The sequence below is a fragment of the Strongylocentrotus purpuratus genome, unplaced genomic scaffold (genome assembly GCF_000002235.5).
Source record: "Strongylocentrotus purpuratus isolate Spur 01 unplaced genomic scaffold, Spur_5.0 spur5_scaffold_5, whole genome shotgun sequence".
NCBI lineage: Eukaryota > Metazoa > Echinodermata > Echinoidea > Camarodonta > Strongylocentrotidae > Strongylocentrotus > Strongylocentrotus purpuratus.
Genome location: NW_022145611.1, coordinates 23423753 through 23481260, shown reverse-complemented (window position 1 = coordinate 23481260; position 57508 = coordinate 23423753). Strand labels below are relative to the sequence as shown.

Sequence of the window (57508 nt, the reverse complement as noted above, 5' to 3'; positions counted from 1 at the left end):
TTTTTAAAGATATATTATAACATAATTCAAAACACAAGTTGTGTCGCGTCCTTTAGCATATTATAATATATACCAGAGCTTAGCACATCACGATTTGCTAAACGATTTCGACAAACTTCACAGGAGAATTTTACCTAGTTATGCAGAACTCTGTCCAGAGTGATATACAGTGGCGTATCCAGTACAGGGTGGGGCCGGCGTATGTCCACTCCCTTCTATTAAGCCCCCCCCCCCCACCCCCTCCCCTCTTTTCTGGATATGCCACTGTAATATACTGCTCAAATAATCCTATAAAATGTATAAGAAACGACCTTCCACAACCGGCACTGCTTCGCCGTCTGCACACGACTGGACATACTCGCTACTCACAAAATCTATTCACGAACAGGTTCAGATGGAGAGCATCATTTCTAAAGAAAGTTTGCTACATGTCTATAAAATAATGACCAGGAACCTTTTCGGAGGGCCCGACGTAGCAACAGTACATTTTTCATGACAATCAAGAGCACTATTGTTCAAGGAGAAAACATACAATCTTAAATGCATTAGTACACTATAGTCTTTTGCTCATAACATATTATCAGTTCATGAAGTGCCACAAAACATTACTTCATATGATTTGGCAAATAGAATAAAGATAAATAGTACAGTTTTTTAATATATAGAAAAAGAGAAAATTAGATACAATGAAGTCATTTGCATATGACATCACATTCAGCACATCTGGGTTGGTGTCCAATATGATGCGCAGTTTAGCCTGTAGAAAGCACAACATAGTTCACAGTCAGGCCAAAGCATCTAGTAGTACCTCACAAAAGTTTTCTTGTTTTAAATAGAGTTTTAATTTACACTGGACCATCCTGCACGATCCAACAACAACTTCATGTCCTTCTACGTCATAGTAGTTTGGTTGTTCTAATATCTGGGACTAGCTACATCTACAAGTTTCTATAATCATGTTATTAAGTTGCCTGATCTCGGGACGCCCTCTGTTGTAGAAAAGGATGGTTAAAGGTTTGAATGTTTGAGGAGAACAGCATGGCGAGGGGCTCGCGTCCGGATTGAGATGTTTATAAAGCGATAGAACTGAAGCATGGGACGTGTCGGCACTCAGGATATAGGGGCAAGATCCCGCGCAGAAGTTTGGCGAATAGTTGCGGGGTTGTCGGATCCAGTTCCATTTGAGATCGCGCCTGAAGTTGATGACGAGCGGGCGAAGGCAGCAGTTGGGTGAGTTCTGGTCGCACTGGGAGCCGCTGTACGAGGTGCTTCGTCGCTTTCGGACGCTGTTGCTTTCGCTTCCTCGTGAATGGTTGGCAGGGGTCATGACGACCAATCTAGGATGGTTGATACTGGGGAATCCTTCACCTCTAGGGTTGCCGTCGCCACGTCCATTATCCATACTCGGAAAGGTACCTCTGGGGTCTGAAACGAATCAATTATAACCACGTTACCATTAAATCAATACAAGCCAGACAAAATGATGAATTTATTGAGCAAAAGATCATCATAATCATCATTATTATCTATACAATGAATAAAAGCTCTATTTCAACCATGACTTGCTAGAGATTGTATTGTTTGTTTGAATTTTGATTCATGGTGAACCGTGAACCCATTAAGATTTGGCTGTGTTGCCTTGTGCAAACAACATTGTCTCCGCTTTTGAGGAGTCCGCGGTTAGTATAATTCCATCGATATTATTATTGACTTCAGTTTAATTGAATACATATAGCCTTCCAGTCGGTGACTGCATCAAGAACTTTATATTTGAAGAAGAAAAAAAAAACGCGTTTCGATCGGACCGTCATGATTTTCCTTACTCCAATTTAATGCATACATTTTTGTTAGGTAACTATCGACAACCTAAATTCACAAGCTGTTGTATTAAATTGTATTCCAATTTTATTCCATAAGTCAGAATGCAGAGTGCATACATTATATTTTGTTTAGTAGGACAGATTGACCCGAATTCACAAAGGAGGTTTGTCGACAAACCAGATTTGTTAAAAAAAAAAAACGCGTCGAAACGCGTCACATGACGCACATAAACCTAGGTTTGTCGACAAACCTCCTTTGTGAATTCGGCCAATCTGTCCTACTAAACAAAACACAATGTATGCACTCTGTATTCTGACTTTTGTAATGTAACACATTGTAACAGGTGAATGTTATAATTCGTCAACAAGCCATTGACAAAGATGTAATCATTACATCATACACTACGAAAGAAAAAACAAAACTATTGCACAAAAACAATCTCTTACAATATCCAGCGTAACTACAGGAAATTTCTGTTGATTTAAAGATATTCATCAGTTTAAAGTCTTCACTAATTTACCTGCAAACAAGACGTGTAGTTTATGCTGGTCCTTTGGGATGGAAGCTGGTGTAGTGGTAGTGGGTCCAAGCAGATAGTCACCACAGTTCAGGTTCAACTCAAACCCAAGGTTCGTTTCTAGACAACGGATGATAGGAACAGAAAGAGAAACGAGAGAAGAATCGTAAGTATACAGTATGGACTTGAACGTATCGCTTTCGGTACAGGTATTGGCCGAATACATAACACTAGCCATTGGTTTCCAATATTTCGTTGCATCTTCAATTTCGAATGCCTTCTGTATCTTTCATAGGAAGAAAAAGCCTATAGCAAGCTATGTCTTGGCTAGTTTTATGCACTCACCCCCTGCCTCTCATAGTACAAGTAAAATAATAATTTACTATTGGTTTGTCATTTAAATTGTGAAATAATGATACCTGTGTATTACTTGATCATTACAAGACGCTCATTTTCATAGTCTTTCGTAGAAGTTTGCTTTTACTATAGCAATTCAAGTTAACACCGCAAATATACAGATAAGAGAATGAAGAGCAAAGTAATAATGGTGACTCGCAGACATTAAATATTTATATAAGTATGATAAAACGTGTTCTTCCATAACTTGGCTTTGTTTCACATAGATTTCATGCAAAATCTGTCAACACATTTCCACTCTTTTTTTTTCTTCTCTCTCTCTCTCTCTGAATTTATTTTTGTGCACGCAATTTATCGTGACACGGCATTGCACCTGTACGACTCGTTCAGTCAACGAAGCAGAATTGCTTATTCCCAAAACACACATTAAATAGCTGCTGAAATATGTATTTTGCGCATCAAAAAGTACACATGAATTCCCATATTTGCGAGGTTTTGACCCAAAATAAAGAAGGAGGGCATGGGTCAATGCCATCATTTCTTGAACAGAGAGAGAGAGAGAGAGAGAGAGAGAGAGGGGGGGGGGGAGGACAGGGTGAAGGGAAAGAAGGTATAATAAATTCAAGAAGTTGCTCTTGACGTCACGAAGTTGTCCATGAATACTAACTTCATTTTTAAAGAAAATTGTTTCATTGTGACTGTGACAGTTTAACCGAGCCTGGGGAATGTCTAATCCAAAAAAATAGTCAGTGGCACAGTTTCGAAAGAGGTAAAGGCTAATATTTTGTTCAATGAATAACTGCTGCATTTGTCATTCCCTTACAAATTGAATTATTTTTTGTTTTATACCACAGTATAGTTTTGTTGTCTTTGTCATTAATTTTTTATGTTGTTCAAAGTTAATATTTTGTGGGTTTTTTAGTAAATTATTATGTTGTCTTTATTGATCGATGTCCTTTGTTGTTTGATATGTGGAATAAATCTACCTCAAATGTCAATTCAAGTAGACCTACTTAAAAAGATTGTCGAGACAATAACAAATATCTGTAAGAGTCCGGCCTTTCTATGTTTCCTAGTAAGGAAAATGAGAATATCGATGTAACCATTGCACTTTTAGAGATTAGAGATTTTAAAAAATATTGTGGTACACATTAAGCAAACAATAACGCTATCCTTTATCTTTATAGTCATATTAACGTTGGCATCCGCAGACAAACATACATTATTAAAAAAACGAATAAACAAACCGGAGACGTGAATGAAATTCATAAGAGAGGGTATTTTTTGGTAAATCGAATAGTTGTATTAACGACATTATTTTACACATGTGGTGTACTGGATCAATGTACTTGTCAGAGTGTAATAATGAACAAAATATCATCCGTCGATAAGCCTCCGACTACAGTAATTACGCGTTCTGTTAATGTTTATAAGCACTATTCATGATAATGAGTATAGCTGAAGGAATATGCCAAATACGTTGACAGTATGCTTGTCAATCTACAATATCTCCCCATCCCCCTTTTTTCCCTCTCTGTATCTGAATGTCCTAATATTATCTGCTTATCAGAATACCTTAATTTGGTTATAAAAACTTTTCATCATCTTTCTACGCTCACCATCTTCTTCTCATTGATAACCTCGTTTCAGGGATGCTCTTTCAAGAGCACAAAATAAGACGGTAATTAGGACAGATGACCTTGATGTCACATTGACATTGACACTACTTTCCGAAAAGGTCGGAAGCAGATGCGGCAATAAGCATCCTTATTTGTGGCAAATTTGATAAGTTTTTAGCGAAGTCATACTCTAGGAATACCGCTTCGATATGATTTCCAAAAATAACAGTGATTTGGCAGAAAATGCCCATGTCTTGTCAAAGTTGTGTGTTTGAGGAAAAATGAGCCTGCGTGTTTTTATTTTCGTTGATAAGATACATAATGTCATCTTTCGACAGAAGATGAGTTACATAAATAATTCTTCAACATTTTGTTTATGCTTTGGTTTGCGATCCGGGTTTCTAACCTTGTTGGCCCATATATTGATTTTGTAAACATGTATTTGCCTCTTGCACGTTAGGCCCACATGCATATTCTTTCCACTGTATGTTTGAGTAATATTACATCCATTTACACCATTCTGAGCAGTTACACTAGTCATGTATTGTCATACACCAACAAAATCCTTATTGTGTATTTTTTTGTACTAACGAACTATCGATCTTCTAAAATTCAAACAGCTATAAAAGCCTAAACTTAATAACAATTGAATTGATATTTCCGTTTATATATTCATATCCCCGTGGAAACCGAAAGGATGAAGAAAACAAATTCTTCAGAGGTCATGATCTTGTACTTTGTGGTACTTGAGACGTCAAATCCTTTGGCGGGAAACGAGAAGTGATCCCTTAGCAAAACTTCGGAAATGCATTATTTCACTCACTGCGATTCAACCACAACGTCATTCAGACAGTGTTCCATGCGTTCTGAATAACGTTATAGTTCTGAAACAATCCCACATTGGCAATACTAATCAGAGAGGACATGTCTTAGGTATTCTTATAAAAAAAACTTTAAAAAATTTAGAATGTTGACCAGTACATATTATACTTTTTTCATAAGTTTTAGAGCAGGATTTACTACATTTGTAATGAACACGTATTTAGAAACAAACCTTCAACATTTAAGGGAAATTCTAAAATTCCTGTACATAATCAATTATACTGACAGACTATACAAAAGGCGTATGATATGCATTGCACAGAAAGCAGTCCTGTGTCTTTTTTAAATAAATGCGGTAGACATCACTGGACGGAGGTGAGAAAAATAAAGCAGAAATTGGGACTGATTTTCCATTTGATTGCTTTCCAAAGAGCTCCGTCCGGCCTTCCCCAGTATGCCTCAAGACGTGTCAATTTGGCCTTTACAAAATCGGTGTTCAAATATTTTGATATCACAATTTACAGACGCTTGACACATATTGATTGTGTCCCGTCTCGCATTTAATAATATGTTCCGATTTCTACTTTTTTTAAACAGACTTTTTGGATTGTGTTTTAAATTAGCCTTTGTCTCCTCATCCTCTCTTTTTAGTGTGTGTACTAAATCTCTATGTCTTAACATCTTACTCTCATTTCCCTATAAAATGAAATACACGCCCATGCACAAACTTATAGTATAGCTAATACGAAATTTCTGATTTTGGTTGCGGACTGTATTGTGTCAGGTTACCTGCAATTACTTTCGAAACGCTCATCATGACAATATACTACTTCTATACCAGTGATTCTAAGTTTCTAGTGATGAATCTGTCAAACGACATAATGGGATAGTGACAATCTACAGACGACAGCCGTTTTCCGATTAATTGGGGGATTTCCCAGTACCCGTCCGCCGACCACACTTGACCCGATGAGTTCATAGTTCGAAGCTCATGGTGAATCACGAGACATACCACGACTCGTTCCATAACAACTTCTTGACGTCATTCTTCGTCACCCATTTTGATTTAATTTTATATTTATTTGATGTTTATATAAAGATTTGACGAGAGGCACATGGACTAACGAGCAAACAGTCATTCTTCTGCATTATAGCTGCTATGATTGGCCTAAACCCATCGACCTTCCTGAACCCTAATTGCAGGAATGGGTGAAAGTATAGCATACCCCTCTAAGTATTCTTCCAAACTGGAGAGCAGAATAATACAAATCTTTAGTCGAAAGGTGGACATTATTTATGCACTACTTGTGAAATCATTAACAAAATTTGGTTGAAATGGCAATATAGACCTAACCAAAATAGATCACAAAACCTGCATGAGAAAATGATTTTGAGAGACATGATATATATTAACCAGACCGTACTCGGTGTTATGATAACCAAGTCTCTGCCAGTTGCTCCTTCTATTTCTTCATTTTATTTCTTCAAATTTTTCATACATTTCATAATTCTATACAACACTCAAAGTCCAGCTTTTAACATACCTAAAATTACCTACTTCAACCTTTTCCATCCCGTCGCTCTGGACTTAACAAGAAGTCGAAGTAGGGAACTGGGACAAAGCACACCTATAAGCGAGCCTCACCTGCGCTGGGACTACCTCGTGGCATCACTGTTGATTTACATAACTTGATAAAAATATCCGCGGGTCCATTATGAATAATTTCCATTGTCACTCGGATCCTGCTGACATCGCCCCGAAACAGCAGCGAAGGAATCGCATGTTTCAATAACTGTTTCGAGAGGCCGATTAAGGATCCCAACAGTGAGGAATAATTTTCTCACGGCCAAGGGGAGTTTGCGGAGATGGTGGTGGTTGTTGTGGTGGTATATACAGGGTATCTATCAGGAGATGTGTTTGAAAAGACCAGATTACTTGATTGGTGGTTTGGAGATGTTTATTAGTATGATACCATCGGTCTTTGATAATAAGGAGAAGAAAGTGTTTCCTTCCTTTTTAGTATTCTTAGTTTATAATGACGTATCATGAGTAGGGGAAGCTGATTTACGCCCTCGTTTATAGGCACAGGTAAATTACTAAATACAACTGACAGTAGGTTAACAACACACGGGGACTGATCACATACATTAAGCCCCCAACCTCCTCCTTCTGTCCCGTCTATTGATGCATGGATACGCCACTGGTTTAACCTCCTCCTCGGATTTCCGTTATGAAACGGATAATTTGTGAGATGGAGAAAACATCACTATATGATTCACCTGCCGCATCTCAATGCGGTTAGACAAACAACAAATCAAGTCTTTAACCGCGGATAGATAACGGTGAACAACTAGTTAGACTTTTGACCAGGAAACCCCCTGAACGCCCCGAGATAAACATGCCATCACGTGACACCATCGAGTAAAAAGGGAGGGGGTTACCCCTGTTCAGCTGTCACCAATCCAGCATCACTAACATCAAGACACATACCAGACCACAGGAAGTGGCAAACCAAAGACCTCCCAAAGAATCAAGAATGTTTCTAATTTTAGTCTGACGGAAGAGATGGGCATGATGGGGGTCGAGCTCTGTGCTCTGCATCTTTCTTTCAATAACAAAGAGATCCTCTGTACTCCGTATGATAATTACTTGTACATTAGGTTGGTGATTTTTTTTTTCTTTCATTTCCATTTTCTTTAATTCACAAGACAAAGACTTGATGACGAAAAGGACGACATCTCATCCCACCCAGGACTAGAAGAAGCTAAGATACCAGTCTGTACGATATCTTTCCATTCAGTAGATGCCTTTTTGGATCCCCCATTCACTGCTATCCAACCATGGGTAGACCAATCGGTAGCTAGACACGTCGCTGTCATCAGAGATCGTGTCGTCACAAATAGCAAGATGAGTAATGAACGCGGATTGCTGGCAGTCTGAGCTGAGACGCAGTCTGTTATAAACAGACCAATTACTCAGACAGCAGCCATGGCGTGACTTGGTCATGTTCCAAAACCACGTGGTCCCCTGGGCATCGACCAATCAGCGTCGCGCCATCGTCAGACAAACATTACGATGGCTGACCCCGCCCTGCCCCCTCCCTCTTCCGTCATACCTTTGCTCACATTCTTTGTCTTTGTGATGCCTTGTGTTTGTGAATGGTGACAATCGTAATGCATAGACGTGAGCTGAAGCCAATGGCAAAGTGTACAAATTATATAGGATTTATGAAGAAAATGTGCTTTAAAATTTCATTGTTCGAATTGAAGTGCACAATGAAGAGGTGCAAAGAAAATGCAGACGAATGTAGAATGTCAGAAGTCAGAAAGAAAAAAAAATCATTGAAAAGTCGGAACAAGAAAACATTTTACATAATTGAAATGATCGAGATGTGCTTGTTGAACTTTGGCAACTCCCGTTTTTATTTTGTGAACGAAATGTTCCTTGAAACATCATTAATTGTGAAATATAGGCCATAGCAGTCATGTTTACCAAAAAAATATTCCTTGGGCTCAATCATAGGGGAAATATTTCTTCGGAGACAAATGGAAATTTACGAGTTTATTTGTTTGCTCGGTTCTAACCTCTATGAATTACGAATCTCATCATTTTCCCATCGACAAAAGTGGGTCACTCAGTTTCACCTTGTCTATATATCAAATGACTTCACGCAACATTAATGATTCAAAGAATCTATTGAAACGACATTGAGCGGAATTATATTATTTATTACACACGCCGGATCTTTTGAAAGTGACCTATTGATGTTAAATCATTCTCACCTATATCATTAAATATTTCTAAGTTACATTTTGGGTTTTTTGCAGGACAAAGAACATCTTCTCTAGTGATTCCGGTATGACAAGACATAAAGGTATTTAAAGTAAAATAAATAATCATTTACCCCAATAAAAACTCTAGATAAATCCCAATAATGTCAATAAAATAATGCTTAATTTGTTTCCTCTCTATTTCGGCAAAATCTGAGAACTTGTCTTCTGTAATATTTTTAATTGTTAAAGTGTTGGTTGGAATATAATTTGATAAAACTTTTGAAAATATTTGGTTATACGGCCCTCCGTCCCGCCCCCTTATTTCAAGCGACGCTCCTAATTCTCTGTCAATGCTATACTCACGTCTAAAATGTATGCTCGTCTTCATGTCTTATTGCAGTTTCTACTCCATGTCAATTTGAGCGAGCGTATCGTATTTATGTCAAGAATTCGAAATAATGCAACTATGTAAACTTTGTTTGTTTCAGTCTTTGGACTGTTTTACAAAGAATTATTTTGATCAATAAACCAAATTGAATTAAATGTGTACTGATTCACTGTGACTAACCTGGATCAGCTACCCATTCCCTCACGACATCGGTGACGTCATGCGCGAGCCATCCTTCCCTAGTCGTCGATACCGTCCAGCTCGTTAAGAATCGCCTGGTCGGTTCCTCTGTACTGTTGTAGGATGTTATGAGTTGAAAGAGGTCGATTTGTTGTTCTGTATCCTTCATTTCATTGGGAACTTGGTAGAGTCTGAACTCGGCCTCTGTCACTTCGTCACCCTGGCTGTCCTCTTCGAAACTCGTGAGGTCGAACCGGAAAAATTTTGATAGTCGTTTAACCGTCGCGTAATTGCCAATATCTACAAAGAAACAATGAAAATAAAAAAAATTATGAATAAAATAATAGTAAAATAAAAAATTTCAAATATGTATATTAGCTCTTCATCCATTTTCTTTTTTAAATGCAATTGACTTGTGAATTATGATAATCTTGCTTTTCCAAGTTTTGAAGAAAAAAAATAAAGCTATCCAATTACATTATCATTACAGAGGGAAATACATGATGCCAAGACGAAAACTTGAATACCTATTTTCTTCTCTTATAGAATACAGTCCTCCGCGATGGCAATTTGATGTATTCGATGCAAAATGGCGACTTTCGGCCTTTCAGAAAACTAAACGAAATGTGAAATTGCGCGGTTTGACGCTAACAATAGCAAGGTGCGACACCGCGAAAAACATTTTTTGGAACCTTGAATCCATAATGGGCGGGCAGTCAAAGGCCTGGATGGCCAGACATAAAGTAAGGACAAAAGAGTTCGTGAGACCACACTTGAGGGATTAAAGTAACGAGCGGGTAATGATATTGGCTGTTATGATATATGTAGGATCATCTGGGGGGTTCAATGCCCCCGTTTTAATCGTATTCTAGAACGAGTTTTGATGATTTATGATGAAGGTTTACAATGGATGTCATGGTACACAGGTGAGCTGTTAATAAAGTCATTAACATGAAATGGGGTTCAATGACCCTGGTACCGATCTAACCTAGTGGCCGAAATAATCTGCGCCATTTCATCTATAGGCCTAGTTATTAACTTCATATCCATTCCCGCCATGCGTTCAAAGGTCTGATAAATGTTTACATGAATAGAAAGTGTTTTCTGACATACTTATCATCATGATCATGGTCAGTTTGCCAAAAATGTCATAAACATTAAAATATGTAAAATATTCAAGTAATCACTCATATCATTTGATAGTTCTCTTAAATCTGCCTGTTAATTGTCGTCTGCTATTGAATGAATGAATGTGTGGATTTGTTTAAGTTTGTAAAATTTAAAAGTTCTCGAATCGGATGCTCCATTTTGTAACTTCAGGCAAACCAACACTTTCAAGTTCCTCTACAACGACGCACTTTGTCGCGTTCCCTGGATATGTTTGTTTTAAGTTTTAAAAGGTGCAGGATCACTTCTCGAGAGCTCTTTCCTGAGGTTTAAAGACCACAGAGATTGACAGGAAAAGTGCACGGCATCCATCGATGACCCGAAAAGTCTTACTAATGCCATTGCTACTCAGACGTGTCTCGCGCTCGCTCCATCGGGCAGAGACGACGGGTTCTGTATGACCATGTTAAAGCTAAACTTTAGTACTGGTAATGCGATTGCATTGTGAAAGAAAAGGTGTGAAAGGATCAGAAACAGTTGATCATGTAGCATGTAAGTATTGGTGTGCACTGCAAGGTTCTGGAGTCATCAAAATCATAATAAATTTGACCGAGTCTTGGTAAAGTAACAAACACTCACATAGAAAGCTATATATGGGACAACACACATCGTGTCGGGGATGGTACTACCTTGGTTTCCTTGTCTTTCTATGCTCATTACTCAGCCAGTATACATTTTCTTCCAAAATTGTTTGGCACATATCATTTATTTGTAAGCTTGAACATTCAGTGTAAGTTTCGTTTGATTCTGTGAGAATTAATTTTTTTTTTTTGACCAGTACTGGAGTTTATCTTTAACTTTCATGTTCTGTAAGTTTGCAGAATGAAAATAATAATTTTGGTCCTGAGATTTTCTCCCATTTTACCGTGATATACGGGATTCGTTTTCTTAAATGGGCCACATGGATGCTCATTTCCGTCTTCATTATGTTGCCGTTTCTAGGTAACCATGCACAACTTACCCAACCTTTCCACGTATACGCACACATGGTAAACCACTGTTATTTCCCTACATCTTCCCGCCTCTCGTCAACACCTGCGTAATGAGTTGTTGTCTCTAACTTCAATGATTTTACGTAAGTTGAAATTTATGGATGACTAAAACTAAATAAGTAAACATGCGTTTAAATTAAATTTTAGTGATATAAAGAGAAATGTGAAACGCAAACTGCATTGTCAATATACGCACTATGATCCGTTTTAAAACTCATCAGTTACGGGACCAATTCAATCACTTTCAAATCTAACTTGATCATTTTTGATTAAATATGCACTTTACATGCATTTTGTGTCGTCATAGCAACAGCTAAATGTATGCATCCTCTCTCTTGACCACTAAATTCAACTCGTAACAGGTAAATCCGTTATTAGGGAAGCATGCTTAATTTGACACCCATGATTATATTCTGCGAACTCAGTAAAGTAGGACGGCAGAGCGGATATTTCTCCTTCTTTTTTTTGGGGGGGGGGGGGGGAGGGGTATTATGCTTGCCCAAGTTAGCAACACACACCATGTTGTTTCCAAATAGGACCGAATTAGCCCAACTTACGGATAAATCTTAGCTATACACTAATATCTTGTTCACCCCGCCGAACCGACCAATTCTTGCATTATGTCTTCTTTTTTTGTCGATCTCGTTCGGTCTCATGTCAGTCTTTATATTGAGACTAGGTTTTGACGGGCTGTGCGCTATATCGCTCCGACTCCGTGGTCCTCACTAGGGCCTCGTAATACAATGGTTTGCTATCAATTCTAAAATGGTAATGGCCAATCAAGAGTATCGAAGGCTGACTATTGACCAATCAGAACTGTTGTTTCAAATTTGCAATTGATCGCAAACCTTTGTTGTTTTTTTTGTTAATCTTGCATTCAATTTATTATGTGTTTTTTGCTGTCAAATAAACTTTCTTCCGTAAGATATTGTTTTTTTTTACTGTCTTTGTTAGAAAAACATCTTAGTACCATTTATATGTATTTCTTCCATGCCCCAGTTGGGGCCGTTTAAAACAAGCCTTTCAAACCTCTCACAACCTTTCAAAACGGGGCACCGCCGTTGTCGTCGGTTTTGGTACGCGTTTACTAGCTACAAGCAGAGAGACTCCCAAATGCTACATACCAGCTAGGCCTAGACAGCTAGGCCTAGACACTATGCTAGACCCTGCCAGGGGTTACCGGCTCTCTATACTCCATGGTATGTCACTCATACTATTCATTCATCGTGTGCATGAAAGAGAACATACATGCACGCACGGTCAGCGTTGACGGCAACTTACAACACTGAACAAACAAAATCATGTATGTACATAGCAAGCATGATGTCTGTGGTTTAAAGGTCGAAACGTATGGTTCGGGCGACTAACCTACTACGTATACGTACTATTCTAGTATACCATTTTATCCATCTTAAGTCGACCAAACTGATCGGTTTGTATTGACTTGGCTTTTTGATAGCTGTATTAAATAAAAAGATTCACAATAATCACAACGATAGAGCCAGATAATACCTGGAGTGATTTGAGCAAGTGTATATTCCCCATATTAATATGACAAGACAATCTGCCTGTTGAAATCATTATCAAGAAATGAACATAAGTATTATTTCTGGATGGCAGACATTTATTTACTTAGGAACATATCGAGAACAAGAATAGCGAACACTAGAGTTCGATGCATTGCGAGATAACATAATTATACAACTGCCACCTTTTTGATATTAGATTATCATCTCAAATACAACTGAATGAGCTTAACTGAACACTCCCTATGTTTTAGAGATACAAGGATGGCAAAATTTCTTTTCTATAATTTTGTAGCTGCCTCTCGATCCGGGCGCTTAATTGTGCGCTTAATGGGGACAGTTTCTCTGAAGGCTGGCCAACCGATCGGCTACAGTCTAACCGAGCCCAGACGCTCAACGCCAGGGAATGCTGCTGATGACAACGCATAGCCTACAGAATTGATGGATCGTTAGGTCCATATCTCACATAGATTACAGAGATGGCGGACAAACCACTCATCTGGGGACGTGATAAACCGCGTGTTATCTCCTCCATCTTTTTCACACTCCCTTTCTTCCTTCTCTCTTTTCAAACTTTATCGATCCGAAGTCTGTGATGAATTGCCTTGGTCATGTTGGTACGACCAGTACAGCTAGTCCTCGGTTCCCGTGGTGGGTTTCCTAGTCTTCAGTTCCTTTCTTGGTTTTGTTCATTTTTGGAAAACGTATCGTTTTGTGTTTGATTGATTCAAAATGTTGACGATGGAATGTCTTTGCAGGAAAATAATTGTAATGAAATAGTTAATTCCTTTAGAATATTTAACAATTACGACGATCCATATATTAACATTCTACAAGCGTTCACATGAAGTTCAACTTCAATATCTTATATTATTTGGTATTCAATATATTAAATGTACACAATTATACTAATGGTTGTTCATTTTGATTCCATATCATTCTATAAAATGTCATGTTCATTGTAATGGTTTTATGACCTATGTGTGAAGAACTGATGCGTGCATAATTGGCCCATTTGTATGCAATCTCAATGAAACATTTCTACAATATGTCATGGTTACTAACTGATTGAAGGAGTCCATTCAAACATTCATTCATCCCTGCACATAATATATTTTATGATCCCTTCTTGATTCAAACGCGGGTGCATTGCACGCTACATAACTTGAACTCTTGCACCGCGGCTCGAGAATGCACATTCGAATTCCAATGGAATTGACCGCGGCGCCGTTACACTGTCTGACAGCTCGGTAATAGTTCTAGAAGATGATCAGGATAGCTACACTCAATCGGACTTATGTCACACGCTATCGTTTGTAGCACGTGCACATCCGTGTGTAAGTCTGATGGCTATGATCACTGGAGGATTTCGTTTTATTTGGAGGGGGTGGCACAACTGGGGCCGTCCCCCTTCAATACACACGTCTAGAAATGTTGTAACCCCCATTTTATTTTTTATTTTATCTATTATTATTATTATTATTATTATTATTATTATTATTATTATTATTATTATTATTATTATTATTTATTTATTTATTTATTTATTTTTTTTTTCTTAAGGGGGGGGGGGGGGGTGACGAGATTTTTGTCTTTCCTTGTGAGCTTGGATATGATTACCATTAACTGCGATACAAGGCTACATCATGTCATATCATCAAGATAAGCGTCACAGATGTACGAAAGTAATTTCTGTTTTGTGTTATTGTTGATTGATGTTTGTTTACTGGGGTGTTATGGTTATGATTATGAATCAGACAGAGACTCACGTCATGTTGCCTTGTGAAATGTATTTTCATCACGATTGTAGTTTGGAGCAAGGTCTCCTACACATTTGCTTCATTTAAAAGCCACCCCCACCCTCGCTTTGTAACGAAATGAAACGCACATACGGTAACGATCTTCAGTTAGCATGGTTAGGGAAGGAAGATGGACGAAAGAATACAGACCGAAGAAATACTAAATGCGTGGGTGCCAGACATTATACTTTGTAACTTTGTAATTTGTAACAATCAAATTTCTTTTTTTTTCTGGGAAATGATTTGTTATCCAGACATCCTCTACGAAACGTGTTTCAAATTCTAAAAGTGAAAATTGTATCCCTTTTTTGTCTTCAACATGCGATAACTTATCTTACGTGACTACTAGGAAACGGGCTAAGACTGAGCATAGCCATAGACAGTTAAAGATGTAGAATCTGGTAACCAGGCCTGCCAGAAACCAGGGAACATCTGGCGTGCATTTTGGTGTGTTTTCTCAAGAAATTCAATCATGAAGTAGGGAGGGAGTTCGGGGTCGATTTAGAAAGAGACAGTCAAATTTCTTGAAGAAAGAAAGGGCAAGTTGAGAAGCACGCTTGTTTTTCCTCGTCTCTGCGTCGTTTCAAAAGCAATTGTCCGTGTACTTGATGACTGAAGCCTGTTGATCGACCAAAGATACAATATTTTTGAGCGGATACACCTCGGAAATGGACTTAATGTTCCACCCTCTTCCTCCAAACAGGATTTGAGCTTTTGTAAAATTGGTTATCTTGGGTGCTCAATTATGTATAAACGATTTATAAAGACTGACTTTCACAACCTATTGTCATCAAATAACGACGGATTCCATTCACATTAATCTCTGAAAAACATAATTCTAAAATTCCGTTTTTAGATTTCATACATGACATTGTAATGATATCGTCTCGTAAATGATTCGGGAATCACTAAGCTGGCTTCAGTTGGTTACCGTGCAAGAAATAGAGATAGATCTTGCCAAGTCCCGTTTCACCCCCAGGGTTGAGAGTGACAACTGCATATCAATATAAATAAAATGCCCTGTATAAGGGCATACACATCGGGCAGGGATTCGAACCTTGAACTTGAGAGTCGGGTATAAATAAAACCACTGATTCGCTGTACCATGGTAATCACACAAGCGTTGCCTCTAAACAAAATCATATCTTAGTCATGTCATAAATGCGGTTTGGTGAAACCCTAGGTCTTTTATTACCACATAATTATATAAATCAATGTCAATGGTGAATGGCGGTTGTATAGAGATGTCATAGATACGCTATCTACGTCATCTGTGACGCCATAGACAATATTCATGTAGACACGTGCTTTAGCCAAGGCCAAATCCTATGGCAACGTCCTTCAAATTTTGTTCTACCCTAAATATTCTTAAATTTCCATTCAATGAAATCAAAAGTACATTCTCGGCAAATATTGTATATTCGTTTAAGCGTATCGGTAATAAGATTATTTTGTAAACCTCTTTGAAGGATTTCATATCCAAAATGGGAATGACAAATTAATCCAGTGCCCTTTGAAAGACAAAGTGTGTCTCATATTATGTGCTAAAGTTTAAAAAATTTACTAGTTAAACAAAACCTGTCTCATACCATTTCGACGCCTAATACTCTAAATAATAAAAACAAACATTTTTTTTCGGGGGGGGGGGGGGTAGTAAGCGTCCGGAATTGGCAGCGATTAATATGATTCATTGGCGCGCTCTTGTCAATGCGATGAGCTAGAATCTATCTGGACCGGAAGAAACATTGTGGCAGTTCATTCATAACACTGGAAGTTTGCTTGCATTCTGTTCCCGGATTTTGTCTCTTGTATCTTTTTAAAATAATCAAGTGGACAAAAGGGTGATCCGCAAGACATATCTAATGCTTTCGTCTTAGACTTCGGATCGGTGAAGTTTGAAATGAGAGAAGGAAGAAAGAGAGTGCATGTGAAAAAGATGGAGGAGATAACGAGCGGTATACCATGCTAACACATCCCTAGATGAGTGGTTTGTCCATCAAATCAGTGGAACTTCCTCCTGGAGAAGTCAGAATAAAATCGTGAAGTTAGGAGGGTTTCCGCGTGGGCCGAAGATGGAAGAAGTTCAGTTGAAGGGATATTCGAACACCTTGTAAGAGAAAATCGATCTCTTAACAGGCGTAAGAGTTATCATAGTTAAATCATGTTTGATTCCGTGTGGGTTTCATGTTGGATATGTTCGCTATGTTCGCTTTTGTTTTTAACGGTTGTCGGTGTTGATATCCATGTATTCCCATTTCAATTAATTATGCATTTCTCATTCGGATTGTGTCTAATGCACAATATACATGTATATGTATATAAATTAGTATTAATTTTCATACTTTCAAAGATTAATCTTGGTTGACAAAAGCGGAGCATTAAAAAAGTACTTTAAATCGTTGCATCATTAATTTAAACAGCCCCGTAGCAGCAGCAGCAACGGTAACAACAGCGGCAACAGACATAAATGGAATATGATAAGGGGTCGAAAAGGGCCAAGAGGCCCAGACGGGCTTGTTGTGGAGGCGGTGTATGCCTAACGAGGACATGGGCCAGCTTCAGGGTCTTCATCCATCACAGGGCTACGTGTAGACATCACACCTGTTCTACTCAAAATTTGGCGTCGCGCCTTTTTTTTCGTTCCCCTTCTCCTCAAGCGCCGAATTCCTCGCGCTCCGATTTGTCGTCTGCCTTGTGATCGCGCCGGCGTATTCCGTTCTGATGGAGTATTTTCTCCTTTTCAGAATATCATGTAGATGTTTTCGTCAAGATTTAATACGATTTTGAAAGTGATATTCCAAACTATATCTATCAACAGCAGACAAATAGCAGGAAAAGGAAGTTTAAAACAAATGGTCGGCGCTAAATGTATCCTATTCGTCGTGTTGGTAATGTCCAAGCATGCCGTATCATCATTTGACTTATCATAAATGAGAAGCTGAAATCTGATACCTCCAAGCTCTATAGTTGACAAAACCCACCCATTCTCTTCACAAACACACCCACCCACACTCGCGCGCACACCTCAAAGCGCACACATCCAATAAACAAATGAAGAGTTGTTATATTCTAATTGGCGTAACTGGAAATTGGAGAACGAAGAGCCTGTCAACATAAGAATCGAAAGTACAAATGCTATCGAAGAAATTTATTTGAAATTTGTGTCATAAAAAAGCAGCCCCCGCAAGACCCAGATCGCCTTTTTAGTCTCCCTTGATCGCATGTTTATTTATCTGTTTTTGTTTTGGTGTTGTCGTGCATTTCTTGGGGAATCCTTGAAAGGTCTCCCAAAATACCAGGAAGCGTTTGGATCGTTCAAGGGCGGTCACTAGACCTACCCACCCTCCCTCCTACCCGTGGGCGATCACCGGTTCCTGAAAAGATCAATCGTGCCGTCCGTCTTTACTAGCAAATAATGTCTTCCTTCAAATAGTGGTACATCTTCGTTTTTGTGTTATGTCTGCATGAATTCCGTTTCGAATCAAGACAAATATCCAAACAATCATCAAATGTATATGTCAACATTGAAAGCCCTATCCTCATTATGTGATGTGTTATTGCTTAGTTCAGCATAGTGTTCAATCATCAAAAAGTACTTGCAATGTTTAACTTTTAAAGAAGGGGAACCTTTACGTATTACACCTTTTTGAGATAATGTGGGTCCACTTTTATGTCTAGGATTCTCTGCTATACGCGTCATCTGCATTAATACCACTGAAGTACAACAAGATCTTTAGTTTGGTATTAGCTTCGTGGAATTATACCCTTGTTCAAAACGACTTGTATTTACTACCTGTTTGGTTTTAGGGCCTACTTGGCACAAATTTGATCATATTTCAAACGCCTCCACAATTGTGTTACCACTGGGTACGCCCCTGTGTGGATTGTAGACCCGGTCACGTTAAAGGTTTTTCTAAGGCTTTCATTGGCCCTGTCACATCGCATTCAGATGCCTAATCAATAATACTACAATTTCACAAGTGTTTGTGCTCCCCTGGTAATAGAATCTACCCTGCTTCGCTACTGAGCAAAAATATATTACTTGGGTGGGTTTATTCTCTAAAATGGTTCCCTTGATTCCTCGCCATTCACCCCGAAGCACTTTCTGCGACTTTATCTCATTTTAGGGCTAAAATTGCCTATTTTCATAAAAAAAAGTTTACCCTTAAAATGAGAAATCGCGCCTGTGGTATCCCGGTTCGATGTCAGCTTGTTTGATTTTTCAGTTGAAGTGTAACGTTTCCCCTTGTAATCATTTGGAATGATTGGTTGACTTTGGAAAGTTAATTTGGAATTTCACTGGCTGGCAATATGAGATGGATGTCATTTGTTGTAAACACCCCCTTGATGTAATAAAGAGCGTTTCTATTAAAATCGTACTTCTCACGTATCGAGGGGGCAGTGAACTTAACCCGGATGAAATATCTTCACGAGCGTAACTATAATGCTTCATTGCTGTCTGTCAGACGTTATATCGTTTGTTTTGTACCCCTAGATACGAATTTTGCACTGACTTCAACAACATTCGGTTATTATAATATGGGGGCCTTACTCATACACAATATCATTTACTGGTTATTGATGGCCATGGATACACTGTTGCCTATCAACTTGGAATAACTTTTCGTTTCCTCTTTTTCATGAATCAAACTACATGAATCTTTAGATTAATCAATTCAATTCCGAGAAGATTATATAATAAACGCTTTCGATCAAGAATAAATAATATTATTGACACAACCATTTCATGAAAGTGTAAAAAATAGTTATTTCAACTTTATGGGCCACAGTTTATACACAACTACTTTTTGTATAAACATTGATTATTATATATTTACAGACCTACATGTACGTGTATATTATTATTTCGTATTGTGCACTGTGAAGGTTTTTCTGATAATTTTCGCATGTACTCCAGAGGCATAGGTAACTTACCAAATTACAGTTTGACGATACAATTGAAATAATTCCTAATTGAATAACTCTTCGTATTGTTGGTTGGATTTACTTTACATCGTTTGGAACTAAAGATGACCCCCGAGTAGCCTTGCTCTCACACATCATTTATTGAATCGCTGTCAGAAAGGACACGTCTTTCCTTTTGTTGTGGCGCGACAAAAAAAAAGGGGGGGGGGAGCAGAGGCGTAATATAGATAACCACGAGCAAATTCCTACGCACGTACAAAAATTGTAGGATACTAATAGAATGAATTTAGACAAATTAAGTTTATTATTCAATTTATGCCATAAAAAGAGGTTGAAAGTAGGAAGCAGTATTGGCAATCCTCCTTAGATTTTCATTTTGTAAACTATGTTTAATATCAAAATCCTTTAGAAGTCCTTTTTTGTATGTAAAATATAGATACCAATCACATTTGTCTCTATATCCTTCGTGATGTTTGGCAGCAGTTTGCTGACGAGATCCTGGGTTTTTTAGGGGATATTGCCCCCCCCTACTGTGTGTCAATGCAGCATACGCTTTTGGTCAATGTTCGCCCCCCCCCCCCCCCCCCCCGTTCCTGGAGACTATCTATTAGAGTTGGGCAAGGTGGCAAACTTCTTTTCTCGCAACTTCCTTGTTACGCGCTACGAAAATTCAATAAAAACAGCTGAAAATAACACAAATAGAGAGCCCTGGCATATCAATATTGTTTCTCGTCATTGTAGCCCGGTAACAAACACGATGTATGGCATCTAACACGAACAAAGACGTTTACAAATAACCAATGCCAATTCACTAGACTCCAACACTTGTCTGTTTTCAAATTAAACTCCTTTAGCGTGGCTGGCTGCCATTCCATTGTGTCACGTCTTTGTGGTCAATAACTTGTTAACGATTGCCTGGAAACGATATATATATATTGCAGTATGCGACGTTTTCCAGTGACCATACATGTTTATAAAAGGAATATTTCTTCATAAATGTTTTGGCCTTTGAGCAGGTGCTTAGATGCTTTACAAAAATTCATAGAGACTAAATTACTAGAAACTTGCGTAAGAAGTATATTAATAGCAAAACGTTTTTACATCTAACTACCATAACTTATTTTCAGTGACATTTTTTTCTTATTCAAGCGTAATTAGATTGGCTTAAAAGAAAGAAGGAAATATATCTTCAGGACATTTCAAATAATATGCTCGGACAAGTTTATAATCTTAGCTATTGGATAAAGTCATTTTATAAACTATGTTGAGGGCGATGAAACATTTTGCGACTTGGTAAATTGTACATACGATCATCCAGCATCTTCAAAAGACCGTTTTCAAGGTCCAAGTACCTCCAAATATCCATCGGCAGGACATTCGTTTGATTTTGATATAGGGGAATTATTACTGTAATGTCATGGAATGGATATCCCAAATAACATGTTCGTTGTTCTATCGTTTCCTTCACTTCAATTCAATTATTGATGATATTCCCTGAGCAATCATAAAGACCCCTACAAAGTGCACTTTCTCCTCGTGGAATCAAGATTTAAATTTGAAAGACATAAAAGAAATGGGACGCAGTCGTCTTGTCAGGGGGGAACCTAACTTCATGATTGACCAGAAGTATGCGATGTAATTTCGGACGATTCCTGGGAGGACAAGAAATAAAAACTCTACATTAATCACTCTCATCCTTGCCATGTACATGACGGAAGAAGGTTTCAAATTGATTTCAATCGTCTTCAATAAAATGTAGCACTATAAGGTGATGTTTATCGTCCTTCGTCAGACTATTCATCCACCCTTGCCAAACCAATGGTAAAAATCACCGTAGATGAATTATCTACTGAAAAGACAAGAATGGGTATTTTTATGCCTCCGCCACCGAAGGTGGTGCCGGAGGCATCATGTTTTCGGGTTGTCCGTCCGTACGTCCGTCCGTCCGTCCGTACGTCCGTCCGTCCGTACGTCCGTCCGTCCGTCCCGTTTGACCGTTATCACAATATCTCAAGAACCATTTAAGATTTAAACTTAAGACTCAGGAATAGTATTTATCACCATAGGAAGACGATCTGATTAGATTTTGGAGTACGTAGGTCAAAGGTCACAGGTCACAGAGGTCAACTTATGAAATTCCTTGTATTGAGTTTGTTAGCGCGATATCTCAAGAACCATTTGAGATTTAAACTTCAAACTTAAGGATAGTATGTATCACCATAGGAAGACGATCTGATTAGATTTTGGAGCACGTATGTCAAAGGTCAAGGGTCACAGAGGTCAACTTATGAAATTCCATACATTGAGATTGTTATCATGATATCTCAAGAACCACTGGAGATTTAAACTTCAAACTTAGTGATAGTGTGTATCACTATAGGAAAACAATCTGATTAGATTTTGGAGCACGTATGTCAAAGGTCAAGGGTCACAGAGGTCAACTTATGAAATTCCATACATTGAGATTGTTATCATGATATCTCAAGAACCACTGGAGATTTAAACTTCAAACTTAGTGATAGTGTGTATCACTATAGGAAAACAATCTGATTAGATTTTGGAGCACGTAGGTCAAAGGTCAAGGGTCACAGAGGTCAACTTATGAAATTCCATACATTGAGATTGTTATCATGATATCTCAAGAACCATTTGAGATTTAAACTTCAAACTTAAGGATAGTATGTATCACCATAGGAAGACGATCTGATTAGATTTTGGAGCACGTAGGTCAAAGGTCAAGGGTCACAGAGGTCAACTTATGAAATTCCATACATTGAGATTGTTATCATAATATCTCAAGAACCACTGGAGATTTAAACTTCAAACTTAAGGATAGTATATATATCACCATAGGAAAACGATCAGATTAGATTTTGGAGTACATGTATGTCAAAGGTCATAGAGGTCAACTTGAAAATTTCAGACTACATGTATAGGACTTGTCATGATATGTCAAGAACCACTTGAAATATGTTCCGTTACTTAACCCGTACTTAACTGGGCTATTTTGAGCACCTCCCTGACTGGGGGGGGGGGGGGGGAGGGGCCGATTGCCTCGAAATTTGGCACGCGTCTTGAGAAATTGCGCAAAGCAAGAGACCTCACTAAATTGTTTAAATTGCTCTATGGCGGAGGCATCATTTTCGACTGCGCGCAGTCAAAATTCCATCTAGTTTTTATCCATGAATTGGAGGGTGGAGCATGCATAGTTATCACCCTGTTGAAAATGTTTTAATCCGCACATTACATCACTCTACACAAACTCGATGTCCATTTGTTCCCCCAAATTCAATCATATTATCCCAATTCAGTTTTCACAGCATTTTTAAAAACTATTCCAGTACAGTGCTACTATCTTTCTGACGACAGTCAATTTGTAACACTAGGGATATTAAGCTAAAATGATAAACGCTATATTTTGTGTAACCGAAAATATGACAAAGTTAATTATTTCAATAAATCGACAGTAGTGAAAGATTTCAATAAATTGACAATAGTGAAAGTATTCAATAATCAACGACCGTTTAAATCAGAGAAAGGTGTAGAAAGTTCCTCCTCCCCCTCCTCTCCCCAATAAAGAAGACCGAAAACCACAAAGAAATTTGAACGTCTATAATAGCGTGACTCCCAGTTTAGTTTTAGAACTATATTTTGTCAACATCGCAAAAAGATTACCAATAACTTATAACGACAACAGGTGCTGATTCAAATATAGATCTCTTTAAATTGTGTATAATGAAAGTGATACGATTTAATGCTCGTGATACTTCAAAGTGAAATCAGCTCGAACCCTTGCTGCACTTTTTTTTTTGAAGGATTGTGGAAAAAACACGATAATTTAGAGTTAAAGATTAAATCGAAACGATGTACGGAACCAGCACAACAAAATATTAAAAATGAGGCACTGTTTTCAAGTTTAAAAATGGTATAGATCTCGTGCAGAAAGTGTATAAGGTGAACGTGATTTCTCAATCTCTTTCTCTATTAATACAATCTTTGAAGTTCTAGTCAGTTGATGCTTTTATGCATTTTCAATTTACGTAATGTTGGTGCAAATATATTTTATAGATTTTTTATAGTTCTAGAATACATAAAATGGGACTTGACTTTCTTCCTCGGTTTTTCAAATAGTTATATCGATAACTTCAGCTTATTTACCTAAAAAATATATCAATAAAAGGCAAGAGTTCACCCCATATTGGTCCTTTTAGTTGTTATTTATATGCTGAAACAATGTGCCAGACTATTCATAACATAATAAATGCTTGGAATGACCTTCTCAACTATACTTAATACTTTAACACCGTTAACAACCTGAAAGTGTTTAAGGTGAGACATGATGAAGATTTGTTTTTTTTAATTTTTCCAACAAAAGGAATGAGACTAAGCGGAAAAGTTAGTATGACTGAGACAGACACGATTGTTGTCATCTTGTCTAAACATCTCTCTAAAGTTTTAATCGGAAACTGAACTGACGCCTAGGACCGTCCTTCACACAAGCCGACCTTGAAATATGGCGTTATTTTGAGTCTCAGGAAAAAGAGAAAGTTTTTGTTTTTTACTAGTGAAAGTATGACGTCACAAATCGGTAGACAGTGCTTCTTCCTGTCTGTTAAAGAAACCAGAATCTTTTTTTTCCACCTGAGGTGAACGCCCAGTTGGTGGGAAAGGAGCATGAAAAACGATTATCCGGTTCAATACCAAATGCAATCCATGTATTTATGTCTCAACATACCTACCAATGTCATGAACATGAATAAGTCATAGTATACAGAAACATAATAGTATATCTTAGTCGTAATCTTAAACGTCCGTTTTCGGCTTGCATACACCGAGCTTTTGAAAAAAAGAGAAAACAAGTATTGTTTCAATTCGCAGTATTTTTTCCATTCGTCAACCAACATTTAGACTTACTGCACTAACTATTACTTCTAAAATGTCTTCATTTGAAAAAACATACAAAGTGTATGGAGTATGAGTAGGCATAAAAGGAATATCGCAGTGATATGTGATTACGGATTGAGAGACACAAAACCGATAATCTGTTTCGTTAAAATTGCGCCGAGAGCAGCTCAATAATTTTTTTCTTCAAATAGATTACACATAAAATGAATGAGAAGTAGTCGGTCATAAATTCATTTGGGTGCCACATAACGTAACAGATTTGGAATAATGACCATCCTGCACATACCAAATTGAATCATATCCCATTTACTGAATAGACAGTTTCACGATGAATAATATTGATAAGGTTATGAAAATAATTTCGCGCCCAGACTAAGTGCCGGCGTCGCCTTGTAAGTCACAAATAACTTACATATATCAATATAAATATAATGGCAATTATTGACATTGCATTCCCTGTGGGGTTGAGTTTGAGGTCACGTGATTTGTTGACATAGTCTCCGTTCTTCCAATAGAGTTATAATGGGGGCAACAGGTGGACGTGTGTGGGTCAAAATCATAGGCAATCATTGGCTTGCAGAGTGGTGAGGAACCTCGCTCACTCTCAGGTTATCGATGGGAGATGGATAAGTACTAAAAGTCTTGTCTGAGATGAGTTCGGGCACCAGTCTATTAAGTTTGATACCGTTGAGATCACAGTGGGCACATACCTTGCTAAGGAGGTTCCAATCACCTTTAATATGCCTATCATGGAAAATATGTTTTCTTAAAGATTTACTTGATCTTGATGTTACCGATTGTATAACAAGTAAAAGGATTGCTTAGTAATGTAAGTTTAGCCAACAAACCAATGTGATTGAAAATTGAATTAGATATTAATAAGAAAAAATACAAATACAAATAACTTTCTCCTTCTCCTTGATTATTGGAATTCTATCTAGTATATTAAAAGAGTTTTAATTTTGTTCATAAAATGCCCCCTACGAGCCCAAATTATAAAAATGGTGATAGGTGTTTTCACCCCAACTCCATGGCATAACAAATTGACAGGAATAGCACTTATTTGCGGTCAGGACCTGAAATATGCCGACAAAATATTATATCCATTATTGCATGGGGGCAGTTGCCTCCCTCTTCTCCATTCGGGTACGTCCACAACAAATTTAAGGCTTGTTTTATGCGTTAAATTATATCGTAAAATGGGCTGCGTTCGTGTTGCTGGCTTTCTTGGTTTTCATTTCGAACGGTGTTTGATTTCAAAGGTCATATAAAAGTACGCACTTGGCAGTGTGTTGTTTGATAAAACAAATTATTTCCTATATAGCTGGTGAACTTTGTCCTATACGCAAGTGAAACTGTTGGTTGGTCTATTTAGGAAAAGTGTGATGCTGGGTTGTTTAACCGCATAAAGCAATGACTAACTCTTTTCAACAATTCACGCAATAAAAAGGTCGCCTTCACAATTTGTGTAGGCCTATACACGAACCTTGAAATTGTAGTAATCTTGTGTCCTTTTCAATTATTCTTTTAAATCTTAAAACCAATTATATTCATATATCTATGCGAGATTAAGCTATCGTATTCCATCCCTTGCCGATCACTTCTTCTTATATCTCATAAATATATTATTATCAAGCTGATTGCCCTACTAAAGCTTAACCCTGGCAATATATCAAGTAAAATTGTATTTTTATTTCTGTTAATGTTCACATGAAATTACATAATACTACCATAATAATTTACTTACATATGTGACATAAAAATACCCCGGTCTTGACTATATAGCCTAAAAATGACCATTGTTTTCTATTCTGTTATTTTTTCAAGAATAACTCTTAGATTACTTCAGTCTAAACTTTGGACTGGCCGTTGTGTCAGAGTTTAATTTTATGGGCTGCATTTACGCTGACGTTACCTTTGGTTGCATCGTATCTGGCAGTCAACGATGGCGATGGCAACGATGGTATTAAAGGTGATCATAGCTTGTACAACGCAGACTTTAAATGCATGTTTAGATTTTAAGCTATTCCACCCACTTTGTTCTCTCGCCCTGCATACGTCTCACCAGTGGTAGCCCAATATTTCATGACGGATAATAATTCATGGGGGATTTCATCCAGCGATTGATATTGTTATGATAGGGTAAGGGAGAGATAAAAGTCTTTAAGGGTCGTGGTAGTACTGTGATGATGGATGCCGAGTATACCGATGTCATTTCTCAGCCCCTTTTACCTGTTTTATGAGGTGAGCCGGTCGGGGAGGTTGAGGGGGCGAATGTTGTACAGGTTTCGATTGAATTTGGGCTGCGTACATTCAGCGACACATCGAATGGCAAATCCATCACTTCCATGTTTAGATTAAATGCGTTTTAAATATCGAATTCAATATCCAATCAAAGTATGCTACCTTGGGTTGTGGAAAAAGCCTTCACATTTTCTTTTACCTAAGACAACAAAGAAATGGGATTATCACATGATTTTCTTTCGTTTTATCTTTATCACGTGTGAATAGAAATAAAATACAAGTACTGTGACGCGTAAATGCACTTTTTTTTTTTTTTTTTGGGGGGGGGGGGGGTATTTGCCCCTTTGTGGATCCGCCTATGTCTTCCCACAACAATGGATATATCTGTGTAAAGTAAAGACAGTTAAATAATGTATTGCCTTTGCTTTCCTCATTAGCAGACTAAACAGACCATCGTCACGTCCTATGCAAATCCCACGTTGCTCGTTCAGCAGAAAGATATATTGTTTTTATTTTTCTATTTTTTTTATTACACCTTTAAAATCGTAAGAGAACAACGCTGTGCTTTTACCCCCAAAGTTCATCTAAGTATCATTTTCAGGATAAACCAGCGTAAATCATTATGATTTCAAAACAATGCCACAAGATACAACGTCCCGTTACTGTCACGACCGGCCGACACCCTCTCCCTTGAACCGCATCCCTCCATCTCATCCCCAGCAAGGATGAGATGGAGGGGTTCATGAGGTATCCCCCTTCGTGATGTACAGCTCATCGGCATCGGGGATGACAGACGGGAGCGAAACGAACAATGGGTTTCCATTGGGCCAGTCTGCTCCTTGGTGCATTATAGCCCAAAACTCAAAACACTTCACCTTTTATAGAGAGTTCAGACGCGTTCATACCTACACCTTAAGTCTGTCTTTAAGACCAAAAAAATCTTCTCGAAGAATTTATAATCGAAGTTTGCGGGAGATGAGATCAGTTGACGCAAAATATCCTTTGATACTTTCCAAAATGATGTTAAAGTAAAGGGTTGTGCGAATTTTGTAATGCTCGCGAAGTTATTTCCCGCGCTCGTCTTATAAAAGTGCCACTTTCTTTCTTGCTACAGTTTGACAATTTATGAATAACTAATCATCATCATTTTGTAGAAATCTTCGATTAGGTCAGGGGAATCACAACCATTATTTTGAAAGCTTTCGAGAGAGTGCTGCTTTGAGAAGCTGTTAAAACCCCCGAGTGTGAATAGGTCGATGAAGAGGGCAGAGGCAGACAGCTGGCACGATCATAAAATATGGCATATCATCACTGAGATAGATATGAACTGAGAAGATTTATTGACGCATCGCAAAGACTTGGTATCGCTTGTTGCATGCTTGCACCGTGATGCCCAGACTGCATCAAGTTCCATATGGAGTTTAAAGGAACCCAAGAAACAGTTTTCCGTGTCGATTTTTTTCTAGGGGATTGTTAAAGTTGAACGGTTGTGTATATACATTGTATATCATTGTAGTATATGAGCAAGTCCATCTGTATAATACGTTACAGACTTCCTCAGGAGCTAATGAAAAGGAAAACGATACTTTGTGTATTTGTCCTTATTTTTGTGACGTATGAGGGAGCAAAATGACCAAATACCTTGGAAATGCCCATACGAGAGGGCGTCTTTTCTGTTCATTTAATCTAATTTAATTCATTTGGTCAATGATCTCACCAGGAAAACTATTCTATTATAAGTGCCATCCCAGCTTCTAACTCTAAACAAAGGTATTACATCCATAAAACACTCTCCTCTTTTCGGATGTAGTAGTGAATATATTTCAATGAGAGAAAAAGGAACCTATTGAACTTTGGAACTGCCAAGGACTCCTATATTTGCAACAAGTTTAACATCAATACTAAATCACATTGTGAACATCTACGAATTCTATAGTGGACCCCGACTGAGTATATTTATATTTTGCTTGTAATAACACTCAATGACAGGGTTTCGCCATACTCAAAAATTTCAACACGTGAGTCGTCGAATTGTGTATCGAGACCCATTTTGCGATTTATTTCTTTGACTAGCATTCAACTGCATGAACACTTCAATTTACTGAAATTATATTACAAGAATATGGAAACAGTTTAAGTATTCTATACTATTTTTGGTATAACTTCTGATATAAATGCCGGTATATAGACTGGTAATTAAAAATTTTAAAAATGTAAAAAAAAAAAAAAAAAAACTAGTCAAAGTAGTGATACTATTGATATATATGTAGCCTATTCTAAACCGATGGCACAAACGATGAACCCATAGAGACATTGCACAGAATTCTGTCTTATTCTTCTTTCCTTTATATACGAAGGATTTATCTTAAAACTAAGACACACTGAAGCTTTTCATCTTGCTCTCATCATACTTGTTGGGGTTTGCCCCAATCAGGCCAATACAATAGCTTCGAACGGAGTCGACTTCTCACAATTTCTTCAAACTCCCTGCAACAAGTCATTATTTCTCAAACCAACAAACTTGATTGAAATCTTGAATATTGCACGTTCTCTTAAAATAAGCTATGCTAACGGTCATGATGGGATAAGCACATATCTTTTGAAACAAGTTATAGGAAATATAATAACCCCACTAGTGCATATTTTTAATCTCTCTCTGACGACAGGTACATTTCCAGAAGCATTTAAGATTGCTAAGGTTGTTCCGATATACAAAAAGGATGACTCTTCCCAAGTCTCAAACTATCGCCCTGTTTCTATTCTCTCGAGTTTGTCCAAAGTATTGGAAAGACTTATATACAATAGGCTATATTGTTTTCTAACAGAAAATGACTTACTGAATCAGGATCAATATGGTTTCAGGAAATACCACTCAACCGATTTAGCCCTTGCACAATTATATGATAAGGTTTCGAATGCTTTGGCGTCTCGAAAGCATGTTATTGGTGTATTCATGGACTTAAGCAAAGCATTTGACACTCTTGATCACAAGGTACTATCAAGCAAACTTCATTATTACGGAGTAAGAGGAGTTGCTCTTGACTGGTTTAATGATTATTTGTCAGGTAGAAAGCAATATGTAAGCTACGAATCTGTAGATTCATCATTATTGCCTATGAAATGTGGTGTCCCACAAGGATCGATACTCGGTCCTTTATTGTTTCTACTGTATGTTAATGATATCTCGAACTCAACTACATCATTACAATATATTATATTTGCTGATGATACTAATGTGTTTTGCTCCAATTCCGACTTTCGATCACTTCAGAGAATTCTGAACACCGAGCTACCTAAGCTGTCTTTGTGGTTTAGGAGCAACAAATTGTCTCTGAATCTGAAAAAAACTAATTATATTCATTTTCAAAGCAGGAAAAATGCAACTGATAAACCTATACCTGAAATAGTCTTGGATGGTGAATATTTGGAGAAAAAACAAAATACTAAATTTCTTGGAACTATCATCAATGAAAATCTGAAATGGAGTGATCATGTACATTACGTTTCAAAGAGAGTGTCACGCACTGTTGGTTTACTGTATAAGTTAAAACATTATGTGCCTTTGAATATTCTATATATGCTATACAATTCCTTGATTCTTCCTTACATGTCTTATTGCAATATACTGTGGGCAGACTCAAAAGTATATACTGATAAAATGCTACTTTTACAAAAGAAAGCGATTCGTGTGTGTACCAATGCTGGATATCGCGATCACACTGATCCCCTATTCGCGAGGTTAAAAACTCTGAAAGTAACTGATATTAACTTTTTACAAAAAGCACTGTTCATGTTCCGTCTACATAATGATTCCCTACCTTCCCACTTCCCACCAATGTTTTGTTTGAATAGAAATATTCATACATACCCAACCAGACAATCAAATAAATACCATTTATGTAATCCTAAAACAACAATGGCTATGAAATCTATAAGACATTCTGGTCCGGATATTTGGAACTCACTGTCCGTTGACATCCGTAACTTGAAGTCAGTATATACTTTCAAGAAAAGTGTGAAATCAATTTTATTGAGCAAATATTGACAAATCTCTTAAATTAACACATGATATCATATATGTTTGTCAGCATTTCCTTGATATAGCAGGAAAATCCCCCTCCCATGCACCCTCTATCCCATTTTTTTTTTTGGTTGCAAGTCACTGTTTATTTTTTGTTATTTTCCCCCAATTATGTTCTGTAATTTACTTTACTTTACAATCGTTATGATTTTAAATGTTTCTGGGCTGCAAGCGTATCAAGCTGTCACGCTTAGGCTGTAGCCCTTCTGTATCATCACCTCTTCGAGCGTATGTATCTATGATTTACTGAATGTGGAAATGTAATTTAACTTATGTTTTATACTCATGTAAAGACATTGTCACATTATTGTTATAACCTATGATGATTCAGTAACCAATAAATATTTCAACTATTTCAACTATGAAAGGTCCTCCGTTTAAGGTCTCGGGTTCTACCAAAATATAATATACTTCAATCTTTCAATATATATTACATTGTCTCTCAGATAATATTATACTGAAGATGACTTTGTGTGTCGAACTTTTGCTAATAACATGACTGAAGTTAGAGCACTGTGTGGGGCCTTATTTTCTTGACCATTTCGAAACCCACCCCAGTGGCACGCTCTAAAGAAAAGAAAGAAAACCACTCCTCGACATCATGTCAATGTTCCCTGTTATTCCGACCGGTTTAATCGGATTTGGGCCTTGCTAGCTAATATTTGTGAAGGGTTTTAATCTGGTAAGTAGATATGTCAGACATTTGTTTTGGAAGGGTTGACAGGAGTGCTCAGGGTATCATTGGCGTCTCTTATTTTCTGATGGTTGACAACCGTTAAACAACTATGTTTGTAATTTAATCCGAATGGTACTTGTGTAATCTAAATCTATATGAAGTGCAGATTACGTCTAAGAAATGTCTTTTCAAGATGTTCTGTGTTTTTTAAATCGATATGTTTAGTCTGTTCTTCAAAAGCAGTATATAGTCCCGTGAAGAGCCACGTGGGTATGCTTTGCAATAGCACCCTAAAATACGAACGTCTTTGATTAAAAAGTTCACTTGATTCAAATTTAGAATCCTGCAACAACAAAAAACATCCGTTTATATTGAAGTACAATTATCTTGAGCAGTATAGGCCTTTCGGTCTTGAGGTCCTTGTTCTGTTGTCAAGTAAATGCATTTTCCACTCATCATGACGAGAGTGGCATGATGATGACATGCTTCTTGAAGGCTAGATCGTCGGTTATTGTACTCCGGCTGTCTCACTTTTGGTCACTTCTAAAGAGATAATTTCAATGAATTTAATATAGATTCACTGGTATCCCATTGAAGGAAAGAGGATGCCCTAATGTAACCCCAGATCATCCGGTCCTTCCCCCGCAATTTCATCTCCATTATAGTGCAATTATGCCGTTTAAGTTACTGGTCTTTTATATTAATCCACTGGATGCCCAGGATAGGATTTGATAAAGCAGCATTTAAGGTATAATTGGGTCTAGAACGATCCTTGCCAAACAGAATCATTATTACAAGTCGATCAAAACATGTTCTTTGTCAGTTGGAGTTGTTCGTCCATGTCTTGCCATTTGAAGAGGAACCGAATTTTAATAGGCTTCGAAGAACATGAAGTCATTTCTTTTTCTTTTTCCGCACCAACCACCCCATAAATCTTTCATTCGTTCTTCCTTAGTAAATAAAGTGTTTACAATTTCTATTTGATTGGTCATTTAATGTAAAATACAGGCAATAATTATGTCCGAAATCGAGAGGCAGTGAAAACTTTCTATTTGGCCTAGTTGCTTTCGTGTCTTGTAAGGCATTGGTGGCATTAGAATTACAATATAACATTCATGAAATAACGAAAACCATTGCTTACAGTCATGATCATTGATAGTATCTGAGTGGATATATCGATTGTTGCTATGTTACCTCTGTTGTACAAGTTGGGTTTTTACCATTACTATAACAGAGATCAAGAAAAGTCATTTGGGATCTATGCATGTACTTGATCTGTCTCCCGGCGGACCTATATCAGAATAATGTCTGTGGCACTGATCTGCTCGGGTTATTTCAAGAGCCATTCACGGATCGACTGAAGATGGCGGGTGCCGACGGGTGCTCCTATGATACTACTCATTGACGTCCATTGTGACTGGTGTCGTTTCGTCTTGGACCACTCTCTCTCTTTATCTGATGGCGTGACATTTTCTTCTTGTTATCATATTTTAGGGAGGCATTATAAACTGTCTGGATCGCCTCATATCACATTCCGGGCATGCATAGTAAATCCCACATCGGCTATTACACGAGAAGAGCGGGTCAGATGAAATCTCCGGCGATCACTTTCCTCTCTCCTCTCGTCAATACAATCATTATCTCGTCGTCATTTCTCCTTTTCTTTCTTTTATTGTTTTTCTTGTCTGCCAGCCTAGTGTTCCATGTCAATTTCTCAACTACCATCAGTTTAAAGCTATATATACTCCAATCAAGACTATATTGATTTTGTTTCGAATTATTTTCAGTGCTCCCCAGAGACTCGATAATGAATTAATGGTCTGACAATGACTCATTTAATGACCAATGAAGAACGTTTAGGCAAACATATAAACCGTTTAGAAAAGTCGTTTTCAAAGTGGTTTGTTTTCCAGGCAAAAGATTTATTGTGTCGTATCGAGGTCACGCTATATGGGACTAGACATTTGATTTCTAAAGCTATGAAGGGACTGTCGTGACATTTGCGAGTCGCTGAACTGCTCAAAAGTAAAATGTGACATCTATCATTAGGGTATTTTGCATTCTTTTGATCAAGTTATTTGGACCTATATTTTTCATTCCGATTGAAGACATGGTGTAGTAATGATTTCATTGGCAAGCTTTTCAGCAGAGACTATTTCACTTTCATTTCTATTGAAAATACCTTTCGTGTTTACCAGATCAGTTTAATAAGATCTTCGGTCCATAATTCACGTGTAATTAACTATCAAAAGGAGCATCCAAAAAATACTCGTCAACAATGATGCCCTCCTTCATGATATCGCCATTCTCCCACCTCAGGTTCATTCATTAAAAAAACCTGTCAATATCCGTCAATATTACTACAAAGTTTATGGCTTCCAAAACTTCATTCATTAACATGATGCTAAGTGACGACGTGTGACTAAAAGGTTGCTTAAACGTATGGGCGGGTGAACTTACTGGTTGGACGAACACGCTTTTAGTGCCGCCGGTAGCACGACTTGAACCTCTTTGTGGCGTACAATACCCGTATAAGAAGCTTTCTATAATTTACCCCTCCTTTTTACCTCATGGATGGATCAATTCTGGGGCTCGCGCTCCCATTATTTCCCTCATTAACTTCGTTAAACACCTATTCATCCCTCCAATGAGATTAAGCTAAGCTCTTAACGATGTTTCCTAATCTAATTATGAGCTTTTGTGAGGTTAATCACATCGTTATCCCTTTGAGTTGCTCTTTCCCGGTTTAGAGTTTGCGAAATCATGTGGAAATCCGTCTAGAGTAGACACAAACTTAGCCCCCGCAAGACAGTATTTGCTGAAGTAGGATACCGGGAAACCACATTTTGTGGTCTTGTTAGGTACCTATTTGTTTATCTTGTTAAAAATTAGTTGTGAACTTAAGGAGAGCTAATGTATTTGTTTTATTAGTATTGATATCCATTTGCAGATGTATTGATGAGAGCATCTGTACCTTCCAATCACCAATATAGTTCCATGAGTTTAAAGAAATACATGTTGTTAACCAACACTTCCAGGCGTATCGAATATTTATTATAGAATAGTATAGTAAAGAAGCTAGGAACTATTATGATTCGATCATTCGACTACCTCGCCTGATTAAACCGAAGAACCAAACTATAGGAGTACATACTTAGTCAAATTTGACTTAACGTCAAAAATACAACCAAAGACAACAGTTCAGTTACGAATCTTATCATGTCATGTCCCACCATTCTACACGCAAAAAATACATAATCCTACGCTACATGAATGTTGGAAATTAATAGTTTTTAGGAGAAAATGATGCAAATGCATTTTTACCCTTTTATACCTTATATTATTGGATACCCAAAGTACATGGCGATCGTTATTAAAAACAGGAATCCATATCCATGATACTAATTTACAACATGAACTTTTTATTTCTTCAGTGAACTTAATGCACAGATCGTCCCTTAGTGAAAATTCCCAACTAGAAGATTGATTTTCATGGGTTCACCTAGTTTCATATTGCCCGTGATGTAAAAGGATATCATTGGGTTCTATTACCAAAATGTGTCAGGATTGAATAATGGCAACACTTGGCACAATTTCACCCTTGACCGGGAAAACAAACCAAGCTTGACAATTCGAAATGTGAAGTATGACGGAAATCACACGCGTACAGGTGTAGTGTTGCTCATCATCATCAACCCCCCCCCCCCAAACTATACAACCATTACTAGCTACAGTGGTACCATGAACTATACTTGTCCTCTCGATGTAAAATGTTTGAAGAACACTTATGACATTAACTTATGTTCACTTATGTTTGTATAGTAAATGGTGATTCGATTCTTGTTATAACAATTAATAACAACCGACTACTCAGACGCAGAGATGGAAATTGAACTTTGATCGGCGAAAGTTCATATTTAAACCCGTCTGGCAAAATACGGATATTGGCAATCGTCCTTATGTGATTATTATTATGGTAAAAGCATTTATAACAATTAATGCCTTCCCAGTATATAGTTGTCCAAATAGTCCAAAGGGATAGACTACACTACGCTAGATAGTATTCTGTTTTTTGTTAATGACTGTTTTCATTTAACATCATTTGATACAGTACCTAACTCTGGTTCTAATTTAGCCATTTAAGTTGGGTCGGTATATTTTTATGACTATGGTGCATGGTATCAGTTACGGCAACATGGTTAAAAATGCGTTTAGAATGAAGTAACATGGACTTACCTTTTTCAATATCAGTTTCCACTATACCATATAAGATGGGCAATTGCGCGAAATAGTCATCACTACCGCCTGACAACCCCTTACACTGTTCCCTCTCGTTTTCGTATTTCTCCTCGAGCAGTGTCACTGTTTGATTAAATAAATCCAGTATGTCCTTAGGCACATCCTCTGGTCCATCATCGGTGGGCAGGGCGGTGAGGCCCAGTTTACTGAGGATCTGTCCCTTGATGGCGGCAATCCGCCGGTCCTGGTACTCCTGCAGATCGAACTTGCACTGTCCACCGGCACCGAGGCCGTCAAAGGTGAGGGAAAGTACTGCGAGGCCCAGCCACGACGCCGCCAGACAGCAGCGTATGGAGGAGGATGTACTGCTTGATGAAAACATGGTCTTGTTGTCTTTGACGGTCACCAAAGTTTATCTTGATTAATGAATAACTTGAAAGCTGAATATATTTTACACAAGTCGTGATAATATTATTTATGACTATAAACTAAATTGCCAAGTCTCGCTGGAAGACACAAGACAAGATGATGCTTCTAAACTTTATTCGTTGTGCTTGGAATGACTTCTGAAGAATAAGTGGTATCCTATCCGGTAGGAAAGACAAAATGAAAGAAGGGGCAACCAAACTTAGCAGAAAGTTTTGTCATGACTCTCAACCATATTAACTCAACCGCGCTACTGAAGTCATGAAGATTAGGAGCATTCTCAGCGATCAGAAAGAAAATAATTTACTACTCCGCGAACCATTCAATAATTAGAAGACAGATATTAACGTTCGAAATTTATCCATAGAAGACAAACTCCTCTTCATTAAGTACTAATTAGGCAAAAGATATCCGTTGCTATGATGGATACGTCCAATTCCTTGGTTAGATACCTCTCTCTGCCTGCACCACTGGTGTATCTCAGCACTTCTTGGATGTCGAATGTACTGATGCCTGGTAGAGCCAGAGCGGAGGTCTTTTATACCGGTAAAGGGGAGGAGCTGGTGTTAGCCTCAATCCGTTTTGGGTTCCTCAAGCGAGACAGCTTCGTCTGGTCGCGATCAGCGATCGTCGTCTGCTACGGAACACGGCACAAAAATACACCTACGTGTATTGTAGAGTATCGGCGGCTTGTGTGTATTCTACATGACTTGTACATCGGCGGTGTTTGGCTACTTCAGAAAGCTCAAAGATCACCGTTTTTAAAAACGCACGTGAGCGCGTTACGCCAACCGGAACAGATAGGGAAGGTGTGGAAGAGAGGTAGTGAAAAGATGAGAAGAGGAGGAGGAGGGGGGGGGGGGGGGGGGGGGGGGGTCAGGGGAGGAGAAAACAAAGCAGGGAAGTTGAAGACAGTAAATGACAAAAAGAGGGGGAAGGAACGCCAGCAAGAATGATGGAATTAGATTAAAACGATAAGAAAGAAGGGAGAGAGAGAGAGAGGGAAAGAAAAATAAATTAGGGATAAGAGACTAAAGGAAATAAAGGATTATGTGATACACTTGCTCTGCTTTTCATTGAATGGTGGAACAATATCGAAACCATAAAGTCTAGAAAACATCTCTGGAATTAATAAAATAAAAATAACTTATATATTATCAACATTATGACCAACAAAATAAATAAATAAATCATACATTGTTGGATATTGCAAAAATAAGTAAAAACTTGATTTAGTTTAGTGATTACCATGGACACTATGTTATACCCGTCAAAAGGCTTCCGTTTGCAGTTTACGAGTTTAAAAAAAAAAAAAAAAAAAAAAAAATATTAATAATAAAAATGATAATAACAGTACCACCACAGTGCCCTCTCCCACCCCACACCCCTCCCCACTCACGCATTAGTCCGAAAATGATTAACATGGGATATGCTTTCTCGGATTTGTTTTTCTCTCTCTCTCTCTCTCTCTCTCTCTCTATCTCGTAGAATATGTGCTGTTAACAGCTCGGATGCAACTGTTTTTTCTCATGTCCTTTTTCATTGTTAAAAAGCGAATGTGATAGACGTAAACAATCCTTTTAATCGAAATAGTCGATGTAATGTGAAAGCCCGTTCCTTCACATTGTTGTGTTCCACTTTACGAGAGGTGGCGCTATGACCATTTTTGTGTAGTTTGTGTGAAGTGGACGGTCACTTCACCAGAATCCTTTCCCCCTTTCTACATCAGAGATGGTGTCAATGAGTAATTGTAAGCAATGTGATTATTTAAATTCAAAATATGTAGTTTTAAAAATCTATCAATTAATTTAGTTTCTTATGTTTTATATATATACAAAAATGAAATGTAATTTTACGAACATATTCTAAATTCATTTAAAGGAAATATTTAAAAGAGCAGATGTTGAAAAGTATCACCTCTGGAAGAAATGTAAATTATGTTTACAAATGTGTAATTAATTGTGTGATATAAATATAATAATTGATGTTTTTGTATTTGAAATCATTACAATTATGTGTTTTTATGCAAGTATTAATAAATTAATAAAAGATAGAGGATAAAAAGAAAGAAACAAGTTTTTCTTTGGGAAAACAGTAATTGCTGTAAACACTAAGATATTATTTATTTGAAAATTTAATTAGTATTGTTGTCAGATGCCATTATGCTCTGTTAAATCAAAATCTTGTACAGTAATTCGTGTAACGCTGTGATCTGCTGTCCATGTTTGGAGGGTATAGCATGACGGAAGATTGGCCACAATACCGGAAGATTGATAAGGCGAACTTCGGAAGACGGAAGTGGAAGAAGAGATAAAAGTGTTAACAAAATTAATTGAACATTTTGAAGAAGAAGAAAAGAAAGGTATATCAATAAATATTAGTGTCGGGGCTAAATGTTTTCATGTACATGATAATTATAAACATTCCAAACAATCATTAAAGACAATTATTATTGAAGGACAGAAGACTGGTAAATATTGTCAGTTATAAATTTTGGATTTTTACTTGCCGCACATTCTCAGAACAAAATAATATGAGAGAGAATTAAAGTAATCCTGAACTTTTATTTATTGTTGTTTCAAACGGATGTAAAGAAACCCCAGAATGTGAAGAATTTATCAATTTTGAATAACACTTGAACCAAACAGTCAGTCCGCAGCGCCCGCGAATTCGCACGTATTTATACAAGTCGTATGCAAGCTATGTACGGTAAAACCGGACATTAAGCAGAAAACATTGGTACATGAAAATTACGATTGCATCAATGTTTCTCTGTAGATTTGTTTCATTTATGTACCAATGTAAAGAAGATGGACCAAATAATCCATCTTTACAAAACATTAAGATATTTTTTTAACGTTAACATGCTTTAAAAAGAGCATTTAAAACAGTCTAAAAAACACAGCAACTTAACGATATGCAGCATTAAAAAAATATATGAAAACGCTACTGCATCAAAAAGTAATTTGGTTCATTGTGATGATAAATATACAAACTTTCAAACCATCACTGTTTCCTTTGTTTTAGTTCTTTATATCGGTCAGGAACACGGTAAATACAACACCATGTTCATTCCAACATATTCAACAGCGGTGACACAGCCGATATGCGTGGGTCATCAGAGTATGACGTCACCTGCCGACCGGGGGATACTACGTTATATCTAGCTTTGCGTCGATTATCGATGTTCTGTGTCCGTGCGCTGTACATAAACACGCACGGAGAATAGACGGTGATTAGGGATATTTACGTATTGCTCTCGGGTGCGTAACCCCGGACGTAGAGGCTTTTGTATTGCCCCAGATACTTATTATTGTGTATTATACTCATGCGCTACTTAATAATAGAAGTCTACAGAGAGTACAAGTTGGATGCGGATACGTACTCAAGTACAATCAAGTACACTATAGAATACCAGCTCTAGAGTGAATAGGGGACAGTGGGGAGTGTTTAAGTGTCTTTATGCTATTTTTGGCCAGGCTTTGATATAATTTTAACAAAGAAGACACATTTTCTTTCTCAAATGTTTATTTGTGAAAATACAAACTTTCGGGGGGGGGGGGGGGGGTTGGGGATGCGATCGGCATTGTGATTGAAAAATGAAAATATGATTGTTCCCATCCCTGCTGATAAATTTCATGGTTTTATTGCAGGCGGTTAGTTGTAAAAGTTATGAAATGTGTTTTTATTTAAATTGTAAACCATGGACTAATCAATGACAAGAGCCTTAAACATTAATTCATTTTGGTAATCCCCAGGCTTTCTTTGATGGTAATATTTTATTTGATGGTTCTTTTGTCAATTTAAGTAACTCCAGTTCATGTGTATTTTTAGAAATAAAATAATTACAAAATTCTTTCCCTTATTCGCTTTTCTGTTTGATTTTGTTTATAGTGACCCGCAAAATATATATCTGATCATTTATTTTCTGTTTCTGTTTATATGGTAATGACCATCAGATATAAATTTCAATGTGTGGTGGGTTGAAAGGGTGCAAACGAAATTAATAATATTCTAATTTTCACCTTCAACATCATTATCACAATCATCAACGTCATCATCGCCATCACAATCATTATCATCATCACCACCATCATGATCCCCATTATTAGCATCACCATCACCATGATCATCGCAATCACCATCAGCATTATCACCATAGCCATCACGATCATCATCATCATAATCATCATCATAATCACTGTCAGCATTATCACTATAGCCATCACCATCATCACAGTCAGCATTATCACCATTAATTGTCATCATGATCATCGCCATCATCATAATCACCGTCAGCATTATCACCATAGCCATCATGACCATCGCCATCACCATCATCATAATCACCGTCACCACCATAGCCATCATCATGATCATCACCATCGTCATCGTAAACACCGTCATCATTATCACCATAGCCGGTTAAACAAAAAATATATTATTAACACTACTACTAATGATAAAAAATTATAAATGAAATAGGACTAGGAATAAAATTTCCATTTTATAATATTCATATTTTATTTATAAACTGACTTTGACATGTATGTTGAGAACTTGAGACTATTACTTGCTCGTCCTTGTTTTCACGAAGTGACGGTAATGAGGAAAATCGTAACGCAAAGTGAATGCAATTTTTTTTCACTACCGTCACTTCGTGAAAACAGCGACGAAATGTGTCGCTGAGAATAAAAGTATTATCAGAGTAAAACACCTTTAAATTGTATAACGGTGACAGTTCAATCAGTTTTTTTTATTATTTATAATAAATGCTTTGTTCATGTAAAGCTCCGGAACCCCACCTTCGAAGTATCAGAGATACAAAATGTAATCACTTGAAATGAATTTTCCTTTTACTGAAAGAATAAGCTGAACAAAATCCTCCTCGTCCTTCTCCCAAACTCCCCTTTCAAGATTGTTTGTTCCTATGCGAAGTCCAGAAAATGCTGATCCAGGAATGCAATGGAGACTGATGTGTGAAGTCTGTGTCTTAGAAGATTTGTTGTCTATGTCCCGCAAGTTTCGATGGTTGAGTACATCTGTCAGAAAAACAACAACATCTACATCTACATCTAAGGTGGTACTGGACCTAACCAATTGGTATACGTCCAGACTTCTGTGGCATCGCAAAATGTCAACAAACATCACAACTGAGGGTGCAGAGTTCAAAAGTCAAAATAAAAAGGTGCTCATAAAAATACAGTGGGTTGCAGACATCATCTAATTTTTAGATGAAGTAGAGCCACATCAACGCTCTAGCCTGCCTGTGTACAGCTGCGCTGAGTGGTCAATCTGCATGTAGCTCCAAATTTTGGTATTGGAAGACTTGGCCGATGTTGACTCTTTGATGATTCCATTGCGAAATGGTACAAGGATAGAAGCTGTTCTTGGTATGCTCGGTCCTGGCAAATGACAAATGATAAGAAGGAATATAAAATGGCTTAGTTCAGGTATTTTAAAAGATCTGATCAAAGTAGCTAGCCATTTATGGTAGACAAAACCCGCTCACATTCAAATTAATTGTTTGTAATGAAAACAAATTACAGGTGTCAAATTCATGAATTTTTCCCTTCTTTTTTCCGCATGTGCACAAGTTAAAATTAAGTGTTTAACTTTTTGTTTTAATTCTGCTTTGTTCACAACTTCACATTACTCGCACAAGGGAAATGCTGCTTATTTCTATGGCTGGTTGTAAAGTTTGAGTTGACCAGAACCAAAACAAAAGGCACAACCAAAGTTTGAGAATCCCTAAATTAGTCTGACCAGACGCCAGAGTCACTGTTTAACTCTCACAGTTGACTGTTAAATTCGTGTCAAAATAAAATGGATTAAGCATAAATATTATCAAGAAAGCTTGCTAATTTAATGGGATAGTGCATGATGTAATTGTAAGTCGAGGGCCCCAGATCAGATATGGCTTTGTTTTATGCCGGATCGGTACAGAAAAGGCTATGTATGGGACCGGTACGCGGTCACGGTGATGACTACGAAAGTGCGGCCATGTGTACTCTTTTCGCGCCATATCGGCAAAAATGAGTGTTTTTAACGTAGCCGTCACACAACTTCCGGTTGAAAATCGAAAAATGTGTAACTTTCATGGCCATAAAAGCTAATAAAATACACCGTGCATCAATCGAACTCTGCGCTTTTTCACTTCTGCCAACATTGTTGATGTGAAAAATCGAAGAATTGGGGAAAAACATCTCTTATATCGGTCAGGAACACGCTAAATGCAAGATAATGTCAGAATACCTCCTACGAAAGAAGGAAAATATGGACACATTTCAATGAATATTTACAATCACTCAGATGCGGTAAAATTAGGAAAATTTCATATCAAAATACGTAGAAAAGTATGGAGATTCACTTACCCCTACATGCTACGCAGCACAGTGAAAAACAAAGCAGCTGTGATAAAGTTTGTTGACCTGTGCAAAAGTCTCGAGAAATCTCGCAAATCGCGGGACACGAAATACGACGGTTTATCGCACTTCCGGGTGCTGTATAAATTTGGTCATTCTGCCTAATTATCGCGGGCGTTGCGGACTGACTGCAAATAGTTTGTGCCGGAGTTTGTGACATTATCTGAATGTCGGAAGAGGGAGAGAACGGAAGTGTGGGTCCAATTGAGATGAGGGCACTGGTATCCTGGGTGGGGGGGGGGGGGGGCTTATAGGTCTTACTAGATGAATGAAATACACACTAACAAGGCCACTAATAAGGTAGATGGTGAAACTGTGTGAGGGGTTCTATCTTCTTCCATTTATATTCACTACCCCCATTCCGCCATCCGTTCGATGGGGAAGATGAGACACGTGCCCAATGTCCTCCCCGTATATCTACGCCACTTATGGTGGTTATAAAGATGTCACCCGCCCGATCTCTGAGTCTATCGAAAGCTGTCGCAGACATTAAATCAGACAACGCTCTAATGGTGATGAAAATCATTCATTTTTTTCTTCAGTCTCTTTTTTTGCGGAAAATGGGATTGTGCCAAAGACGTACCGGAAATCCAACAAAGGCAAGACAAAGTCCTTAAACGATTTTGGGCGGTTCTTTTTATATTGATCAGTCCTTTGAGAAATCAACGTCGTTTTATTTCATGGACATTGCACTCTCATCTCAGACTTCATTCGGAGGAAATAAAGAATTATCCCGACTCTGCACAAATTACTTTACTGATGCCATTGCCCTTGACGTAGGCCTAATTCATAAAAATATTTCTTCTAAATGGGCTTCGAGTTTCATCGATTATGGCTTCGGTGGTTTGATTTGATTGTTGAGCAAGTCTTCCTGGTTGTCTCATGTGGCGTATGTTGTTTATGACAGATCTTCCTTAATATAGGACTTGATTGGTTAGCATGACACCATTGAGACGAATGATACGGGGATGTTGATCTGTTCCCTTTGGTCGTTGTGAGACTTGAGACGCTGTCCTGGTGGTAGTTTTCCTGGAAGTTGCACTTTTGCCCAACATTGACGGGCACGTTGCTTGTGGCGACGTTATTACTATTAGAATGTAATAACGATCATATTTCATATCCGGTAAGACAGTGGTGGACCTTTTTTTGCACGCTCTAAACATGCTATACGTCAGGTCGTAAAAGTCATTTATGATTTATTTATTTAGGTGCTTTATCAAAATATTTTATTCAATTTTTAGCACAAATGGTTCATTCAACACATTGTTTATCGGTGCATTTATCAATTAGTTATTGCTTGTTTATTGAAGGATAAACGATGATTTTATTAAGAAGCGTTTTTGTGTGTGTGTGTGTGTGTGTGTGTGTCTTTTTTGTTGTTGTCTTTTCTTCAAAATGTAGATAAAAGAGCTACAATTATTACGTTAGTCCTAGCCATTATAAAACAATTCTTTTAAATGGGATGGGTAAAAAAAAGCGTTCACGAGTTAAAAACGAAAAAAAAAATTATCATAAAGAAACTATTAATTTATCTCTAGATATTACGGATGGCACTAATTATTAATACCCCCTCGCGTCGCTATCTTTCGTCTTTTCGACCCACGCTGCAATTATGTTTAGATTATCATAACCTAAAACTAATGTTGCTTTTATCCATGTGAAAATAAACAAATATCACCCACTTCGCACTTCCCTCACCGGATTTCCATGGAATGAGTGTTACACCATGCACGCGGCGAGGAAATGGTTCAATCAATGGAAAATGATCAAAGTATAAACATAATGTTATGTTTTTATGAACGATTCAAAATGTGCTGTCTATACGATAAATGACGAGAGTCATAAACGGAAGAGCTAAAAGGAAAGCTATAGTTTCGCTTTGGCACGAGTCCCGAAATTCATTTTGGTCTTATTATCAGACAGCATTTTAAATTGATCAACATTCTGCAGTCAGATTGATGATTGCCATATAACGATAACAAAAAGTAAACATCTGTTTTAGTATAGTCCTTCCCATTTTTAATCTTTATTATTTTAAATATTTCTTCAGGTATAAACATTGTACAAATATTAACTTTACAGTAGTAAAAGAGGCCAAGAAAATAATTCGTAATTCTGACTTCATGAGAGTATATGCAGGTTGTCTGGTTAGAAACATAATTTTGGAGGGTTTTTATTAGCATTCAACGAGGGATAATAACAAAAATCAGTAGCCTAATACAAAGTAACAGTTCGCATAAGTTCATTTTCTCGTAGAAACCCCAAAAGGAGATTAATAAATACAAGACAGGAGGCACAATATCAACAAATGAATCACAGCGGTAAACCGAAACCAGTGTTATTGGGTCAAGCTAAAAAAGATCTTTTTACCTGGAAAAGTCAATTGCTTATTCTTTTTTCTTCAGTATTTTGAGTCAGAAAGATCCTTAGGCTATTTCTGTCCACACCATTCGTCACCATATTTGTCGTGTAAACTTTGAAGAGGGTCATTGGGCCGCTATTAATTGTATATAGTTTGTTGATTGTCAGAAAGTTTTCCAATAAACGGACAAAGTCAGCAAATTTGTGTATTCAATTTGTGGTCAGTAATTTGTCATCGCCATTCGTGTTTTTTTTTGTAGTGATGTCTCCACACCAAGCCACATTCGTGCCCATGCGAGGGTTACGTTCCATTAACCCATTAACCTTAGGATATTTTCATATCAAAAAATTGGCGTATCCAACATCTTGAGAGCGTACGCCGCCACCGCCCCCCCCCCCTCCGTGAAAACCCGAGAAAAAGACAAGAGAACCGTTGCCAATGGGTGATTGTACAGCACGGGAGACTGCCAATATATACACCCCCTCTCCCACCATTCTGTAGAGGGTACCCCATTGAAATGATTATCGTTTGACGCAAAATGGAAAAATGAGAGGGATTGGTCGTTCTGAGTATGTCAGAAATCTTATGATTTTTAAATAATACCGTTTACATTGTGTCTCTACGGCGCACGGGACTGCCCCAAGATACATCCAACAACTCCGAAGAGGGCCCCCGGCGAAATGATTTTATTTACGCCCCCGAAAAAAAGGTTAATAAACTAAACTTACAAATATAAGATACGGGGGAGTTGTCCATGTGGGTGTGGCCGAAATTTCATGACGTCCGACAAATCTCAGCAAATATCAAATCAAGCTTCCTTTCTATATCCGTTAATAGGCAGGTAACTTAAGGTAAGACAAAGAATTACATTTCGTGCCATTACTAAGGTAACTTTAAAATTGAATATCCTGCTACGAAAATTGTCGTCTCAGCCAATAATGTTTGCCAAACCAAATCGGAATTGGAACATTAGATTGCATTCGCCCATCATTGAGTAGGTGGATATGATGTGCATTCTCCTCATGAGCATGAAGCCACTTTATCATCAAAACTGAAATGAAATATTTCATTTCATTGACGTTGTTCGTGGTCAATGTCAGGGAACCTAAAAAAAAAAAAGTCCCAGAACACCTTAACCTATCAAATCACGGTCGGTTTGGCTACACACGAGGTGATCTTGCGGTATACCATGAAAACCAATCTAGGCAGCTTACAGGTTTTTGTGTACCGTTCCTGAAATAGCGCGAGTTTTTGTGGTATTGGTGGTTTGTTTTTTCATGATCTTTGAGTGAAAAGGTGTAGGATGACAGGTTGTAAGATGACAGATCGGGTGCTTTTCATGTAACAGATTAGCCTGCACGCGATCCAGAGAAGAAAGGGATTTAAAGTGTCGACATTCTAACATGAACTCTATGAATTATACCTGGAATGCCGAACATTATTCTCAAAATTTTGCTTTCTCCTCTTAAACGTGTGTTGATCGGAACAGCGATTAGTACTGGGATTCTTAATAGAAAAGATAAATTACTTGTGAAAGTTACTATACATCTTTGTCATTGTCACTAGCCTGTTGTGTAATTAGCATATTGTTAGGAACGTTTTCATGTAATCAATAATGGCATACATGTCAATGTACATGTAGATGTTTTGATAATGAAAATCTAGACCAAGAGAAGAGAGAGAAAGAGAGAGAGAGAGAGAGAGAAAGAGAGAGAGAGAGAAGCCCATACTTTGCCCTATAGCTAAGTATATATTTAAAAAGTCTATATAAAGGTTACTCTGTAAAATATTCGTTTTGTTGAAAAATAATTATGTCAACATTAAAATTGGGAAACACATCGGGAAAATATGTTGGGATCTATGAGATGGTTCATATTCATCTTTTCGTCTGTAATCACTGTAGTGCATCCATTGGGGTCATTGTGCATAATCGTGAAGCTTGATAAAAGTATTATTTTGGGGTTTTAGGCATGGAGTTCGAACAAATAACAAATATTTGTTTTGGAATGCGACACCTGCGTCTCTGTTAAAGATGTAGATTTACAGGCATTAATCTTCTTTGTTTCCCTCTACAGAGCTATGAAATAGCAATTCCACTATCTATTCATTATAACCGCATGATATCGATATCAAAGATTTATTTATAAATTAACTCAACTTGGCATATTAGTCATCGCTTTATCAATAAGGTGTAACGATGATTGACACCTCTCCAGTCTTAACATTTGGATATAAATGTATTTTTTGTTATAGAGCTAGGGTCATTATCTGTGGTCATTTAATTGGTCATGGTCATCACTTTCACCTGTGAAGTGTGAAGCAAGTATGTCCTGTGACTCATGGTATCTGTATTGGGTTTATGTGAGTCACCGTCGTTTACAAGAAAGTAGATAAACATGAAATCATTTGAAGTGATGCGCAGTAAAATAATCGTTGTCATCCTTCTACCTTGATATTGATTGTTTGAATCATATCTCGTTGTTTATCTGATAGCAATAATCAAATTAACAAAATAATCAAGTCGCTTTTATTGCCGTCTCCAGGACTGAACTTTACCTTTAAGAAGTATTCGTGACAGTTTCATGGCTCACAATTTCATCTGAAGGCGGAAAGCTATGACAAATTCATTGGTCGATTGAATATTGATAAAAAAGAGCATGACAGATCTTTCATTTTGATCTTTCATTTGATTTAATGCTTTGAAAAATTTGCGAATCATCCTGAGAGAGCGTGTTTATTCGATTTGTCACCCATATTGAGGTTTATATCTAATTGCCTTTGTGCTGAAAATAACTAGCTTATCAAAAGACTGACAAGCTTGCGACGATTATTCTTCAAGGTTAGACAAATTTTCTTTTGTATGGAAGAGAGAATCTTGGCTATTACACGTATCTTAATTCACACAGCTCTATAGAGTCGGTGAATATTCTTCTTTTGTGGGACCGTTTATGTAAGTAAATCCGCCATAATTACATTTCTTTCATGAAAAACCATTCGAGGACGTCTGAGCATTCATGTGAGCATACCGAAAACCAAAGAATGTTTCAGGTTGTGATTTCTTGGTTTGGATAAAATAATGTGGTTATCGTCGTGTGCACCGTATTTGGTAACTCATGGTCGACAGGCATGGTTGGGGGGAAGGGGGGGGGGGGGTGGTGCAGGGAGCGTGGGCAACCACGGGCAATGCCCCTCTTTGTGTTTTTAAGTTCACAGTAAGTGTTCCTTGCGCCTTTACAATCCTGTTCACACCCCCCCTTTAAAAAAAAACCTCAAAACCTCTCGTTTCGTAATGTTAATCTCCACTTTTAATTTTATCAATTTTATGTTTATGAACTAAAGTTCATGTAAATGTTTACTCTCCAAAAAGGTAAAAATTCATAGTGGAAAATCTCACAGAACATACAAAAAACCTGTCCTTAACGATGAGTTCAACATAATATTACCGTTTCAAAACGGTGACCCATGTTTATATTAAACATGGGAATGTCCCTCTTTCTAAACGCCTCTAATCACAATGACACCTGTACTATTGTCACGAATGTTGATCTAGGCCTTCAGTCATGTCGTAGAGAGAATCGATGCATGCAGTTTAGTATAAAGCCACACCTGTCATTCAATAATGGTAACTCAAAAGAAACGAGAGAACGGAGAATGTAACGGAAGGCATCTTACATAATTTATGTATTTACGTTGATATTTTGCCAGGGGTTAACAAGTTACAAAATGAATACTCATTAATGAGACTACAGAAGTGCACCTCCAACTTTGATCGAATTATTACAACTTTGAGTGGCTTTTCAATGAGCAAAACCGTCACCAGTACAAAACAGGACTATGCATTTCATGGATAGGCCTATATCGCAAAATCAAAAAAATATTTCATCAGGGAAGGTGACCTGTGATGAATTATGACATTTGACTCCGTATCATTCCAAAAGTCGTTCAAACATTCTTTCTATATAATTCATACTTCTAAAATTGTAATTCATTAAAGCTTATCTGCCATAGTTTACAGGAGGGATTATACAGCCCTGCAAGGTCACTGGACAGGTGGTTATCTCATCAACTCGGCTCTCAGTTAACATAAGAACAAGATGATCATGGGGGACCAATGGTCACCGATTAGGCATTGTTTGTTGTATAGAGGGCGCAAGTAGCTACAAGTAGTACAGTGGGCCTTTAAGAGCCATATAATGGAAACTTCCGTATATTCTGGTCAACTGAATGGGGACGATGCGGAACACATGCCATAACCTCCTCCTCACCCTATATAGAAAGAAAAAGATGAACACGAAGAAGAAGAGAGATGGACAGAAAGGAGGTGGGGGTAGAAACCGAGAAAAAGACTGGGTGGTGTTTTCAGCCCTTACTTTTGTTCACCTTAGTGGTACCCCCCCCCCCCTACGACAGGACCTAGGTTATACGCCACTGATCAAACTTCCGCAATTTCTCATGCACTAAATTCAGGTCCGTTGGAGAAACCATTCAAATGAAAGAATGAATTGAACGAGAGAGGGTGCGGAAGATATGGATTTTTTTTTTGATTGCCCTGGGCAAATAGCTTTTGTTAGTTTCGATCGCAGGACAATTTTAGTCACTTGAAAACAAATTATAATTTTCATATATATTTTCATAAAAGGGATTTATGAGTCATTGTTATTTCTTTTCATTAACAAGAAGACTCTTACGCAAGCAAGACGAGTCATGAAGGAATCCCCCAAATAAGAGTCACCGCGAAGATATGCGCTAATCGTGCAGACCCTGAACGGAAACACCATATCTGAGTGTGTTTATGATTGAAGGGCACTCGGCGAGTTGACAGACAGGGACGGCAGACATGGCCGGCGCAGACATTCTTCAGAATGACTGTCATCCCAAAAAGGGTAACCCCCAATTTGTCAACTGGAGTAGACAAAGCCGAGACCAGCCGTACGCGTAACGTCCGACTCTCACCCACGCATTTCATGAAGTTAGTCATCGCATCGACCAACATTGGGGTGATGTTTGCACTGCGCGGCGTCTAGCCAAAAGTGAAAGTTTTCAAGAAAATACTGTCTGTGTAAACACCTGTGAAAACAAATCAACCTACACAATACACATTCACCTTCATGTTTGCAAAAGTTTGACATTTCCCCTAGAGGAAACCGACATCAAACAACGGCCAGAAGGTGTGTGTGGGTGGGAAAAGTGAAAAGCACCAAACTTCTGTAAACATTATGCGAAAAGTATCGGAAGGGGTGGTTTGGGAGAACTAATCATAGAACATTTAAAATAGTATGTGGAGAACATTGGGATCACCGTATTTCTTCTTAAAAGAAAGGATGGATACAACTTTGTATCAAACTTTAAACAAAAAAACAATTAGAAATAAGGATTTTTCGAAAAGCCTACATGATGTATATCTCGCACTGGAAATAATGCATCAATTCGATAGCATTCAGAATCGCAACATAAATATTACTTTGGGGCAGATAATTTATATTCATGATAATGACACTTGAAGATCAAATATCTCCACAGGAAATTTGTAACAAAGGAAAACATGTGACATCATAATGGAAAGTTCGTTGCCCCCAATTGCGCGCATTTAGTCACCGCAATCGAGGGCAACGAACTTTCCCATTGTGATGTCACGCGCGTAAACATATTTGGCGCGCTGAGATAGGACATCACCACGTTGCACTAGAAAAGTAAACACAAGTGTCAACAAACCTTTTAGCACATGTTGAAGTTTGCGAAGAGCTACTCATTCTCAAGCAATTTGAATTTCGCCTCTTAGGAAATTTTGATATAACCGACAAATAAACCTAACACCATGGGCTGCAACCAGTCAAAGGTGGCCCCTTACACTAACCCTGATGAGGAAAATATCAGAAATCAAAAGCGAGCACCCAAGATTGCTGGATGGCAGCGATTCAAAGCATTCTGGCGTCGTGGTACTAAGGTAGACATAGACTCTAGTCTAGGCTAGATGTAAACATCCCTTTTAGTTTTAGTTTTAGTTTTCTAACCCGTATCATATTTTGCAATTATGTTTTCAAAGAAAATGCAATTTTTAAAGAATTATTACAATTGATTATTGAAATAACAATAACAATTAACATAAAATAATAGACCCTACTTAATAATTTTTTTACTCTAGACTCTAGATCTAGATCTAGATCTACTTCTTCTTCTTCGGGAGTAGAGTCTACTCCTCAACGTTCCGTAAGGAACCAAGCGAGGAGGAATGAGGGGGTGCGCACTGTGCTTGTTTAGTTCTTATTGCTTGAGTCTTGGTTGCGGAAAAAGTTGGTTGCTTGGAGTTTGAAGGTGTCAATGTTCGTGGTCCTTTGGATGTCGGAGGGTAGCGAGTTCCAGTCCTTGATGGTACGTGGAATGTAGGCCTAGATCTAGTCTATATTTAAAGATGTCGTAGACTAGAGGTCTAGACTAAATGCTGATCCAAATAAAACCATTTTGGGTTTAATTTTTTTCCCAATATTTAAATGGTACGGTGCCCAAATCATGACAACATTGCCTAGATCTATAGATTCTACCATATGCTCATTAAATATCTCTGGTGGTAGATTGGTCTAGACCTATTTAGCTCTATTTGAAAATCATAATTGGACAAACTGATAGTCCCTAGATCTACTCAAGATGGGTAGATCTATAACATAAGTTGCGTAAAATGTGTAGAAAGAACACATGATTATTTACTTCGTGTTGGCATTGCCCCCCCCCCCCCCTCCACTATTTTGTTCAAAGACTGTACAACTACAAGGATGGCTTAAATTTAAATGCCGCACATTTTCTTGTGATTTGTAGGTTCAGCCTCTCCTAGTTAATGTCCAATCAGTGACGTCAGATGAACTACCACAGACAACAGTAACATCAAAAGCAGATACAGCGCCTGTTATGGTGACAGACAAAAGCACTCTACAAACCCTTGAAAACCCCAGTGCTTCACACACATCACTGGTACAGGCGGGTGGGGAAACGAACCAAAAAGCGAAGAGTCTTGCACCCCGGACCCCATCCCCAAGCCCCAGTGACGGGGATGTTGATATTGAGCATTGTGTTCGACCCATACCAGGTGAGAAAGAATCTAGGAAGGTTGATAAACTTTAAGAAGCTTTTTTGAGAACTTTCACATTTCTACCAATAGATGGGGATATTGCATTTTATGTCAAATGCAAGGCCAAGGGACAAGAAAGAGTTTGAGAGATAACATGAAATTAAATATATCATATATTACATTATATAGTAGGAATTAGGATCTGCATGATTTAAAGGTGAGGAGAGAGAGGGGATCGAGTTTATTTATTTGGTTGTTGTTGTTAGGGGGGTCTTTATAAAATCTATTTCAAGCACAGGCAGACATGTACAGATGGAATACATGTAAAATTGGAATGAAAGAACGAGAGAGAGAGAGAGAGAGAGAGAGAGAGGGGGGGGGAGGGATAGTTAGAGTAAAGGAGACAGTACAAGATTAAAAGAAAAATATAGATACAGTCAAACCTGTCTATAGCGACCGCCCAAGGGAAACACAAAAAGTGGCCTTTGTAGACAGGTGGTCTTTGTAGACAGGTTCCTTTAGTACATCATTCAATGAAAAACTATTTTCAAGGGAAACAACAAATGTGGCCTTTGTAGACAGGTGGTCTTTGTAGACAGGTGGTCACTAAAGCAGGTTTGACTGTATTATGTAGATAGAACATCATAAATTTCATTATCTCTGAAATTTAGTCATTAGCACTAATAAATTGGAAAGCTCTGAGAGATCAAGTGCATAGGCTGTGATATGTGAAACTATCATTTTGATAATAGTCATCTGAACTAAAATTAATAATGTTAAAACCAATGCTTTTTAACACCTCCTGTGTGATAAATGTTGATTCCTTTGGTAGATCTGACAGTGACTGGCACAGCATGCTCCTCTGCACCATCCTCGAGCACCAAGGTTGGAGGCGGATCATGGAGAAACTCCTCAGCAGACATCTCTTCTGCTCCTGCAGCCAGTTGCACCCAACAGGTGATTTGATTGAAGGATTTGATTTAATATACCCGGTATATGTAATTCCTTTCTTGGAAATACTGCAGAATACCCCGCCACACAAGCAACCCTAAGCCTGACCCTAAGCCTAGTTTTAACATGTAGTTCAATCCACATTTCAATCTCAATTGTGACCCTAACCCAGATACTAACCCAATACCTACCTTACATTTTTATGATGCTTGGTAGGGGGTGTCCTGCATTTAATCCCACTTCTTGCAGTCTAAAGACTAAATAATAATGTGCAAGATAAATGAAATAACAAATGCAATAACCAAATATATGTAATTTAAGTCGTGTTTATTAATGAGTTACTTTACACTTTATAAACTGTAGTATCAAACATACACAAGATTCCAATTTCACTAAGACAAATCACACTTGCCATTGTCAGAATAGTTACATTTGGAAACAAAGAATCTATTTTTTTGTTGTAGATTTGTCATAAGAATAGAAATGATGAAAAATGCAAAGGACTCAATAGTGTGGAAAGTATGGGCTATCATAAAAATAAAGATAGTTGGTTTACAAAACACTATACTTTAACTGACGAATGATGATGGTTTCAATACATGTATATTCATCCAAATGTCATTTCATATCAAAATTACAATCTCTTATCAGGCATCATCACATTTGACCTAATTACTCCAAGACCTAATCACATCATCTTCCTATGGTGATACTTACTATTACTAAGTTTGAAGTCCATACCTAACAAAAAAGAGCGGGATGGATGGATGGACAACCCGAAAACATAGGCCAAAGTAAAAAGGTTTTAAAAAAGCTCCTTCAAGTGGAAAACACCAGACAAGAACTGAAAACAAGAGAAATATGCAATAGTGTGGAAAGTATGAGCTATCATAAAACAAAGATAGTTGGTTTACAAAACGCTATACTTTACCCGACGAATGATGGTTTTGATATATTCATTCAAATGTAAATTTACATTCATATGAAAATGTCAATCTCTCTTAGGTATCTGGCATCATCACAGAACGTCAGGTCAAGTCTTGTGGACTCTCCTACCAGTTCTTTGATCCTCGAGATGGCTTTGGCGTGCTCAAGAACCCTCCCGCTCATCTCACTAAACTCAAGACCAGGAAACACATGACAGATGAGGAGAGGGTCAACTTGATCAAGAACAAGATGGAGATTGCCCGACATCGACGAGAGGTAAATTTAGGAAACAACTTTTCCATCTGTGTCGTAATTTCATTTTGTTTGTTGCATGCCAAGCAGGAGGGCATTAGCATTAAGCAAGTTAACTTGTAATAATTTATTATCACTTATATTTACTTTAAATTGTATATATTTTGTTTAATTGTTGGGGGTAGTCCTCGACAAATCATTTTTGATTTTGGTGATTTTTGGGTCATTTGCTAATTTTTTCTTCTTTTTAAATGATACATTGTTCCATATGGAGTCGCTTTATATATGCTGTACATGTTCTATTATGGTATAGTATGTATGTAGTTTATTTTATGTATTTCCCTATGTTTGGCATGGCATTTGTGGAGAAATAAGTTGAATTGAATTGAATACTTCATCCTGCCAGGCACATGCACTGTTTCCTATAAAATATATGTCCCAAACACATCTCATATATGACAAAATGCCGCAAATAGTCAGGAAATAAAATAAGCTTATACCTAATCAAGATCAAGAATTGTTCTCAATAAAATATATACTGTGCTACGGTATTCAGAGGTTAAACACACCAACAATCAAAAGAAACATTCAGATATCAACTGGTAGGGTGTGTAATATAACATTCTTTGGACATTCTTTCCGTTCTAAATTTAGCTAATCAAGACAGAAATGGAGATCAAGTTCACCGAGCAAGGCATGAGGGCTGCGGTGAACTTTGACCGAGCCAAGGATGTCGAGGCGCACAAGGCCACCATGGCTTCTATCAAGCTACAGGCTAAGCACCAGAGAATGGAACTCAACCAGGAGGAGCAGAAAATCAACCAGATGGTAAAGGCAAACGAGAGACAACGCAGGCATCTAGCTGTACAAGAGCGCCGCAACTCTCCTCTCCCTCCTTCTCCTTCTCTTCTGTCTCCTTCTCCTCAATAATTTCATTTGAATGCAAACAAAATAAGTGTAGTTTTATTCAGTGGTTACTGGATAGATTGTATTGTTATAGCCTTATTATATATCTGAAATGGCAGTTTTAAGAGTGTGATCAGTCATGAGGCATTAGTAGTAGTACTTGGCTGTCATGATATATCTATCAGTAGTCGTAGGGTTGAAAGGCAATGAAAACAGCTCATGATTCAGTCAGCACTTGGCAAATCATGGTTTTATGGCAATAATTTACGCAAAATTAGGAACTTCCTTAACAAATGAAAAAGAATCTTGTAGGAAATTCAAAAAAATCATATCATATGATCCATGGAACCTATCTATAAGATAAGATAGTAGTATCCTCCACCACAGCATAGTAGCCAAGTCTTGCCAAATTGCAATACTTCAGTATACCAAAGAATCAATATGAATAACCATAGCCTAAAGATATGGAAAATGGCTAAGGAAATGTTACAAATTGCTCACCCTAATTAGAGATTGCTGAAATACAGTTTAAAATCTATGTCAAAAACAAAATTTAGGGCACCATTCAAGCTAGGCTTTTTAACAAACACAAAACAAATCTTAGGGAAATCCAGTTAGCACCAGTCCAGTTAGCACCATCATTCAGAGAAAAAAAATAGTATTTAATCTCTATAATCCATTTCAAGTTGGGCAACTTGGGTTTTACAGACAACCTCAAAACAACATTGGTAATATATATGTTCTGAAAGGATATGTTTACAGTGGAAAGAAGCTTTCTGTAACATCTGGTACTGCAATGGGCTATTTTCTACTGACATTGAGAAACATTTCACAAAGATTTCTACTTCACTCCTTCACTCCTTCAGATTTTCTGTTCATAGAAACCCGAAACCACCCTGGCAAAGAAGCAATTTGAAGTACAGTATGACACTGGGCTATTCAACTGGCACCAAGTATTATGTCCAAATAGATCTGGTTCCTCATGTGTTAAAGGTTGCATTTAAATGCAACTTTGTGAGCAAGAGGCCTCTGGTCACATTTGGAACATTAGGGCCAGTGGTAGGCTTAACAGTACACTAAGCCTTTACTAACCACCCATGAAAAACATTTTTTTTAAGAACTTGCATTTAGGGTACGATATGAAAAATTGAAAATGTCAGGTGCTCCTGATAAGTTTCTAAATGGTCATGAACGTTAAATATTACATTGTAGGATATCGTACAGCTTTCACTCAGCGAAAGAGCCCCATTGGCAACAAATTTGGGACTGATGTGTGACCAACCTAACATTGTCTTGATTATAAAGAGCTGTGGGGGCACTCTGAATAAAAGTCATGTGATACTCTGCTATTTATTCAGATATGTACTGACCAGATGAAGATTTGATACTTTCAATACTAGATAACTAATTTTTATGTCATATTTCTCCAAGTTTTGTTCTGGTTAGACCATATAGTACACAATTTGCTTTTAAAATAAGGAAAAAATAGCACCTAACAAATTCTACTTCATCAAGACTTTTTTCCTATTTCCTGCAGGTACGCAAAGAGCTTGATCAATGTCAAGACAAAATCAGCTCTGTTATTACTAAATTATCCACTTTGAACTAGAGAGTTAAATGTAACCCATTTACTTACATCCATAAATACTTGGAAGTTTGAATAGTTTCATGAGGCTTAATTAGGCGGGAGATCCGTCCGACTAAGAGTTGGTCTCTTGCTCATTCTTATGACCGACTACTTTGGTTTTTTTAGACCTAACCATACGCAGATGGTTTGGTTCACAAGACCAGAGGTTAATGAGGCTCAGGCTGGAGAACCATCAGACCTAGGGTTCGATGAGGTTGAGGTTGGAGGTCTGCCAGACCAAGCGAGCTGGTCACATAAACCTGATTTCTGCCAACACTAACAAATCTTGACCCGTTGGACCATTAGTTTGAAAGATCTTTAGTCTCATTAACATTTAATTGGACTGGTGGACTTTTGATCAACTGGCCACCTTCCAAACAACAGGTACAATATTTTCTGAAAACTGATACTGGTCTACTTTGCTACAATGACAGCTGCAGCTACTGCTACTATTAATACTAATCATATCACTAACCTATTACTAATAACAAATTTCCCACAGGTTCCACAACTCACCATTTAATATTAATTCTGCAACT

The 57508-nt window shown here is 37.7% G+C and overlaps 1 protein-coding gene across 1 annotated transcript; it reads right to left on the bottom strand.

Annotated features, from left to right (window-relative positions):
* Nucleotides 1–252: 252 nt before the first annotated feature.
* Nucleotides 253–37149, bottom strand: LOC588471 (transforming growth factor beta-2 proprotein). The gene is made up of 4 exons (XM_788153.5): nt 36031–37149; nt 9479–9778; nt 2342–2458; nt 253–1425 (listed from the first exon to the last, which is right to left on the bottom strand). The coding sequence occupies exons 1-4, from the start codon at nt 36413–36415 to the stop codon at nt 929–931; spliced, it is 1299 nt and encodes a 432-aa protein (XP_793246.2). The 5' UTR covers nt 36416–37149; the 3' UTR covers nt 253–928.
* Nucleotides 37150–57508: the final 20359 nt, after the last annotated feature.

Coding starts and splice junctions, on each gene's coding strand:
- LOC588471 (XM_788153.5), bottom strand. CDS start 36,415: ATGTTTTCATCAAGCAGTACATCCTCCTCCATACGCTGCTGTCTGGCG. Junction 9,779..36,030: donor GGAAACTGATATTGAAAAAG/GTAAGTCCATGT, acceptor GTTTCTTTGTAG/ATATTGGCAATTACGCGACG. Junction 1,426..2,341: donor ACTACACGTCTTGTTTGCAG/GTAAATTAGTGA, acceptor GATTCGTTTCAG/ACCCCAGAGGTACCTTTCCG.